Source organism: Centroberyx affinis, unplaced genomic scaffold, assembly GCF_046629955.1.
Source record: "Centroberyx affinis isolate AG114_WGS23_722 - 3 ecotype Tasmania unplaced genomic scaffold, CSIRO-AGI_Caff_v1 ptg004049l_1, whole genome shotgun sequence".
Classification (NCBI taxonomy): Eukaryota; Metazoa; Chordata; class Actinopteri; order Beryciformes; family Berycidae; genus Centroberyx; species Centroberyx affinis.
In genome coordinates this window covers 851,214-912,161 of record NW_027281845.1, presented here as the reverse complement: position 1 = coordinate 912,161, position 60,948 = coordinate 851,214, and the positions used below count along the sequence as shown (strand labels likewise).

The window sequence follows — 60,948 nt, the reverse complement described above, 5'->3', positions numbered from 1 at the left end:
CTGTCCCAAACGGTGCAGTAGAGTTTACCAAAGGTATGTTTCGACTGAGAACATGGTCTCCTGCAAAGCAAAAAAAAAAAAAAAAAAATCAGGTATGAGTTAATGTTGAGATCATATGAAGTGGTTTTTAACCAAAGCCTAAAACTAGAAGGGCTGGGGCTGGCTTGGGGGACACTGATCTTGGATTCGTTCCGATTTGTGAGAGAAGTAAAAAGGAGCCAATCAGCCGCCAGTATGTAAATATGCGACATAAGGATCGGGTGCATAGAGCTGTGTCTCGACTTGGTTTAGTCCCTCCCCCTGCTTAAAATTGAATGGAATTTTCCAGTGAGTCTAGTCTAACTGAGTCGACCGCTGAAGCAGACGTAGCCGTTATCAGTGAAACGAAACAAACATACAAGAAATAAATAATAATAACTGCGAAAGAAATAACCTTTAGGTGAGTAGCAGATTAAAAAAAACAACGTTTAAATGAGTTAACGTGTGTTTAACGTGACTGGGTTTTTAAATTCAATCCTTGTATTGTTCTGAATGGCTAACGCCGGCTGGCTAGCGTTTGCTTGCTAGCTAAGGTTAACGTTACTACTAATCAACCGTTATCTCTGATCATCTGACTGTTTGAAAGGAAGTGTGTTTCTCTGTAAGACTAGAGGGACACTTGTTTGTGGAGGTTTTTTTTCTCTTCGTGTCATAATTAGCAAATGAATGCCTTGCAATGGATAACGTTCATTGATCAAGTCTTGACCTTATCGGAAATGGGATTAAAAAAAAATTCATAGGGGGATGTCTAGTCTGAAGCATGGATAGCTTTTGCATCTTTTCCCTAAAAATTATAACCAGCTCACGAGGAGTTGAAGTCGATGATTTACGCTAAACCTCTCACCGGCAGGATGTTGGAACAGATTCAACAAAAATTGCATTACCGACTACCGGCTTTTAGGCAGTAAGAGCGTCAGAGCTTACAAATGGCGGTAATGCCCAAATATGGTGTCCCGGTATGTGAGCGGGAACACGCCCCCGCCTACCATGTCACCCTCTTAGTAATGAGGTGCATAGATAAGCCAAAGCGCATCATGTGTGAGGGATAAGCTTTGTGTGCAGCGAGAGTTGTTGTATGTGTGTACTCACAGCTCTGTCTGTGTATTAAGTAACTCATACAAGTATCTCTATCTAGGACTCTACTCATTGGTTGACTCAAGAACACTTGGATCTACACACTACTTCGTTTTTACATCTCCTATCTTTACTTTTTTGAAAGCCACCATGTCTCAGCAGCAGATTAGGTAAGTCTACTTGTGTCTTTTTCCTACTTAAATCTAATTCAGTATAAGTATTGTTTATAGGTGTCTTTGTTTAGCTGTTGGCCAACCTAACATAATTGTCCTGCATCCATGTAATTATCATCTTTGTTGAGGGTAGTTGTCTTGATATACTAAATCCGTGTCTTTTTTTTTCTCCACTCAGCCTCCCAGCCAAGCTGATTAATGGGGGTATTGCTGGCATTGTTGGGGTTACTTGTGTCTTTCCCATTGACTTGGCAAAGACCAGGTTGCAGAACCAGAGACCAGGTCAGCAGGTCTACAAAAGCATGTAAGTCTTCTTAGTTACTGTTGTCGTGACATGTGGTCCCAAATCACTTATATAATACAATGCTGTTCTTGCTAATCCCATGATTGACATATGTTGATCTTCAGTGCATGCCATCATGATGTATATATAGACTTAGTTAAATGCCTGACCTGGTAGACCATGAGGACCATTTCATCTTTCTCATTCTCTCCCATGACTGGCCTAATCCTCTGGAATGCCCAATGACTATGGAAATTTACTGCTCTGTTCACCCTCTCAGCAACCATATTGGTCATAGCACCCACTGTTCCTGGAATTGGAATAATCACTGGCTTTGAGTTAATTTTTTGTGTAATTACACTTCTGTGAAAATTTTTGTTTCTCCTTTTAGGCAATTCATACTGATATTAAAATTTTCTGTTTCTAAAGGATGGACTGCCTTGTGAAGACAGTTCGATCAGAGGGATACTTTGGAATGTATAGAGGTAAGATTCATTCACATTTGAGTCTTAGGAACACATAGGCCAATACCAGAACCTGAAGAAGTTTGCTTTCAAACACTAAAACTTTGCAGAGGATAAGAGTATTTTTATATGGTTAAGCTGCGCATGGATATGATTACATATGGGTACACTTAATTGTTTGCTGAGGGTTCATGTCCTGTATATAGAGTATTGTCAATGCTTGAATTGCTTTAATTATTTAGAAATATGATTTAGTTTTAATCATTATAGGCTATGAAATGCTGATCAAAGAGAAGTAGCCAAAGCTATTGTTCTCATGCAAACTGCTTTTGCAACTTTTTGCTGTGTAATGTATTGGCAGATAATGTAGCACATGAGCAATCAGTAGGAACATAAATTGTCTGCTTCATTAATTTGTTCATGTAATGTAGAAAAGGAAAAGTTTAATTTTATGGGAGTAGTTTCATTTAAGGAAAATGGAGGTCTTTAGTGTGGGTCTCTGCTTGTGTGAGGAATGCTGTTTGTTTGCATCTGTGTTTTTCATATTACAGACTTGGGTCCCCCTGGGATATTGAAGGCTAGCCGATAAGGCGCAGCCACGCTGGAGGCAAATCATTTAATGGTTCTTACAACACTGCTCTATTTAAAACTAGGCACACGTTTTTGTTTTGCCATCTATTTGTTCCGTATTTTGGCTCCTTGTCTATATATATTTGTAACTATCTATTAGGCTGTCCCTCCACTGTCCTGTCAGTCTGTGGTGGAATCCCAGTTTCTGGACTATGGATTGTATCCTCGCAGACTTTGGTTGATCTTACAAATGCATCTGTGGCGGCCTGATAACATTTGTTTTTGAGATGGTACATAAGCTTGTTATGGACAGAATGCATCAGATTGCCACAGATGCATTTAAAGTTTACCCAAAGTCCACGTGGACAGAGCCCATAGCCAAGGATTCAGCCAGTCCTTTCACTAACATCTCTTAAATTTCTGTCCAAATTTCATCTTCTTTAACCAAACATTAACCTACTTACTGACTTGTAGCTTTCTTCTAGACACATAGAATGTCATTCTTCCCCAAGTTTTCTCCACATTAAAGTGGGCCCTATAATAAAATGACTTACTTTCTAGTCTGCATCCCCCTTGGATTGTTCATTTCCTGATTTCTTTCTCTTGTCATTATGTCTAGCTTGTTTCCCATTTTCCTTTTCAAACTCATGTCATTTAATTAACTTTCCCTTGAAATAATCCCCCTCCATCATGTCTCAATCTACTCTGAGTTGAGCTTTTTGTCTTGTCTATTCCATTTGTATGATGGTGTGCTTTAGATTAGTATACAATGGAATAATTCCATTCTAATGTTGAAATGATAGTGGCGGGGAATGTTTTGGGAATGTTGTAACATGTACTGAAGAATTCAAATTTGATTGTGAATGCATTGTTAATTTTCAGTTTTTGTCCTCAGGTGCTGCTGTAAATCTGACCCTGGTTACCCCTGAGAAGGCAATCAAGCTCGCCGCTAATGACTTCTTCCGTCATCACCTTGCCAAGGATGGGTAAGTAAGATCGTCTGGCCTTACACTCATTGAAATACCATATCCCATCAATTGTTTTCTAATATTTCTCTTAACTGTTAACAGGAAGGGGTTGACGGTATTCAAAGAGATGCTGGCAGGTTGTGGTGCAGGCATGTGCCAAGTTGTTGTCACTACCCCAATGGAAATGCTCAAGATTCAACTGCAGGATGCAGGCAGACTAGGTGAGCAAATATAACACATTCTTGGTACAGTTTAGCCTCTCTTCTTTTATGATATGTCACTAATGTATATTTTGTATCATTTGTTGAAAGCGGCCCAGCAGAGAAAGCCAGGCATGATGTCTACCACTAAGCTTGCGGCCACCACCGCCATGCTCAGCCGTTCCTACAACTCTGGCCCGGTGGTCCAGGCACCTCGGGCGGTGTCAGCCACTCAGATTGCCAGGGAGCTGCTCCACACCCAGGGCATCCAGGGGCTCTACAAAGGCCTGGGAGCCACACTAATGAGGTAAGTTCTCATTCCTCACTGAAGTGGAAGCAGTCTTAAGTTGGGAACTGCATAGACCAATTACACTGCACCAATTTTTTTATACCTAACAAGTTTGAATTGGTTTGATTTCTTTCTTTCAGGGATGTTCCCTTCTCGATCGTCTACTTCCCCTTGTTTGCCAACCTGAATCGCCTGGGTAAACCCAGTCCTGAGGAGGCCGCACCCTTCTACTGGGCTTTCCTCTCTGGCTGTGCGGCTGGATCCACTGCTGCAGTGGCTGTTAATCCCTGTGATGGTGAGTTTTGAGACGTCAACCACGTCACCTTCTGATGTGTCCTGTTGAGTGTCATCAGCAGTAATGTAATTGGTATGGATGTAATCTCAAGTTTTTTTTTCTTCTTCTTTCCAGTGGTGAAGACTAGATTGCAGTCACTGAACAAAGGGTCCACTGAGGAGTCTTATAACGGTGTTGTGGATTGTGTGAGGTGAGAAGGCTGAGCCATTCGTTGATCTACCTGTCATTCTCCTGTAGTAGCTTTTTATTGTAGTCGTGTATGTATGTGTGTGTAACAAACCCCCTCCATCTGTATCCCCACAGTAAGATCATGCGGAAGGAGGGACCGTCTGCCTTCCTGAAAGGTGCAGGCTGCCGGGCCCTGGTCATTGCCCCTCTGTTCGGTATAGTACAGGTCATGTACTTTGTTGGTGTTGGAGAATATATCCTGGACAACTCGCCTGTCAGCTTCCTGTCAGCATGAGACCAGACCGACCTCGTCAAGCTGGCTGGCTATGCACAGGACCTTTTTCAGCGTAGATGAAGTATATCAGCTAACAACTGGCAGCTACATACCACTGGTGTACAACTTTAAAAAAAAAAAAAAAAAAACTACAGATGACTGCTCTGAGTCAGAACAGCTTCAGTGAAAAAAACTAAACCTCTGTGGTTTCTGAACTTGTGTGGTCTAACGGCTGCGTTGCACTTCCACATTTTTGGCTTATTCAATAGGCTGTGACCAATGTTTGCACTTGAAGATATCAGCCTTGCTGGGCTGGGGACTTAGAGTTGCAGTGTTATCTTTTCTTTGTCCCTCGATAGTCCTGCTCGTCTTCCCTCTGTGAGGGAGAGGAGCTGTGAATGACTTCATTAAAGTGACAGACCTTCAATTTGTTTTTCCCAATTCATCACTTTTCAAATTGTTTTTGAACATGTGAGATACACTTTTGAATTGTTGGATGCAGTAGCTTGCAGTATATATATATTTTTTTCTCATGTAATTATTTTTTTCATTGCTGTATTATGACATGAAGCCTTCAATTAGTAACAAGGGCTTTGATTGGAGGAAAGAAACACGACAGGGCCCAATTTGTACATGCAGAAGAATGTTTATCTTTTTTTATATACATTTTCAACAAATGTGAGTGTAATGTTTAATTTGACTGATCATAAACCTTCCGATTGACATGGACCATATGGTTTGTTAAACCATTGAGACAGTGTCCTGACATATACTTGATATTTAGCCCTACAGTAGTTTGTTCATCCGTTGACTTTGTATTATATCTGCAAATACTTGAGATGCATTAATGCACATTATGTTTGTCCACCTAAACTCAAATTTAGATGGAATGGGGTACTTGATGCATAGCTTAAAAGTATTTAAAAATTCAACCATCTTTGGTTTATGCCTTAACAGAGCGGATTTCTCATTCTGAGAAAAAAACTCTTGGCCAAAATAGCGTTATGCTACTGTGTGCATGTTGAAATAATTGTTACCACACTTTCTATGTTTGTGCTGTCTTTTGTACATAAATGTAAGAAATAAAGTTTTACTATGCTCTCAACCTGTGTTAATGGGTCTGTTAAACTGGATGATGTAACCAGACGGATATGGGAGACACCAGTGTCACCAGCGTAAAGGAGATGGACAAAATAACAGAAATGCTGCATAAAACACAACAAGAACTTTGAAGAAACCACGGACAGTGGACAAATGACAAATACATGTAACGGGCCTCAAATGTAGAAGTAACCACTGTATACTTTATAAGTTAGTATAAATTATCAATTATCACAACATACAATAAACCTAGGAAGGAAAGTATTCTGATGTGTACTACTAAAAGAAACACTTTCTAAAGCGAAGTCAACGATTAGAGCTGCTTGACATTACCATTGTATTGTTTTAAAATCTAACTTTTATGTAAGCAATCTAAGGAAAATACCGTAGGGCAATTACATCAGTGTAGTCTATACATAGCAGTTACATAAGTGCATACTTGTGCTACAGTTACTTGCCAAACATTGCTCAACTCAGGTGTAACACTTGGCTGCTGCTCCGTATAATTTAACAAGAAAGAATGCTGACATGTCAAGAAACCTGACCTGCCACTGAGTGGATTTATGAGATGCAGCACTGCTGCTAGTTCTGGTACGTTGTCAAAAGCAAACTTATATGATTCTGACTGTTTAGAGGCAGGAAACAGAAGATAAACACAGATGTCAATAAAAGCACCCAATATGTATTTTTTATTGTGGTTAACAGTACGTTATGAGTCCACATTTACTACATTATTCTATAATTCACATCTTATTGGCACACCAACAAAATTTACATCCACAATAATTCACACAAAATGCAAACTAGCTCACTGTTACGGTTCACACATCATATGCTCCAGAAGAGCTTGAGCAGGACATTGTATAAGTTCATTAACATTTAGATCAATTTGGAGATTTACAGAATGGCAGTTCGTCATCAGACTTTTCCTAACCCTTTGGGTTGATATCATGTCTACACTTCCTCTATTGTGCTTTAAAGTAGAAATACTTTGGAATGATCACAGGCCGCAAGCACAGTAGTACTGTACATATTGAAATCACGATGAATAGATAATGGGTACAATAGCTGGAGGCTTGTCTGTGTTTGACTATATAGGCACATAATGAAATTTATAATGCAAAGGTAGGCTAGTCCTCAAAACATTTAAGCGCATGATTGGCATTAGGCCTATAAATTACGTAAAAAGGGATATAAAGGACACTGAATAAATAATGTTAATCAACAGCAGATACATAAAATAAGTGTCCATATTTACAGCAATACTCCTCAGTCATAACATTCCTGTGTCAAAGAGGCCTTTTACTGTAGCCTCTGGAACAGCAGCAGTGTAACAAGAGGATGCTAGAAACGAGGAATGTCATAGAGTAGTGCCAAACGCAGAGCATGTGTTATGGAAAGGAAAGAAGAGAAAGTAATGTGTTTCAGTGCTGGTGGCGTTGAGGAGAAGGTGTAAAGATGGCGGTCCAGCGTATCGTGTTGAGTTCGGCCCTTGATACTGGGACAGTCGGGATGTAATTGTGCTCTCTTTGTGATATTCGGTGAACCTCCCCACCTAATTACCCCGGACTTGCATAAGTGACATTAAAAAGTCCTCGGCCTCTCCCCGTCTTATGCAGATAGGTTGATTCTGAGGGGTTCAGTGAGCCTGTACAGGGCTGGCTGGTAGGGTGGGAGGCGGGGTCAACTCACCGTCTATATGACCTCCCTGCTGTTCCTGATCGCACAACAGAGCACCATGCTGAAGATCATCCCTATGATCTGAGGAGACAATCACACACATTTTGGGACATGCTGAAACAAATATCAGTAGGCTGTGAAGATTCATGAAAGGTTGTACATAATGTGCATGAACCAGTTTAATCAACAAATTGTCATTGTGGATAAATAGTGACAAATTATCACAAAATTATCAAAAATCTGAACTATTATATCAGGTTTATGAGGAATATTTGGTTTTGTAAATCCTCACCATTACTCCTGCAATCCCAATCCCAACATATCCAATGATACACAGCTTTTCGTTGAAAAAGTCTGTTATCGCAGTCAGGCAGTCCTATAAACAAATACAAACAACACTTCGTTATTCATGCCGTCTATTGTTGACATCGAACCTCCCCTGCTGTAAATTATTTTATATCAAACAAGGGAGAAGGATAAATACTACTGATACATATACAGTATGTGGTTCCAACACTATACTGCTGCAATTTTATAGTTTTACAATGGTGTTACACTGCCACTCTGTGGCTATGCGGTGTCAAAGCAGCATGAGAGTTTACCTTGGTCTCCTCAACCTCGGGGCACAGAGCAGGGTTTGGTGTGGAGCCTCCACAGCAGTTCAGCTATAAATGCAAAGGAAAGGCCCTATCAGGATAAAACCTTGATCCTGGTCACACTGATAGTGACAACAACTGACAAATGAAGGAGACAAGTGAACATGAAGAATATTGTACTCACAACAGTGTGGTACATGGATGCTATTGCAGTGCTGTTGGAATTGGAGTTGTCAGCAATGGAGCTGCTATAAAACTTTTGGACTTCCTCGACGATCTAATATTGATAAAAGATAACACAAAATAAGTTAGTGATAATGCTTTTTGTGTGAATTGAATCATTGTATTTCAAAAGCAAAGAACATAATAAAATTGCTGTACCTGTTCCTTGTTTATGAATCCAAACACACCAGCTGCAATCTCTGCACCGAAGATTATCATAAGGCAAGCGAAGAACTGCAGGACAGAGAGCGAGCTTATCATCGCATACGAGCTAGGCCTATCTCTCACATGGCAAGGTTAGGTACAGTGAACCAGCAAGCATTCAGGGGGATTATGCCGCATGTATTTTTGAAATGTCAGTACAGGAACAACAAAGCACAGCACCGTAGCGCATGGATGATGCGCTATAGACAGGCAGTGAACACTTAAACTCACTGATGCGAGAAGACACTGAGACTCGCGCACAGCCCCAAAGCAACCAAAGAACCCCACCAGCATCATGAGCCCTCCTGCACCAATAAGGATGTACACCGCTGAGGAAAGGAAAGGGGAGATAAGAGGAGACAGATTAGTACTTTAAATAACGTCTTTCCCTGGAAATAAAGTGGTCAGTCAGTGGTTCTCAAGCGTGGGGTCTGGGGACCACCAGGGGTCCTTGAGGGGGTACCAGGCGGTCTCAAGCAAATTGATGAATTGTTAAACTTCACCATTATTTAATTTACAAGAAGTTAACACAATTAGAGAATGTAGAAGAATAACTATTTTAATCATAGCTTCACTGTTATCCCTCTACAGATAGTCATGGAATTCTGGACAAAATCATATAACTATAAAAAAATATTCTCAGATTTGGGTCCAAGATACAAAATCTCATAGAATGGGGGTCTGTGGCCCTAATGTGGACTAAATTAGGGTCCTTGATATGAAAAAGGTTGAGAATCACTGCTCTATGTGATATGACTGCAACTCATAGCCATAACTGAAGGTGGCAGCATTATCCAAGTGCTGTTATAAAGACCACCATTAAAGTAGAGGTTATAATGGGATTGTTGTTCTGTCAACTCAAATGTGTAGGTGGAAACTCCTTCTGTGCAGCCTTTTGTGAGTTAAGATGAAAGAGATCTGAAACCAAAGAAAATCCCCGGCACAATTTATAGGAAATAAGGTGTTTTCCGTTCTTTGGCTTGTTGTTCCTCTGTTCACTTTCAATAATACATTTTTGTCATTCTGTTGTCAGTTTTTACAGCCTGAGTTTTCTGTATTTCTGTCAAAGCACTGGTATATAAACTACAACCACGGTGTAGTGGTCATCATGTCTGAGGTACACACAGAAGCCCTGTGTTCAATCCCCAGCAGAATAACCACTCTCAGAGTGGCCCAGTGCTTGAAGAGACTGCCTGAAAACTGACAGGTCTGAAGATGAGTCCCTGCAATAGCCATCTGTCCATCCCTGTTGATGTAGAGAACAAGACACTGGACTCTGCAAAGAGCTGACCCCACACTCCAGCCCCCCTGGAAACCTTACCCATCTGTAGGTGTCTCAGAGGAATATGCAAACAAATGACTCTGTGTAGTGGACCAGGATCAAGTGCTGTGTCTTTTAAAATCTAAATTAAAGGCTATAGTCTATTGAAGAGCAAGGCCTCTACTCCACTATGGTGGCAGGTTCAATTCCCAATCCACACCACTCATAAAGCTAATGCAAAAGGCAATTTGACTGACAATGCTTTTTTCCTAGCAAAAACAAACTCTTTCCAGGTTAATTAACTCTACTGACGCATATAAACACATCATCTTTCTCATAGTGCAACCCTAATATTCAGCACCTTGTGTGTTTCTCAACCCCTAAGCAGCAGAGCCAGAGATGACAGCAGACTTGACAAAGACCGGGATTTGCCCGGGGTTTGATTGCTGCAACGAGAATTAAACTACAGCTCCATGGGATGGCGTCACCTCCCTTGTGTTACTCCCTCGCTCCCAGCCCTCACTACTGAACCCCTCACACTGTAACTATACACCAGACCAGTCCCTAAGGTCCATGCTAAGGGCCTAATCAGTGACATAGGCAGCAACCACTGCAGCAATTTAATTAATCCACATGGGGGAATGCAAGCTGTTGTTTTCCTGCTGCTGAACAAAAGGGGAGGTAAAGACGAAGCCGTCCACTGTGACTAGACTGCTGGAGGGATCTGGAAATAAGAAAGACACTGCTTCAAAGCCAATTGTCTGGGTTAGCAATGGGAAATATCATGGGCCAAGAAAAGTTCCATATACAAAATGTGTCCAGAGAACTCGTCTTGACACATGATGTTTTCCATCGCTTAGGCACTGACTTTTGATATGCAGCTTTTTACAGCACTCCCTCTTCTTGAAACCACCAATATCTACCAACAGACATTTACCATTTATACTTCTTCCCTGGGCCAAAGTTGGTGGAAGGTATCAGTTGGAAATGCAAATCAATGAGTGCAAACTGATCTTTCTCTCTTTCTGTCTCTATCTGTCTCACTCCCTGTCTATCTCCCTGTCTCTCTCTCTGTCTTTCTCTGTCTCTCTCACACACACATACACACACATGCACACACAATGCCTGTTTACACACAGCAGCACAGAGTCACAGAGGTGACACAATGGAAAGTGAATCACCCATAGAGAATGCTGCCACCTTGCCTTGTTATGGTATCACTCTGTTTAGTCTTGTAAAATCTCCTTGCTAGAGCTACTTGTAGGCAGCCACACTCCACCATTCTGCACAGGCAGCCCAAGATAATATTTATTTTGTTGCTAAGGCTCCTCTGTAAGGCGACACAGCGCTGTGATCAATCTTCAGCAGGATCTTTACAGATATATAAAGAGATATATAGATAAATTGACAAACTTCTGCAGTGTCAACTGCCGCAGCCTCTCGCTGCCGAAGGGCTGTTCATGGGCAGATCAGGTACCAAGCAAATGATCATCAAGGAAAATGTGTCTGGCAAGAGCAGCTGATATGATATTTGAATGTCAAATTTAACCAAACTGAGCAGAACATTATCACACTTGCAGCAGTTGGCATGCCCTGGCATCAAACAAATTACAGTGAGAATAAAAACCCCAAACGCCCTGTTTTATCTTCTCTTACATTTACACAAGGCTAGAACTAAGAAGCTGGCTAGTTGCTGTGTGAAACATTACTTTGTGGAAGGATGTCACGCATGATATCATGACTGTTACTTTGAACTGAGTGTTAAGGGTAGAAGTCATAGTCCATCACCTGCCCCACCCCGACAAGCTACTACACCCTGAGGGGCAGCAGCCACTTCCATGAAAGAATTGCAGAGAGCTGATGAAGTGAAGTCACCATTTTAGGTCATGCTCTAAATGGGAGTAACAAGAATAGGCTTCATTCTAGTCATTTGAGCCTACAGAGAGTGAGAGAGAGAGAGAGAGAGAGAGAGAGAGAGAGAGAGAGAGAGAGAGAGAGAGAGAGAGAGAGAAGGCCTATTGTACAGAATACTAGAACACTACTGAACACTGAAGGGTGTTTGTCTTGTCTACTGTATGTTCTAATTGTCTACTGTATGTTTTATTGGTAGCATTGTGGAGGAACTGCTCATTCAATATCAATCAAAAGCCACAGCTGTTCGCTAAGTGCTGTGGTGAACCTATAAGCCCTTTTAGTCAGACAGAAATGTTCATTAATAATCAACTAAAGGCTCAAGTCAGTTTGTCTCAGTTCCATTCTCAAGGGGAACACCATTCAACTGACAAATTAATGTTTTTCCTATAGTAGGACAATCAAATCAATATTTGAGAATATGAACTGCTCCCTCCCAAAGCCATGAGCCTGAGAACTAAATGTTAGGATGTCATATAATATCTGGAGCTGCTATAAAGAATAGGAGACTGATTTTGTGGACCCACAGAATATTTGTTTGAGTTTTTGTACAAAATTTGTTTTATTCTACACCATAAAATGTGTTGTGATCTCCAGATTAAAAAAACACTTTATACCTTGTTACATGGCAAGGTAGAGTCACGGGTTTCTAGTTTGCTATTTGCATATTGATTTGACTGTCTCAGACCAGTGGAATAACATATACAAACTCTTAAAATGACTGGTGCTCCCCTTTAAATAGAAATAAAGTTTGGGGCTGACAAAATCTACATGTGACTTCCTTCCTCATATCATAAGCTGTGTGCCAAATAGGTGCAGCCGATCATGTCCATTGCTGCAGAGTGGATTTAAGTTAAACCGGCACTTTTATAGATAATTAAGATGAATGCACTGAATGAGGCCTGTCCATCTGCCCGTCACAGAAAAAAGTATTCAAATGCATTTCACTTATTATCTTGAGCCATATCTATGCAGATGTGAGTCTGCAGGTAGGCCGGACTCTGACTCACCTATGAAGAAGGTCTCAGGGGCGTCATCACCTGTCAGGAGCTGGACTGTATCTGGGTCAAACCTCAGCCACAGTCCCACTGCCAGCACAAACGAGCCTGACAGCTGGGGAATTAAAAACATACACTCAATATTAATGGTATAGCTACACAATTCTGCAGGTGCTGCATGATTAGAATAATATGGCACACATTTAGACCCAGCATTGTTGAAATGTAATCCCAAAGTGGTAATTTGATGATAAGCAATCATTACTGTGGTGTTTCTGCACTGCAAATCCCAGAGATCACCTGTCAATCAAACAGTGTGTCCAGTACTGTGACATCATTTTCCTTGGATTTTCTGTTGATTAAGTATTACTTTAAGACATTTTTGTAACTTCTTCTTCATCTTCTGCTCAAAATAACATTGTGCTGTGTGGGATGGCATTCTGGGAGATGACTAAATTTGGCCAGCCATGGTGAGGTTTATTCTGGTGGGAAATGGTGCGTAATATGGGGCGGATGTGAGAAACAGATTGGCAGGTGTGATGCGCCTGACGAGTCTCAGCTCATCACAACACTGAGCAGGACGTCGCACATCGCTGCTCCCTGGGCAAGCTTTACCAGAAATAAACCTATCGATTGAAACACAGGAATATAAAGTGGCGTCACCCTGAGTCAGTTAATCCTTCTGTCCTTCCAGCGACACTTAAAAGACACATTTTGTTTAAACCTCTAATCTTTGGTTAATTTAAATGAACAGATTAAGGGTTATTTACACATAAATTCATGAAGGGTAGATTTGCTGATGAATAATAATCACAATTTTCTGATATCTCGCAAAACAACAGGTGAATTTCTCTACATTGTACACAAAAAAATCAGATGTAAACAAATGATTTACAGGTTGAAAATGCATTTACAACTCATGTGTCTCTGTCTTTTAGAGCCATTTCCTGTCTCATGAACTCAGTCAATGAATTAAAAAAAACTAGCCTCTTTCTGATTTATTAAACTTCTAAACCTTTAAAGGTGAGCTCTGACAAAAATATTGAATTCCAATATTCTGAGACGAATACTGATGCTAATATGAAACTGTAACCAAAACAGTCTGTTTATTCCATGATCCTATCCTGTCTTACGCTTTCTATTCATACAGCCTGTAGCATAAACAAGGGACTGATGTGAGAATTAAAATATTTGGAAAAGGAAAAACACTTTGTTGCTGCAGCTAATGCTTCAATATGGATCGTCGGCGTATCAGATCTGAACCCCAACATCACATCAGTGGTCCATCTCCCATGGTGCATTTCAGCCACAGGCTGTGCCAGCCTCACAGAGCCTGGGTGATGTAACTCACACAGGCATTGGCTGCCCGTTGGCACCGCACCCCAAAATGACAGTGTACTGTACGCCCCTTTTGGCTCGGACCACAACGGCACTGCTCTCAGTCCCCAAACTCCACAACAAAGAGGCTGCTGTCTGTTTGGGTGACACCACTTTGGGACAAGTGATTGTCTTACAGAGCATAGATTACTCGATGCAGCCGCTTGAAGCCCATATACTATATCAATTAGTGCTTAAACATAAGTATCCATTGAAGTCAATTACATGAGTCTATAACAGGATCTTTCATATACATGATTTTATCTATTTGACCATTCACAATTGACCAAGGTATGAGAATAACAAAATAGATTTTATCTAATGTAGAATCAACATACAGTATGAATTTGACTTCAGAAAATAAATTATATATATTTTTGGCATGTATGGAGATCTGTAGCCTAATCCCTTGCATGTTAAAGTGTGAATTAATTTTTCACTGCTTCTACATTTGTTATGTAAATCGTGCCAAATGTATTTACACTAATATAGATAGATAATAATAAGACCTAACACAGTGTCAGATGAAAAGTCATTGCACTGTAAATCATCAGTGATTCCACAGTAGCCTCTGCTGCCTGCTCTCCCAGACAGAGCCACAGGTAACACACACCTGAGCAAACCTAATGCAGCATAACAGTCTCTCTCCGTGATAGCAAAAACCCCCATGATGTACCCAAAACAGATTAACCCAGTCAACACCCAGCACACTCCCAGGCCTGGAACAGGAAAGTCACATCACACTGCCAAACTGGTGAAGCAAGGGGTCGGAAAGCAGTGGCTGGGTTTCATAGCTGTGTTGGAAATGTAGCAACACACTGCAGTTCTGGCCTGTGTGTGTGTTGCAGTATGACTGTATAAGACGCTGTAGAAGTGACAAAAGTGACTGCAACTAAATTTCACCAGGTTATACATAATTAATGAAGCATAATTAAAAGGATAAGTGGCTTTAAGGCAATCTTTTTAATTTACTATTAATAATAAAGTATTTTATAGACTATTTTATAGACTACTTTATGGGCTTTAATTAAGTGAATATAATGGCCATAAAATAGGGGAATGGATTGAGAATTATGCCCTTAAGGCCTTGAGGAAACGTAAGGTCTACTATACAGCAGTCCCATGTCGTACACTGAGAGAGAGAGAGAGAAAGAGAGAGAGAGAGAGAGAGAGACAGAGAGAGAGAGAGACTAGTGTGGCAGGTGGATGGAAACAAACTGCATGCTTACAGTAACAGTTCATCCATTTCTCAAGTGAATACTGAAACTATTATATTCGCAAGCTTCATTCAAAACGGTATCTCGCTGATCATTAGACCGACAGGTAGCTAATAACGTTGATTGCTACATGTAACCCATGCGTACCACAATAAGGTGGACCACTAACAGGTTTGTCATGACAACAGAGCGAGATTATAACAACAGGATAAATAAAAATCAAATCTGTCTTCCGGCAAAAATCGATAGGCTATTCAACCCATGAGTGTAATTTCTTTAGCTGCGAACAAAGGTTAGGCTACGATTCAGCAACAATAAAACGTTTGAGCTCACTGAATGCAACATTGTTTCCATGCAGATCATTATCAACCCGTTTCTGGAGCGGACTTACCCAGAATATGAAGTTGAAAACGAATAGGAGATATTTCACGCATTTCATCCCACCCTGCACTTTACTCATGGCGCCAGATGATTTGTCGCTATCTGCAATCAAAACAATATCCCACAGTTATTCTTTGCAAATGCACGCCTCTCCCAGTTGGACATCAACCATGCAATGACCTGCACCGCTACACTATCTAAACATGAAAACATGCGCATAAGCTGCACAGGCTGCGCGCCTTCTTGGACCGCCCATCTCTGTGTGAGGGTGCTCTTAGGACAGGGGTTCCCAAGGTGGGGTCCAGGGACGGGCAGGGGTCCTTGAGGGGGGCTCCAGGAGGTCCCCCAGCAAAATCAAGACTAGTTTCAACACTGACTAGAGTTAAGCATGATGAGTGTATAAGGGCTGGGGTTGCCTGTTTGATAGATAAGACTTGGTGCAGAATTATATAACAGTCCAAATTGTAGGTGGGAGATTGGTGGGTACTGTATTAACAAAACGGTCATCCCTTTGTATTCCCTCACTGTGCTAATTTCAAGTAAGTAAAATATTAGTGAAATTCAACTACTCCTCAGTTGCTGGGCCACCTGAACCCCCTCAAGGACCCATGGGGGGCCCTGGACCCAACTTTGGGACCCACTGCACTAGCGGATTGAACAGCTACATAGTTTTGTTCACATCAAAATCTCAAAGTCACCATTTACAGTGATGATGGGAAGCCTATAAGCTCCATGTTTTTTTTTTTTTTTTTTTTTTAGCTTTAGTTCCCTTCAGCAACTGAACTTTAGTTCAATTGTTGTTACCTTCAAACTAAATTATGATGAGTATTAATGTATGATTGTGAATTATTTATCAACTGAATCATCATTCATGTCCCGCAATATTACAATACATTTTACTCTGATGGGTTTTAACTGAAACGCCGGTTTTTGTTTTCCCTTCAGGTCATCCTAAACCATGCCAAAAATATAATCACATGTTTATTATGGAAATATGGGATTTTTGTGTACTGTATGTACCTAAAACACAGTGTTTTGTGCCTCACTGTGCCAATGACCCCACAGCTGTAAGAAGTTGCAGGCAGTTGTAGCCTATTCCTTTGTGTTACATCTATCTATCTTTTTGTGTCCGTGCAGAAAATATTATATAAATTATACTTGGTATAGGTTACTTTATGAAGAACAGAACTGTTAGTGAATTAAATCAGAAACCCATTGCAAAGAAATACAATAACAGTATAAACAATGTGTCTTCATTTTATTAATACATTTATAGGTTTTTCCTATACAGAGATAGTTCTAAAACAACAAAATTAACCAGACACAGCAATGAAATGTAACAAATCTAAACTAGTTACTTGTTTAACTACAACTTATGCATGCATGCACTTATAGTATCACGGTGTCACATTTGCACACTGAATACAAGGCCATTCTTGTGAATGAAGAGAGCTCATGGGGCGTCGCCAGAGCTCTTCTGCATCTTCTCCCGGTCCGGAGGGGTCAACTTGAGTTCACTCCTTCTGACATTCAGCTTTTCATGTTGTGCTCCCTTTGTTTGCTGCACTGATGTGAGAGGGAAACAGCGACCCCCTGTTTCTCTCGCAGGATATCAGGATCAGTCTGGGAACATGAGACACTTCACTCTGTCTGCCTCGTCTCTTTCTCTCTCTACATTAGATAACTACACTAACAAGAGTAAACAAAACAGAAAATTATTTGTTTATGAAACTAGCAGTATTGCTGTTTGTATGACAGAATACAACCAAAAACCAACAAAAACATCAACATTTAGATATATAGATATATAGATAGATAGACAGACAGACAGACAGACAGACAGACAGACAGTAGTATTATGTCTTGAAGAAAATATTATCACACTGATGAAAGTTAAATAAATAGGGTGTTTCCCAAATAGATCATTTTGAAAATATAATTTATATTTTGGACTGTTTGTTGTACATCTTATGCTAACTGGAAGTCATAGTTCATCTACTTTTCTACTTTTTTTATTTACAACTTCACCACTGCACACACACAAGGTCATAACTGGTGCTGTCTAGTATTCTATTTGTGTTGAAGAAACAAATTTAACAGTTTAATCATTGTGCATAGAGCTCATCTATGCACATCACAGCTCATCATATAGAGCAGTGGTTCCCAACCTTTTTCTTAAGGGACCCCTATTTTACCATTGCATACACTGACGACCCCCACCACCCCCCACCCACATACAATTACAAAAAAGGGGAAAAAGTAGCCTACTTCTTTGGAAATATCTTTATGTATATTTCATTATATTCCTTGCTTAAAAAGCAATAACAGCACAGAACAATTAACTGCGATGAACCTAAATAATGAACTTAATACCTGCAGGAAGTTTGTGTACAATTAGCAATTTGTATAAAATTCTGAACAGATTATTTCCTGTGGATATTGCAGTGTAATACAATGTATTTAGCCGGCTTGCTCTGCTAGCTTAGCTCTGTGAATACTGCTGGTGTTACACGCCCTTATCCTCGTGAGATTTTTTAAAAAGTTTATATTTTTATTTATTTTTTTCTAAATAAATAAACTTCTTAAATAACCCTTAAATTTAGTTGTCTTCTTCACAGAAATGAATTAAATGCTGAGAAATGTATATTTTATATATATAAAAATTCTTACACCCTTAAAATCAAGAGGGCTTCGCGACCCCCTGTGGAGCTTTGGCGCCCCTTAGTGGGGGTTGGGACCCCCAGGTTGGGAACCACTGATATAGAGCATCGATATATTCTCTACACTCTCATTAATAATAGTCTGTCAGTTTTGTTTTTCCATGTTGTGAATTCAGAGCTGCAATTATCACAATGGAATTAGACCCTAATGGAAACCACATCCACAGGAAATAATGGAGTCAAAATCCCATTATCCCTCCATAACCCCCCCCCCCCCTCCTCTTTTGCATTTGATATGTAAATCGGGTGCAATATCCATATGGTGCAACTGTGAGTCATCCTTACAATTCAAAGACATCAGAGGTGAAGAGAAGAGGCGGTGATATCAATGTAATTAATGAATAGGATTCTAGGCTAATCAGCGTCATCCTGGCTCTTACGCAACCTTCCAACTTCACAAAGTGTCGAAGAACGTCTTGGGATAGAAAGAAGGCAAAAAAGTGGGTCGGTGTGGTAAAATCTGTCAGAATTATTAGATGTATAGTATTATGAAATACAGATTAAAGGTCTTTCAATGATTTTTCACTTACAAGTTGACTGTTCCCTTCTGTGTCTTGCATGTGTGCATTAACAGATGACTTGTCAGATATGATTCATCATTATATTACCATCTAGTGGACAGTATGAGAAGTGCAAATGCAGTCTGCTGGTACTTCAGCATCAAGGATGCAGGGACGATTCATATTTTATTTATTTATTTTGGTGTATTCTCTCTTTTCTAGATGTATTGCCATTGTTATAACTTCTCTGTTATTCTAAATTTAATGTATTTATTTGTTTATTTTTATGTTTTTTATGTCTATTTATTTTGTCTATATATCAACACATATTTATGCTTTCACATTAGTTTCGTTATTCTTGCTTACTCATTACACTGATTATATTATTCACCCTAAGGACTAGCAAGGTATACTGCACCTGTCAACAAAAAATATGGAAAAAAGGGAAAAAAACAAACAAACAAAAAAAAAGTTTGCAGGGGAGACATAACAATATGAGCTCGAGCTCAACTGAAGTTTGCTCGGTTGCCAATCAGGAAAATCCAAAAATCCATCCCGTTATCCACAGTGGTTTCTATACCGACAGATGTATCTTTTCTGTACAACACTACCTCGTGGTATTTATCCAATATCCACAAAATGCTTTTCCCTACCTCGGAGCACACTGCCTGAACCTTGAACTCACCGCCACGCAAGCGCAGTACACGTAACTCCTTGCACAGTCAACTGGATTCCCTAGGGACCAGTGCCATCTACTGGGCATGTGAAATATTACGTTATTGCCACTTGGACACAATATTTTCTCACTTTTGTAATTTTGACAATACACATTTGTTTCTTTAAATCCATTGTTATGAAGCCCTAATGCTGCACAAACAGTTAATTTTGTGAAGACTTAGCTCATCAGTCCACTTGTCAAAAGCATGATTGACAAAACATATACCAAACTATTATTTCATGTCATGTGGCATCTCTAGACTGTCCGGTGCTTCCTTTACAAAACATAACATAAAAAAAATATATCCATCTTTTAAAAAAAAAAGATGAAAAAATGTTTCTCAGAAATAGAGAATTCATTATGTATACATGTTATCGTTCATCTAATTCAACAATTAACTTCTCCTACATATCATAATGACTCAAATGAAATGACAATACTGGAATCTCATATTCATGTATAGCATTGTGACCTCTGATCTAACATCCTGAATTTCTTGATTCCCGGTGAGCCCAGAGTGTGGCAGCCAAAAGTGTGAGGTGCGGATCAATATGTGCAGAAAAAAGAGAAACCACAATAAACCCTGAGAGAAAGAAACAGAACGGTTTAATTATCTTGAATCAACACATCATCCACAGTTTTGGATCAGCAGAGTTCTTTTTTTAAGTCTTTCTTTAATAGCATTGTGTTGACTGACTTACAAAGCTATCGCAATTTTCTCAAAATGTTATGTGATTTACTAGTCAACCTACTGCCACTTTGGTACTATTTTCTTAATAATATTGTGTGTGATATGCTTTGATCACATAAAGGGATAATTTTACTTGTCTAATGGCATGTGCTGTTTGATGAATGGCACATCTTGCGTACCTGTGCTTTCACCTGCAGTTTCTCTTTGATAACTTGCTGGACGTCTGAATCTGGGGTGGTAATATATTGGCCTGGTTCGAACCAGACTCTTTGACTCTTGGACCCAAAGCTGACCCAACTTGATGCTTGATGGATTGGATGTATGCCAAATTGAAAAGTGGCTCCTAACAGTTCAGAAAAGGCCTTGAGTCATATTTTATGAGGTTTGTAATATTGCCATTAAGCAAGGCCTCGTTAAATTGTGACATTTTTGAACAGATTTTGATTTGACTGAACATTATTTACAGGGGCTACATTGGGGTCCATACAATGTCACTACTAATCTTCCTTTCAGCTGAGGGATCAAAGAACTAGAGTCCAGGACATTTGAAGCATAGGAGAAAAAGTTTGTATTGTAATGACCGTGTTATGGCCCGCTATCTGTTCCACCAGCAGTAAAAACCTCAGTTGCAGCACTGAGCTGCTGGCTCGTGTCCGTCCGTCAGTCCGTCAACTTTAAATTGTATTAATAGCCGGGTGCAGAAGTATAACCTCAAATCAGTAGTAAGCATATGCTCACAGAACTGTCTTGTTAAAAGAAAATTCTATTAAATAAACGTTTTTCAATGTGTGGGTATTTTTCTGTCATTAATTTAGTACAGAATAGAACGGGTGTCACCACTACACTGCAGCACAGGAGGCTACTCACGCATGCATTTAAAAGTCATGATTGGATGACAGTAATTTATCAGCATTAGCCACTGTCATAATCACATTTCTGTCAAAGAAATTCCAGCATGAACCTAAGGGTAATTCAATAAATGGCCTTGGATCTTTTTTTATCCGGTGGAACATTTAGAAACTACTAAAAGAAATGATGAATGGACTCTTCTGTCATTGTGAAGGCATTTGGTCTGCATGAGTAATTTGTGGGTCATGAGGTTAAGGCAAGTCCTCAGCGGCATTATAAGGCTGATGTAAATCCAGTCATAACATTTCAACTGGCCAAATCAAATCAAAAAACTATAAAAAGTTGGTCATAAAAAAAAAAAACATTTCAACTGGCCAAAATGTAATCAGGATTTTTTCCTTTCAGAATCCCCCTGTTGAGTGTTGCTCTGTGTTAACTGGTTGATGGAGTGTTTTGTCTCTCTGTCAGGCTGACAGTCAGCTGAGGTGAATTTCTGCTCCTCCTCACATCACTGCTGCTGGTTTAGATTCAGATGAGGACAAGCTTCATTAGTGATTGGCAATGATGCGGCCTAAATGTTTTTCTTTCATGCCAGCCTAATTCTACATTGAGTAATATATCAACAATAGGACATTTGTTTTGCATATATCTTACTAAAAAGAATATACTTTTGAAAAGTATATTTCCCTATCAACTCTCATGTTTGTCTTTGTCTAATTTTTCATTGGTTTTCAGAGGGAAGATGTTTCTCTAATTGAAATATTGGTTGAAATATTGGTTTACATACTTGCAACTTACTTATTCCAATAGTTTAGATACTCATGATTAAGAAAGTGACCACTTTTTAATTACAGGCAGAAATGGAATTAATGCCATCATTTTGCTAATAGAGTGTAATGTAACCATTGATAAGTTTTGAACTATACATGATGATGGCGTTTGGTTAATTGTTTTTCAAAATAAAAGCCCCTATCATTTTAATAGTTTTATTGACCCTTGAATTAAATAAGGGATGTATACTGTTCATTGGAAGTCTTTGTTGTATGTGGCCTTAGTCCTTTGTTGAGGATGTAAGTGTAAATGTAAGTGTATGTTACCATAGTGAGCTGTTATTGGTTATTTGATTTGATTCGTCATTGTTATATTTTCATTTGCCAGCATGCTCACAGTTCATAAGTATGCAACAAGCTAGTTTTCAGTTGTATTTCTTTTAAGTTTTATCATAGGAAAGTGTTTGATGATGCAGCCCCAGAACACTAGAGGGCAGTACAGCTTTGACTACTGACAGGGTAATGAAGATGCCTGGACCTGAAGTAAATACTAACCAGTAGTAAGCTGAACAAGCTGGCTCTGAAAATTCACATTCACAGTTGACAAGTAAACAACTTTAATGTTGATAATGTCCCTCTACACCCCTGGTTTGTTGGACCCTTGGTTGGTTTTCCTGCTGTTTTGCTGCACTGTTGTTTCTGTTAATGTTTCCACATAACCTCCAAACTGTCTGAGGTCACAGGATGTAACTGTCAGCACGATAAAACATTGGGCTATGAGCCTCAACATATATATTGATACTGACTGTACTGATTGTATCCCATGACTATAATCTATTGGTATTGTACTCCTCTTGGACAACATTAAAATGTTACTGGCAAAGCTAAGAAAACACTAAGCAAAACTATGATATAATCAGTTGGCAATGAATTGTTATTTCATAGGAAACTTGTTTTTTTTTGTTGGTTTATGGCTTGTACATTGTTTCCTTTGTTTTCACGTCTACTGTAGAATGACCAGCAGCACAAAAATCAAAGCAAAGCCAAAAGACAAAATACTGGCAGTAAAATGAAGCCATATGGCATTACTTTGTAGACTGAAAAAGTAAGAATGCTTCTTTTTTCCATCTTGGCCAATTTCTTTTCATGTCATGGTGTTTCATGTCATTCTTTACTGTGAGAAACAACAGGCTTACTATTCACATAAAAAACACGCAGCGCATCATGTTCTTTTAAGTGTTTAATAAATAACAATATCAACAACGACAACAGATTAACAAAAGGTTTGTCTATATCAGACCTGGGTCAAATTGTATTTCCAACTTGTTTTTGTGGTTTGCATTAGCTTACTTACAGTAAGTGCCAGATGGGTGGTGCAATGGGACAATACAGTTGGTGGCAGGACAGTTTAGACAATTAGAGTGATTGTCTTGTTGTGTTAAACCCTTCCTGTCTGCTACTCTAAACAGGTTAAAACAACTGCTAAGAAATATTGCAAATACTATTTGACCCAGGTCTGGTTTATATACATGCAGTCCTGATACCTTGACATATACCAATAATTTACTTTGTGCAGAGGGTGAGGAAAAGGCTTTGGTGATAAGTTATGTAGAGATTGTCACAACTAACTGTCTGTATATCAGTGTGTGTCTGTGTGTGTGTGTGCCTGTCTGTCTCTTTGTCTGTCTGTCTGTGTGGCGTGCAGGTAAAAGTCTTCAGGGTGCACACAGTCACTGCCGCCACGATTTGCGGCTGAGCACACACACACAGGCCACGTTGATGCGTATGTGCCTCCATGCCACCAGGTCCTTAAATGAAGTCAGCGCCCGTACAAAAGTGTGTGAGTTGGTGCAGTAGGAGTTCCAGTGTCTCGCATCAATTCCCAAGCAGCCTGAGCTGCCTGAGTGGGCGCTGTGACACGTCGTCTCAAAGAAGTACTGCTTCTTGTTGACATTGTTGATATTTACGTCTGGAAGCACTGTCACCTCATTGCCTGAGATGTCCGTGGCCTTGGTCTTGTTGCCCACCCAGACGCTAATGCTCTCACACACCGAGTACACCCCGCGGTGCTGAGGCTGTCCTGCCCGCCTACGGGTCCTGCTGCCGGCCCCCCGCGGCCCCGCCGGCTCCGTGTCGGGGGGCTGAGCGCTGAAAAGCACCCTGGGTGAGCGGTAGCGGCGCTTGTTGAAGAGTTTGGGGTCCACTACGGGGACGGAGTTGGGGGTCCTGCCCGGATTCTGCTGCTGCCCTGTCTTGGTGACGCAGGAGTCCCCTCCGATGGTGGCCACAGCCTGGGCACTGATGAAGAGGAACAGCACCAGCATAGACGACCTCATGGGCACACGACCTGAAGGTGTCAACAATAGTCCCAAGACAAGCAGGTCAGGTTGCGGGACAGTAAAGATTTGATTTGACATGATTTGATCTTTTTTATCCATGAAGCAATGCCACTCCATCCATAGGTTTATAATCAGTGACAGTGTTGTGACATCATGTCAGTTTGATACCATTCTCTGTTCATCATGCTATGACACAACACACCAGAACAACACAACAGCTGTCCTTACTTACACAAAATGACAACTCACATACTGTATTTAACACAGTACAGCAGGAATAATAAGCATGCTGACACTTGTGATGGCACTGCCAGCATGTTGTGTTATGTATGGATTATTATATGTTGTATTTGCCTCAGGTGTCATTGTGAATGCAGAACTCATGCATCAAAACTGTTAGCACAATAATTCAAAAGAGAAATCATAGCCTGTAAAAACGTGCATAATGTGAGTTATGATTACACCTATAAATAGTTGTGCGGTCTTTCCTACTAAACATACAGTATGTCTCTTCTCATACCTTTCTTCACTGCTCTCTATTCACAGATACATGAAAGGTGCTCTGTGCACTGTAGCATTTTTGTCGGATATTGAGAGAAAAGTGATGGATTGCTTTAATTGCTTTCCAGCACAAAACAGGAAAAGGGCGACTGTTCTTCCAGCGCCAACAGAGCTGATGCTTTCACAGTTTCTAGCAACAGCAAATAGTGGAACAAATGAAAGGCCTATGGAAAAATCACTGCCAACATGTTTGTCCTCTTCAGCAAAGCAAAACAGACAACCTTTAACTGAAGAAGCAAAGAGTAGCCTATCTAAGTAGCATCCTCTTTGTGACAGAAAGCAACAGGGTTTGGGAAATATGGTCTTAATTTTGAGAAACATTAGCACTGAGAGAGAGGCTACCAATTATCTCAACCATGGTCTTGACAGTAATTAAGGTATCACAACTACTTTGACAATGATATATTGATGCACTGATGCATCACATCCTAGCCACCATGCCTGGTGCCATCATGGAGGTCCATTTGAGAAATCACTGTGTGCAAACAACTGGGCTAGAAAAAGAGAGATACCTGCAAAAGATTGTTGTGGTGTGGCAGTAGGTCAATTCACTATGTTCTGAATAAAAGTGAATCATCTGATAAAGTAGATTTGTTTCCAAATTGTTACTGTGACACAATAAATTGTCTTTAGCCCTAGCCCCATCTGGTCCTAGACTCCAAAGCACTACAAGCTGAATTGAGAAGAGTTAGCTTTACAAACAGCTGTTTGTTGGCATGTTTCTTAGTTAAGTAGCCAGCAGACTAATTTAGCAAAGCAATGTTGATGTTAAGCCTTAGCTACCAGCCATAGAAGCTAATGCGTGTTTACAACAAGACAGTGATGTTAACTAACCAGATATAAAGGTCAGCTAGCAAACAAGCTGTCATTATCTAAACACAAAATCAGATTTATCAGTGGTGAAATGATCAGTTCTCAGTCAAAGACAACACGGAAATTAACCATTTTTGTATTAAGTTATTGTGAGACGGCCATGAGTTGTACATTTAGAAACACAATCAGCTGTTCACAGCCACGATCTGAGGACCTCCAATATGGCCGCCAGAGGAAGCGTCACATCGCCTGAAAGCCCTGTATACCTTTACAGTGTTTCCACGTGAACTGTAGCCCTTTGGCGGCTCCTAGAGCACGTGATCAGAACACACTGTGTTCTGGACTCCTGCCATCAGGCCCGGCCGCGGCCCCCATCCGGTACAGCTCGCTCTCCACTGCTTTACCTCTTCTGCCCTGTTGAGAGACAAGCAGAGAAAGTGTCTCAACCAGCTCATAAACCCACTGTAAACACATTCTTTGCGAGACTGATACGGGAAGAGAAAGTTAATATGTTTAGTCCAGCACACGCAATACACACATACTGAACATACCGAAATAAAGAAGTAGTCCTGCATAATGTAGGTTACCATTAAAGAGTGGAAACATTGTTTGAATGTTCTATCGTGCTGTAATATCAACGTTGTAAACTTTGTCTGCATTCTTGGATATATGGGCTTCGACAGGGTTATGGAGGCTTAAATACTCCTCTACTTCTTCAGTTACCTTGTCACCTTGAAGGACAGATATACAGTATAGTGATTTATAAAGTTTGAAGATTTTTTAAGACCATGTAGGGACCAGATTGTACCCAGTGTTATTAGGAATTTGGTGTTTTCAATATCAAACACACATACACACGTACGCACCCACACACATGCACACAGTAATGTGTTTTTTTTAAGTTTGTGCCAATTGTGGGTTTCCTGCTGGTGTCACACAGTCAGCATAAATGGAGAAAGGGTTCATTTCCCTTCCAGAATTAGCCATTTGCTGCCATTCATTTTTGCACTGTAAGAAAAACAACTTCCACAGACTTGAAAAATGCCCGAGCTGGACAGTCCATCACTGTAAACGCGAAGCCTTAATTTGGTTTTGTCAGAGTTTCTGTTTTATCGTTATTTTAAGGTGCCCAAGTTGAGTGTTTTCATATCAACACTGTATTACGCTGGTCTCTGCTTATTGTCACTCACCTGACACCCACAGGAAAAAATTTAAGCCTCTTCCAGGAAATAATCCCTCAAAACATGTCACCTTACAAATTTTATAGTCACATCCGTGTCTTCTTATTCGGGGTGTCTTTGTTGGAAAGGACAGCAGTGAATTTATAGCTTGGTTTAAAACTGTAAAGTATGTATTTTAAAGATGACAAAAATCCAGTAAATAATCTAATTACATACGGCATGCATCCTTTAAAGCAGTTGCCCTGACAGCGGTAGTTTATGTTCTTGCTTTATGGCACTTCAACAGAGGTGGCCTCTGCCTCTGGCTGTCATGAGATTTAAACCTGTGACTTTCCAACCACAGGATGGGCTGTCTAATGTACAGGCCACCCTGCAATGTGTGACTTATGATTTGTGCTTTGTCTATGTTCTCTTATGCACAGGAATAGAGAATGTATGTAACACTGACACCTCTCTGCTCCTCTCAGTCACTGTCATGTTATTTGTTACTGTCATGCAGTCTGACTAGGCGATTCATCATCATCTCAACAGAACTCTCTCTCTCTGTCTCTCTCTTTCTCTCTCTCTCACTGTCTCTCTCTCTCTCTGTCCCCCCTCTGAGTTAGAACACTTCAGGATCATGAGCTGATAGTGAAGGAAAATCTCAGGAGTGCATAGCTCAAAAATCCCAGGTTTATACTGTCCACATGTTTTGTGGGGGGCCGTTCTGAGTCACTGGAGGGACTGACACTTCCTGCTATTTTATGAAGCCTCTGGGCTATCAATCATGAAAGGCACAAGAGAGGCACAAGACAGGCAGCAGCTCGGCCTGCAGGTAGAGAGGTTAAATAAATACCTAATTGCTGTAGGATTGGTCCCTGGTGCCAAGCGGAGGGTGTATTCCAGCTGTGAGGGTGGCTGCTATAAAAGCTACAGTGTCCACCAATACTGCTTTAAGCAAGGTACTGAACCCCAAAACTGCTCCGCTGAAGACGACCCTACACTGACCACTGCAGCTATAGGAGATATACTAAGAGAAGACAAATTCTTGCTATGTTGTGTAAATTGACCAATATACTAATCTTATGCTTTCACTGGCTACTGTATTGGGTACACCTCCCTGTTTACTCAAACAGCTCTCTCCACCAGAAAGTGAGTCGTGTGGCTATGCCTTCGTATATATATAAAGCATGCAGGGTTGATAGGTTCAGTTACTGATCACCTAAATGTAAAATTGGGCAAGACGTGTGATCTAAGTGATTTTAAATGTGGTATGCTTGTTGGTGCCAGATTGGTTTGAGCATCTCAGAAACGACCTGGTATATTTGCATACTACAATATCTACAGTATGTATCTACTGTAGATACAGAGAATGGTGTAATAAGTGCAGATTCTGTACAGTCCCATGGTGCATTCATGCAAATAGCAAAAATGCAAAAATCAATTAATTTATTCACTTAATTTATCAGTTGTGAATTTATTTGAATCTTTATTTCATCTCCGCTGTCTGGCTCTCTAGTTGATCAGCTGCCTCAATCTCGTCTATGGAGAACATTGTATAGGCTACTTGACTTGCTACTTAATGTTAGCATCTGAACTGTTTACAAACATAGCTTATAGCATATTGCATGCATACATAGAAGCATGGCTTATACAATGTGATTTATTATAAAATGGCAGAGAATGTGTATAATGCCATAAATCAACTGTATGGCAGCATAGAACATAGAAGTAAGTTCTCCTGTTGCGTGATGTCAGCAAAACTAATTTCCATATGAAGAGAATTATCGGAGTTTTAGTGAAAAATTGCAGCTAAGATGTGAAGATTCATGGTTTAAGTTAAAAATCCACAATAATTCACCTTTACTTACTTTTACTAATTAGATACTGCTCAGTGAAGAACAGACTTTGATTTGTGCAAAATATTTTTTTGCCATACCATGAAAAGGTTTCATAGCATTCATCGAAGACTGACATTGACCTGAAATACCTGATTTTGGCCCTTGAGCCACAGTGTTGTGGCAGCTATGTGGTAAGAAACATCTAGTCAGTGGTAGTCCTGTGGGTGAAAATGTCTTATTGATGAAGAAAGGTCAGAGGAGAATGGCAACACTCAAGCTAACAGGCGGGCTACAAGTACGCACATAACACCTCAGTACAACACTGGTGTGCAGAAGGACATCTCAGAACATACAATTCATCGAACCAAAGCGGATGGGCTACAGCATCAGAGGACCGGGCTGGTTTCCACTCCTGTCAGCTACAGCAGAACAGAAAGATGAAGCTACAGTATGCATATGATCACAAACGCTGGACGACTGAAGAGTGGGAAAATGTTGCCTGGTCAGACGATTCACAGTTTCTGTTGCAGAATGCTGATGGCAGGGTCAGAATGTGGCGTAAACAACATAAATCTATGGATCACCTCCTGCCTGGTGGTACACACTGCTGCTGGTGGTGTAATGGGGTGGGAAATGTTGCCTTGGCACACATTAGGCCTTAGTATCAATTCAGCATCATTTGAATGTCACAGCATACCTAAGCATTGTTACTGACCAGGTGCATCCCTTCCTGGCCGCAATCTACCCTTTTTCAAATGGATACTTCCAGCAGGATAATGCGCCATGTCACGAAGCAAGCATCATCTCAATATGGTTCCAGGAACCTGACAGTAACCTGCACAGTCCCCACATCTTAACCCAATAAATCACTTTTGAGGTGGAACGGGATGTCCGCAGCACGAATGTTCCACTGATAAAACTGAACTGTGTGATGCTGCATGATGAATTTCCAGTACCTTGTTGAATCCATGTATCAAATAATTCAGGCTGTTCTGGAGGAAAGGGGGTCCTATCCCCTTTTATTAGGTACTAGTACTATACCTAATAAAGTGGCCTTGACTGAGTTCCCTGGACAAGCAAAAATCAGAAGCCACAGCCAATTATGCATTGTCACAGTTACAGTATGTGGTAAGTAACTATGTAAACTTTTCTTGTTGCTTGATACTTTGAGACTCCCATGGATCGAGGTACGCAGTGAAAGCAGACAAAACATTTCTTCCCTTGTCAGTGTGAATTAACTGAATCAGCAAGCCAGTCAGTTATGTGGTCTGTTAGTCCTGAATAGAGAGGCCACCCACAACCACTGACCTACAACTCATTAGCTCTAATGGAGTCAGTTTAATGAACCCCGTCTGGGTTGACTGACAAGCAGCCCGGGGACGCACACAATCCACAGTCTGCAGACCAGGAACAATCTGCCTCCCCCTAAAAAAAAACAAAAACCCTGCCTTCATTCATATGGTAAAAGTCACACAGTCCTCCTGGTAACCTGACCCACTCGGGCTGGCTCTCATTCAAAGAGGAAGGGAGCCGGTGACTTTATCTGAGGGCCACCACTGGGCTTTGAATGACATGTTGCTCATTGCGTTTCTGTGGGCATTCGTGCGAAACTGCTCACCGGGCTGAAGCATAGCTTTGTGCTGGATTTAACCCTCAAACTCAAAGGATCCTGGGATGACAGACACAAAGAACTTGAGGGATTTACTGTATGAAATATATGAAAGCTATTGTATTCACTGTAATGGCGATGATGCTAACATGTTTTTGAGAATTTTAATACTGGTATTTCAACCTCTGCAGTTGCAACTTCTTTTGTTTTCTTGAACCACTTACGTAGAAACATCCCAACAAGTGTGATGCGTAAAATGGCTGTTGTGTCCTAAATTGTTCATAACCTGTCCATAGATACACAAGGAGAGGCAGGAATACGCAGGAAAAATTGTGTCTGCGCATCTCTTAACTTAAGATAAATAGGGCATAGGTTTGTTGCTATAGCAACCATACAGGTATACTCCATCCTGAGGCTTTGATAGTTTGGTGAGCCACATAGAAAAGGTAGAGGAGAGGGAGTGCTAAGCTGAAAAAAAAGAGCCACAGAGAAGCATGGAGAGATTGGCAATGCCACTAGCAAGTTATCTTCACCCTGCAACTACCCATATAGCTTGTGTGCATCTATATTCTGCTTCCTTTATACTATTAAATAACATAAGGGTTTAAAACAGACCATGAGGACTGTTCCCAATTAACAAATTGTCTTCTTGACTGTGGCCCAGCACAAAAAAGGTGACTGCTAGTTCATTTCTTATATCTCTTTCATCGATACTCCCATTGGAGAAAGTGTGTTCTCTCAGAATACAGATTCTTGTATCAGGACTGCTTCAGTGTATTTGAGTTGGAGTCTGTTTGACACAGATCACACACACAAACACTCAGCACAGCAGCAACAGCAGCAGGTGATGGCTGGCTGGCAATGGTTTAAGGCACACACAGTAATGAATTTGTGTGAAAGATATTGCTGAGAGGTCCGCCTATCACTGAAACACTGTTATCAGTGTTCAGTCCAATCTGTAACTGTGCCATTTAGACCAGAAAATACTTGGAAATGTTCATCAATCCAGAACAGAATTAAAGAAAAACACATCACTTTTAGTGACTGCAGCTTTGGTTGAGGATGAGGTCAGTAAAAGTTGTCGGTTAAAATACACATTTTTAATTATAATATTTTTGTTTCAATAAACACTGAAATCTTCAACGTGTTTAATTTCCTCCTAAAAAAAATTTGTTTTTGCCTAATTTCAAGGAACATCAGCTTTATATAAAAGCAACAATTTGGTGCCCTTGTTACAGTAATAACAATAACAATAACGATAACAATAATGATATGCAAGAACTAGTTACTTTAAAATGTTTATTCCAAAGTTCTGCCAAACCTCTATTACTTGCTTGCTGAGCTTGTCACCTGGTGACCTACACTCAGAAATAGCTCACTGGCATTGTTTAGATCTGTTCGTTTCACATGATAAACTAATCTGAAACTAATAGTTATAATAATGATTTGCACTTATGGTTAAAAAAAAAGAAATTAGAATTTCAGAGTAGCTTGGAGACATGGAGTAAGAGAATTCAATTTCACTTGGGACTACACAAAAGCTACTGACAGCCCCTACTACTGATGTTATTTTCTTCAGTCAAAACCAATAATTTGCAGTTAGGTTGTTAGGATGCAAACAGACACTTTTTAAAGCCCAGTTTTCAGGCTGCCATGGATACAATCAAGAACAAGAAACTGACATAACACAAGAAACATTTACGACAATCTAATAGCAAGACTTCACTGAAATTACCTCACTCGTGTTAACAGATAGGGTTATGGTTTGTTTCAAACAAGCAATAATGTGATTATCAACTTCGCCATGTTCAAGGACACAGATGCAACACATTTAAGGCTTGCACCTTTGTATACCTGCCTCAGCTTGTCCAGGAGTTGTAGGGGAATTGAAATGTCCTCATTTTGTCTTTTGGCAACTAGTCAAAGGGAACACTTTTAAAAGGATAATAGCATGCAATTGAAGCACATAATTCCCCATTTCCCTGACAGCTGTCCTGTTGCATCTAGTTGAGGCAATTTTCTGTGTTACTGTTATCAGACAACTATGTGGGAAATCATTTCAAACACAGTATGACCTCTGGTTAAGAAACGGGGCCTCTGTTGGCAGTCAGTTGTGATTTAAGGCAGATGTGTGAGAGTCTGCCTGGCGTTGAGACCTACAGTCCACATCACATCCAAACTGAGACCAAACCAAAGTCAAGCCAAAGTGCCGGTCAGGGAGGACCAATTAATCAGCAGCAGACCTCCGTTCTCCAGGACACAGACTGGATTCTGACGTTTGAAGTGGGATTTCGCCTGGAGCATTTGCTAGTGCTAGAGATAGAGACCTCTGAATTGTCACTGAGAACATCCACTATGATTGCAACATCCGGATGACAATGGCAGCTTATTGTTTATGTGCTTTGGACAGGATATACCGACACAGAACCAAGTAATGCAGTTGTGTGATCTAGTATCCACATCCTGAACAGTTCCCAAGATGGGACTTCGACCTACAGAGAGTGAGAGTGTCTGCAGGCCAAATGTCAAGATTTGGTGACTTTTCTTGTAAACCAAAAAGGCCGCACTGATGTAGAAGATACATGTAAAACTTATCTAACTTTTAGTGATCTTAAAGATAGCTGTAAAAAAAATAAAATAAAAGCTACAGACTGAAAGTGTCATTAGATGTGTCCCCATCTAACATCATGAAAAAACATCACTGCTGCAGCATGACAGAGAAACTACAGAGTTAAACCACAAGAGTATGGTAAACAGCAGATTTAACAAGGACAGTTTCATTACTCACTGATGGCTGTGTTTGGTCTCAGTGCGTTGAGGAAACGCAGCTGACCCCTGTCTCTGTACACAGTGTCACTGTACACACCAGACTCACTGGAGAAACATGCTCCACTCAAGTACTCCAAATTAGTTAAATAAACTCCTACAACAATGACTCAAGGGTCAGTGCATGGGTTTGTTTTGTTCTCTGTTTTCATCATCCAGTGGCACACACTCAACAATGCAGCGGAAGTTTAGTTTATGCTGTTTTAACATGTTGCTCAAACCTTGGCAGACCTGGTAGCCTGAGATGAACTGTATCTTGTCATCATGTCTAGTTGTCAGCTAACTTTGGCCCAGTAAGAGTTGAACTTATTATAGTCGTAGCGACCCAGAGCAATCTCAATTTCTCCTGCTGATGATGAACGTGACACAAACTGACCTTTATTTCAAGTTTATGACCAATTCAATTATTGGAAGACGTATCAATGGAAGCTGCCAGATCAGATACAGCTTTCAGCGCTTGGAAAGAATAGATACTTTGATTTCCTCTTTAACTTTGGGAAATGACTTGGCCAGACCTTTTCATCCCTCTGTGTCCACATTCGGCAGATGCACTGGCTGATGACGGAAATCATTTTTAAAATATCCTGACAATCAGCACAGATGCATGATTTAGCTATGAGAAATTCTGCTGAACAACATTTGAGCCATTTAATGCTCAGTCCAAGACAAAAATATGTTGCTGTAGAAATGAAAGGCCCCATTTATTTACACCTGTGTTTGTCTGTGTTTATGTGTCTCAGCAATAGACACAGGGCCAGTTCAAAGAGTCTTCGATTGCATGTTGGTTTATGACTGCTATGTCAGTCTGAAAACATAATTCATGGTATGGTATCTAGACCCTTGGTTGTAGAACATGTCAGTGGCCCCTGTGCCATTTCAGAGACAGTTATGAGGTGGGACGGTTATGAGGACATGCAGTACCAGCACTCTGCACAGGGACCCTGATTCCCACTGAGTAATTTTACTGTCATTTGACTGTCATCTGGGGTATATGACAAAAATAAAGTATTACCTTGTACATATGGACTTCTCTGGTGCATATGTTTGATATTTACAGCTGTTTATGCAATGTTTAAATATGTTATAATTTATTTACTGCTTGATCTAAAACTGGGCTGTAGCCTACAGTACATAGCTAAAAAAAATCCTGGACTATATGAGAGCGAAAGCATAGACGCAGCATTGATTTTGTCCATTCACCCAAAGTTCCTCAGAACTGTTTAAGAGAGAGCCACCAAACAAAAAACCAGCATGCTCAGTGGGGCCTTGGGGCAAAGAGTAGCCACGGTATACTCGCTGTGGAAACGAACATCGGAAGGTTCGTACAAACAAAAGGACGCATTTGCAGAAAGTGTCACATTGAACTCGAACTTGAATTGAATTCTTTGCAGCCTCCAGTATGCGTCTATCTGCAATTGGTCTAAACGTGATTGGTTTTGTTACCTTGTGGAAAAGCGGCTCCATTTCCTTCTCCGGTTCACTGCTTTTGTTTGCATATTTGTGCTAACATATTGTAGTGAACTCTTTCAAAATAAATCTTTTCGAGGCTCAGCTTCGTGGGCTTGTTATGGAGAATATCTGCACCTTTATGACCAATGAAATGGTTTCTAAATCCTCATATTCCCTCAACCACCTTTGTTGCTCTTTCACCACAGCCATGTTGTTGTTGTTCTCTGCGTTTTTGTCACTGCTTTCTCTATTTATGGTTACCTCTTTAATATTCATGCACCTCCACTGGCGTGAAGTGTATATAAACATTAAATACAAAGTCGCAATGCAAGAATGTGTATATGGCACTGTCTTTTACCGTTTCAGGCAAGTTTAACTTCATTGTTAGTATACTGCCCCCTGCAGGGGCTGTTGCTCCTCTAGCTGGATAATTAATGGTCTACCTGTAATGATGAGTTACCAACCAGATGTAATGTGTCATACAAATTTGGTTATTGTAAGCACATTAATGTCTGTGTCAGTTTTGGGTTGAAAATTGTATTTGAATGTAAAAATATCCATATCTAAAAAAATAACCATCCAAAGCTAGTTCTCTCTCTCATCACGGCACTAATTTGAATTGGCTGTGGCGGGAAGAGTTGAAGTTACAGTTGGCTGGCTAGATTACAAGGTTGAGTTATAGTTGGCTTGTTGGATGAGGAGAGTGAGTCACTGTTCACATACTGACTGTGTGTGGCCCTACAGTCTCTCTGACTGAACTACGGTGCTTCAGGGGCACTTCACTGGAGAGCGGCGATAGAGCTCAATCACAAGCACAGGCCTGTCGCATTTTTGGACTGCTCATCCCCACAAATATTCAGATTTACACTATCCTCTTGGCACTATATTTATACAACTGTCTTCAGTTCCGCTAAATATTGAAATTAGATCCAAACTTTAAATAGCCTACATAAATCTAGTCGTGTGTAACATCAGAGGTATTTGCCCCTCTGCAAGTAAAATAAACTTGAGTTGATAGCCAACGTTCTTTCTGACCCTGCACAGCATTGGGTTTTCAGTAGGGTGTACACAGTTTTAGATGAAGCTGCTGTTATGAAGAGCTTCTGTTTTGAAAAATAAATAAATAAATAAATAAAAAATAACATAACTTGTATGGTAATTTCAGTTAGGCTAAGATTTTCACTTCATTCCCCATTTGGTTTGTGGTTGCATTACTTTTCTGGGTTGTAAAAAAGCTCCTCCCCTTTAGCTGGAGCCCCTCCCTCCCCTTATAACCACTCAGTCTTAGCAGCCAGTCTTATGGTATGCCTCCCAAAATCCCAGCATACCTCCCAAATTGCCTTTGACAGAGCAAGGTCAAAAACAAGAATAAACATTATTGCTGGAGGTGAGGAGTGGAGGCAGGCTCTGTCTTTGTTTTGATTTAGATTTGTCAATAGCCTGTGTGTGTGTGTGTGTGTGTGTGTGTGTGTGTGTGTGTGTGTTGTAAGATACATAGGGTAGAGGGTTGTGGTAACAGCAGCCATACAGAACAGTATATTGCATCCTTGGGCTATCATACTTGTTTTAGCCATACAGAATGAATGCATACAGAAAGGAGGGGCTAATAAAAAAAAAGAATATACTTGTAGATTCCCATCCAAAAACATGTAGCTTTAGGCCACTGGTGAACCACATCCTGAACATCTACTTCAACTATTTTGTGTTTTTGGTAACATGTCCTGATGTTAGCCATGTTGACTTCTACATATTTGGCTATCTCAGCTGTCAAGACAGCTCAGCTGAGAGAGAGAGAGAGAGAGAGAGAGAGAGAGAGAGTGGTAGCATCTCGGGTGAGTCATACCCCGCTTGTACCCAGATGGCCCATGTGCATCCATAGCCTGTCTGAGAGTCCAGTCTGCCAGACACTGTTCCTCCACCTGTGGAACAGATTGTTTGGCATGGAGGGCTAACAGCTGGGATAGAGAAAAGCTCTACTGATGTATCAATGCATACCAGACAGACAAATTACACTAAGTAGTCACAAATGTCTCAATATTTAAGCATAATGCACATTTTCACTGTGCCAACTCAGGAAAGCAACTCAAGGAATGGCAAGACTACAATTGACTCAGCAGATAATTTAGTCTGATGTAGAGTAATAGTAGTTCAGGGACTGAAATGCATGTTTATTTTTGCTGGGCTGCTCTCCTGTTATCCCTGGATCAAGCAGAGGAAGGTCTGGGGGCTTTAGCTTGCTCTGTGAAGCTGCTTCACAGAGTATGAGGGGATTATCTATCTCATGAGACCTGTTTTCCAAGCTTTTCACAATGGAAGATTCAGAAAGACATGCCAGGTGGGGACTAACCAAGTTAAAATACCTTCCAAAGGCCTAACACCTTGGTTAATACCTTAATGTGAGAGTTTCAGAAATGTGGTCAAGTCAAGGTAGAGGTGATCAGTGAGTGATAGGAAAATCAAGACACTTATAAGCATTCGTGTGTGTACAGGTGGGTTTAGGAAGAGCCATGTGGAAAGAGTTGTTAAAGTCAAACATGTAGTCAAACATATAGGTAATGCACACAAAAAAGTTCATCTTCAGGCTCAAACATTTAGAACTTCAATAAGTCATTACACATGAATTTGCATGTTATCAAACCTTGCTTGGACTGCTTTTTGAATTGCAATGAAGGGCTTTAGTTTAGGGTACAGGGGGAACTGCAGAGAATAGTTTGGATAAATGGTTGTCAGTTAGTGGATGCCTCAGAGGATTAGATGACAAACTCTGACCCTCCTCTCAGGTAGTGAAGGCCTTGAAATGTGGGTCTAGCAATTGTAGACCATGAGTGTGTTCTCCTGAGGGTGAATTAGAGAAAATATAATATCTATATCAAATGTGGGCAAAATATATGAAATGCATACATGGAGTTCTATTTTAAGTTTTATTCCAAAATGCCAAATATTCATTACGGGGGGAAATTGTCTTTACAATATAGAGTAATACATCTGTAAGAGTGTTATTATCTGCTATCATTTGCAATGCAATAATTTATTTGTTTTGTGATATAAATTATTGTGTAAGAGTAGCCTCTCTGTCCCACGTGTTTTCACATGGTGGATATCTCATTTTGGAATAAAGCTCCTTGTTTGCAAAACAAACACGCCATGCAAATAAGAAAAGTCTGAAGGAATGCTTTGAGAATATTACCTAGCCCAAGGAGACTAGCGCAGGTCTGATAGGTGCTTGTAACCTGATGAGCCTGAGGCTAAGCTTCAACAGTCTCTGAGGGGATGGAGGAGATGATCAGTTCCCACTGCAGCCTGATCTTCCACCTCCTCTACAACCCCAAACCCTCACTAGCAGTTAAATATATGAGCCTTTTTTATTGCATTCCTGAAAAGTATGATGAAATATTGAAACTGGAAAATATACAGTAAAGTATGTGCAAATACTGCATGTTAAAGTTGATCATGAGAAAGACTTTTAACAGAAAATTGCACATCTGAAACTAATCATAATTCTAGAATACTTAAATTTGTTTGCCTGTAAAATGTTTTAATATCATGCAAAACCTGTTATTCTGCTGCTTTGCTGTTTACAGTAAGTTACTGTAGATCCATAGCATTGCTCAAGCAGAGTAGGTGAAGGTAAAATAGTCTTCTACCTCTGCAACAGCTCTCCTCTCCACGCGGACAAGACTCCCAAGGAATACTGAAATATATTCCAGTTTACGTCCAGTTCCACAAGATGCCAGGAAGGGGAAGTCAAGAAGAAACAATTCCTTGTCAATTATCCCAAACAGTCCTTTCTGAGTGTTGCACTTGTTTGAAAATTGATTGTTCTGAAAGTAAGTGAGAAGAGTCCCAGAGGCTATTGCTCCATCCAGCTGGGGAACGCTGCAGGTCCTAGTGCCTGCTGATGTGAGCCACTAGCAATCAACCATAATTCACTGGGTTATGTTGAGGTGTTCTAATTCACATCTGTGTAATATATTCATAGATTTAGAATTAAAATAGGATGATGAATTACAGAAAAAAAACTTGCATGACACAAATCAATACTACTACAACTAATACTACTACTAGTACAGCTGCTACTGTTATATAATAGTATTAGAAGCAGTAGTAGTCTGCAGCTGATCAGTATCTGCAATTGATTTTGACTTTTTATTTATGTATGCATTTCATTTTGGACTGTTGGACTACAAACATGTTATTTAGAGTCCTTTATCCAAGTAATTTGCGTCTTTGCTTGTCATCTTGAAATTGTTTGTTTGTTTTGGTTTTGGTTTGTTTCTTTCATTAATTTGTTTTGGGGTGAAATGTTTTTATGAATCCCCTGGCGTTTACTATCTCAACATCACAAATTTGATTTGTGATTTGTTTCTCTTCTGTCTCATTTTCTTTTTTATGTTTTAATCACTGTATGTTATTGCTTGGGACAACAACAATTACAGGCATTCCACTGATTACTCTTCTGGCCGCAGATGCTGTACAGACGGCCTATATCAGATTATACTGCTGCAGCAGAGCGATACTCATGAACTGTTTGCTGATTGATTTTATAGTGTCATATAAATAAAAAAAATAGCAGAATGTTTTCCCTCCCTTTACAATTTCCCACGAGCATAGTTATCTCAAAAAGTTTTTTTTTTATCTGACAGTTGAGGAACTTTTTGGGTTTGTTCTGGTCTACTGTCATAATTATTGCTACAGCTATTTCAACAGCAGATGTTTATGAGATCACCTTCTCTGAGTGATTAATTTCACGGATCAAAACCTTTCCAAGGATTTTGAATTACTAAGGTATTAATTGAGGTAACATTAGAGCTGGTTTTGCCAGTGCTGGTGAACTTTCAAACTCCATGTAATGCTGGAGTGGAGAGATTTTTGTTCTTTCATCATTAATTAGTAATATAAAACATCTAGCTAACAACAATTCTGTACATTCCTTCATTCATTAAAAATCACATTCCTCTTTAGCGTTAGTGCAGATGTTTGTATTTTCATCTGCACTAACGCAAAAGAGGAATGTGATTTTGTATTTTCTCCAAATGGTAAATCGGTGCTCATGGCCTGAAATTGCATCTTTTTTTTTGGCATGATTGTCGACACCCGTACTTTGTGAAGATAGAGTTACTGGGTGCTTTGGTGTGATAGGCGCTATGAGGGTGTGCGAGTGAATAGTGCTAATGTTTCAAGAAGAGATTTGAGCAGAGGTGAGACTGCATAAACTAATCCAGGTGGTGAGAAAGTAAAGTGTGAATGTCTGGCTGTGTGTGTGTGTGTGTGTGTGTTTGCATGGGCTTGTGTGTTCTCTCCCCATCACTATAAGTTTAACACAAGGTCACTGGATAGACTGTGTTCTGAGCCGTTTTTGCCCTCTCCTCATAAATTAAATAGTGGCTGAGATTTTTTTTTGTTGATAAAGGTTTCAGTGTGTTCACATTTATGTCACTACCAGCCTCGCACATCTGGATCCAAATAGGAACATATGGAAGCAAAACCTGCTTACCATATTACACAGGGATCACACTCTACTTTGATTACTGCTCTGAACTTTTCATGGCAGGGCTGATTGGTATTTTTAAGAGCGTTCATGGAAAGTTTTGCACCGTTTTTTTTTTTTTTTTTAACCAACTAATGTTTGCATCTTGCACTGAACTCATTTCACAGTACACAAAGCCGCCCTCTGTTTTTCTGCTGATTGTTAGGCAAATAGGAGCCTCTTCACAGCTGCTCTATAAATAATGGATTAGACTCAACTTGTCAACTGTGTCTTCCGTTATGACCACTATTGCTAGACCCCTCTTTAGGGCATCTGAAGGGGCCCTTTCAAAACCCTATGGTTGCTCAAGGACCAGACCCCCATGAGAGACAAGGCGCATCAGTGGCTTCCTCCTGCTTTTGGGGATTTGGAACCTGGCCTCCTACTGATCTCCTGTAAAACCCATTTGGAGGAGCCAATTCGGCCACTCAGGCCAGACGCGCACGCTGTTTATCACAAATGTTAGACATCTTTAGACATGGCTGGGAATGAGAGTAACGGAGGAGGAAACATAAGTCACGCGTGGATGATCCTGGGGTGGAGGGGGCAGATTGCGTTTGATCAGTGTCCCCCGAGTTCAGATGTGAACTCGTTCCCCACAATCACTTTTTCCTAAGCTTTATTTAACTACACAGGTTGCTTGAGAAAAAAAATATTATTTACAAGGATGGCCTAGCAGACCACAGGTTATTGTTGTTGGTTTTGGTATTGTATTATATTGTATTATATTGTATTATATTGTGTAAGCACAGAGTTTGAAAGAATGGTTTTGAATTAGTGAATGAAACGGTATACTAAGTACAGCCAGACCTTGACAATGGGAAACTATCTGTTTGCATTTTATTGGGTTTTATGAGTCTTCCAGATTCCAACAGCTGTGATGCATACTCAAGGTCGGATGTGGATATAGATATTGTATGTATCTTACTTTATCTTGCAATGTAACTTGATCAGATCTGTTCTTGTATGATGGGATGCTGGCCTGACATGCGAAGATGGTCTATCTCATTGGGAGATAAGCTGCTCAGCCTCGGCCAAGTGAAAAATATCCCGAGCACAGCAGATGACAGGAAGAGAGTTATGTCTCATGTTTACAGTAGCTCCAGAGGGGAGATGATGGGGGACGTTTAGCAAAAAGGAAGTGATCTTTCTCTCGTTTCATCCCATAATCTGATAGTAACATGTAAATTGGTGGGAGTATATGTAAGACACACACAGAGAATATGTAACACATATGTAGCTTGAATCCCACTGTAGTCCTTTATTATATTCACATTTTAGACACTTTGGCTGACACCTCTTATCTAGAGTGACTTACACGAGCAACAGTAGAATAAGTTTAAATCCCTAGGTTGCTGACACGATTTGGAAGCAATAGCAAGGAATGCAAGAGGCAAAGCCAAAGCGCCTTGGAAATAGATGCAAGAAATATTCCAGTGTCCCTAGAATGATCTTTTATTATAGAGAAATCTGTGGTAAAGACATAAGAGCCAGAAATGACAAAAAAGGAAACTGTAAATGTGATATTAAACTAACACTCACGTTCCAAAACAAAACCAGGATGTTTGCTTGACACAATATGAACTACCAAAGACATGAACGGTATTTCGTGGTGCGCACATCAGATCCTCTCGGACTATAAAGCAACACTGTAACTCTCAATCTCTCTTACAAAATAAAATGTGTGCGCTGTGGTGATCCACATCTGGGCTTCATCAGCCACAACGGATCAGTACCAGCGTTTGAAAAGACAGCTGACTTCGTGGAACTGAGCAGGAAATAAGGGCTTAGTCCTGATTCTATGAAACATTCAGATTTGATTAACCCAAGACACAGCACAGCAAGATCTAGAGAGGGTCATCTTTCTCAGCCAGCATCAGCTTTCCTAATCAACAATGGGTAAGATAATGCTAACACACACACACACACACACACACACACACACACACACACCTATACACACACATATACACACACACACACACACACGCACACACAGTGTTTAGGATACTAGCTTGCAGACACCCTGATTAAGGTCATATTCAGGATAAGCTAAATAATATGAATCTTAATATCCTGATCACAGCACACCTATGCATGTGAATTTACAGAATATTCTGAATATTACACAGTAAAATTGTCAGCGTTGATTTAACTCTAAAAGTGTTAAAATGGAATCGCATAAACACAGTGTTTATATCGGTTTATATGATTAAATTCACACTGACAATTTCACTGCCTGTGGAAATAGAACCACAAAACCCAGAAATAAATACGATAAGGTGCTTACGTGCCTCAGTATTTCAGTTTATACTGGCAAATCCCAGCCATCATATTCAGGTTTCCAATAATGGTTACATGAGCTTGGCCTGGCATCCTGGGTCCTTATAACGCTTATACAGAATACTTGGACATCATGAATAATATCTGAATAGCAATGTGCACGTAAACACAGTCCAAGTTTCACTCTTGACCTCAGTATGTTCAATCTGGTATGAGTTTATCCATCAACCTGAAATAGATGGAGTCAGATCTCGCAGCCAGTGGCGGCCTGTTCCCACTGAAACAAAAGTAGTGAAAAAAAAACAAAAAAAACTTTCATAGGTATGTAAGCTCCTTTGTCAGATGATCTCAAGCAAATTGAGCACCTGACCTAAGCAGTGATCTGAAGGCTCTGCGCTCAGACCACCAGCCACAGCCGGGCGAAGCATGTGGCCCTGTGACCCGCCCTCCACCCAGACCAGATTAGCCTGGGGCCGCCAGGCAGATAGCCTTTCAGGAACGGCTCCCCGACTCCGGAGGACAATGGCCGTGTTGTCCGTGATAGAAAGGACCATTTCTACATTGGCTTAAATTTCTTATAGAATGGAGGGAATTCAAAAAATCTCACCACCATTCTATGTAATTTCACGTCATGCTGGTTGAATCTTTGTTGTCCTGACAGCTTAGCGGTTCTCAGCGACCCTCAGTGTAATTCATATAGGCGCCCGATGTGTACAGCAGTGACAGCAAAGACCCACAGCTCATTTAGACCACAAGCTCCATTAATGTTAACCACTTATAGCATTCCATTTTCCTCTCTTTTCCTCTCATTCTCCTCTTTCCATCTTTTTCTTAAGCTTTCTATGCAGTGCACTTGTATTCACAAATACCCAAAAGCCTGATGATCCCATTGATAAATAAAGAGCAAATCTTAACCCTCTCTCACTCTCCTCTGTGATTGAATATAAGATAAGATAAGATTGCGCTTTATTGATCCCCTTGCGGAAATTCAGGTAGGAATATGAACCATTCCTTGCATGCATGCATTATGATTTTATTCAGAAGACCTACTTCCTTTCCAGCCTCTTGTTACAGTACATGACACGGTTCCTCCAGCACATCTGTGTTTACAGCTGTGTGATGATCGAGGGATCCATTCTCTCTAGTCAGTGTTTGTTTACAAAGGCTTCAGTCTCTGTTTGGTTTGTGGGAGGCTGTGTCTTTCTGTGAAGACTGAGTGCAGACACATGAGCTCTCATAAACCGCAGTTGTCATAAGGATGTGCTGATAGTCTGCTATCAGGGCTCCTAGACTGCGGAACGCTAAGTCAGTATCGCCTTATAAAAACACTTCTTAAAATGCACTTTGATAGGCTTGCTTTGACATAATTGTTCTTGATCCTGCTCGCTTTTAATGTTGTCTTATGTTCTCTTTTATATGATTTCATCTAGTTATTTGTCTTCCTTGTGCTTCTTATTTTATGTTATCACAGATTTTGGTTTGCTTGTTTTTATATCTTCCTGTAAAGCACTTTGGAAACTCTGCTTTTAGATAAGTGCTGCACAGATAAAGCGTATTATCATCATTATTATTATTATTATTATTATTATAGTTCAAACTATCTAACCAGCACAGTATTTCACCTTGCCCTACTGGCCCTCCTCCCTGTTCTTCTTCAACTAGCACTGAAAATAAATAAATAAATAAATAAATAAATAAATAAAATGAATCGCCTATACTTACTGGATATACTGGATGGCAGCAAACTTCCTTCAGCTGAACAGGGAGAAAACTGAGATTTTGGTTGTTGGTCCTAAAGCCCAGTGACAGCTAGTCTGCGAGTACCTGGAGTCCAGATCACTAAAAACAAGTGACCAGATTAAAAAACCTAGGAATTACCATGGATGGCGAACTCGGCTTTAAGGATCATATCAACAGCATCACCAAGGTTGCCTTTTTCCAACTCAGAAACATTTCCAGAATCAGAGGCTTTCTTTCCCGATCTGACTCAGAGAAACTCATGCATGCATTTGTCATGAGCAGGCTGGATTATTGCAAGTCTCTGTTTATCGGTCTTTCAAACAAAACAATCCATAGATTGCAACTTATCCAGAACTCAGCCGCACAAGTTCTTACCAGGACAAAAAGATCAGACCATATAACTCCAGTCCTCCAGAACCTTCACTGGCTACCTGTTGTTTTCAGAATACAATTCAAAATCCTTCTGTTGGTTTACAAAGCACTTGCTGGTCTGGCTCCACAGTACATCTCAGACATGCTGTCAGTTTATAACCCCAGCAGATCTCTCTGGGTCACAAGGTGGAAATCTCCTTCATGTGCCTAGAGCACTTTCAAAGTCTGGTGAGATTCAGTATTTATGCACCTAAAGAATGGAACAGTTTGCCTGCTGATCTTAGACTTGCCCCAACACTGTGTTCTTTCAAAACCAAACTAAAGACCTTCCTTTTCACACGAGGATTTTCTTAAATGAACACACTGTATTTGTACATTATGTTTGTTTGTATGTGTGTATGTATATGTGTTTTTATGTGTATGTATGGATGGATGTTTCTGTTTATTTGCACATTTCTGCTGTTTTATTCTGTTTTTATGTAAAGCACTTTGAACTGCTTTTGTATGAGATGGTGCTATACAAATAAATTTGAATTGAATTGAATTGAATATTTAATTGTAAACTGTGATGTCACTCTGATGACATTACAAGATGTTGTGTGCTGCCTCTTCAAAAGTAGCATGCAATTTCCTCATGGGATCCTTGCTTTTCTGCAGCTTTCTCTCAGTGCTGCTGTTGTTACTTTAAACTTTCCGTCAGCTCTATCTTACTGAACATACAGTCACTGTGTGCATGTGTGTGTCATTAAATCCATGGTACTGTAACTTCAAGACAGCTCATTGATTTCTAAGCCTGTGTGATCTCAATGCCAGAGGATGTACGTCAGTCAAGCCATGGCTGATATGCTGAGATTTCATTCTGCCACAATAAGGGTTTGTGATATAGTGTGCCACTCTCTGCAAGGCAGTATATCTCTGGGTTGGCTGGCTTCCCATTACTGTTGCCCTAAGGCACCAATTCAGTGCTGCTGCCCAGTAGTTTTGTGCTGAAGGGTAATACTTACCCAGTGGAAAACACAGTTTGACAGAGAAGTCTGCTGTTACATACACCAAGAACTTTTCATGGAGTTTTTTTTTTCTGTCATTTAATTGGAATGTTTCCCTATATCAAAAGTGCTTGTCGGAAATTGCCTCCATTGAGTAATTCAGTGTCATGTCCTCAGTGACATGAGTAAGGACATCTTTGTTTGTAAAATCTCAAGCGCTCATTCTCAAGAGAACAACTCTGGTGGCCACTCACTATCATTCCAAGGAGGTTGTAAAATTTCTCTCCATGGTCCTTGAAAAAATGTCACGCAAGTCTCATTTCGTGTTTCGGTACACAAGTGGTTTCAAACCACTAATGTAATTACTTAATCTGTCATTGCTAACCAATGAACTTTAGATCTACATACTCAAATTTTACATTTCTCATAACTATCACATCTGCTGTTTACCCAGATGGGGGATATTTGAAATGCATTTCAAATCCATTTTTAGATGGAACAAAGCTTTACAAGCACTGAACAAATCATTGCAAGTGGTGAACAAATACTTTGGATGTACGAGCAAGAGAGGACCTCTGGAACAAGGTCTCATCTGGCTTACAAGGCTGTAAATGATTTGCAACTGGTGCATAATTTAAGCAATTTGCTCTTACTTGATCATAGAATGTAGCAACACCAATTGTAGCATAAAATACTGCAATATAAACTTCAGGTCTTTCCATCCATCTTTCATATTTGCCTTTTTTATATGGATGCCCTTGCTTGTGTAAGAGCACTCACACTGCGATGTGCACTATGTCTTATCCTATCACATCAACAGTATCAACATTTTTTGTATACATGGTGAAAACTTTACCAAGTACAATATAAGCCTGACAGTGAACAAGAGTGGGAAAAGAAAACCAAAAGAATACACTCTCTCTGTTCAAAGGCTGTACTCCCAACTGCCTGTCCAGCACCCATCAATTGATAGATTGGCCCTTGAAATCAAATATGGCTAGGGCGGGACACTTTGTCCAAGGGCTTGAGAGGGTTGGCCCCTGGGGCGGGTTGGTACCTATTATACCAGCGCCGCAAGGCATGGACGAGCACCCCCCTCACACACACACACACACACACACACACACACACACACACACACACACATACATGCAGAGGATCAGATGACCCTCCAACCTTTGAAATTGTGGACGTGATCAAACCTTCCGCCACTGCTAAGGACACATTTCCCCTGAGTGAAACACAGGCCTGCTACTGAAATTGATGAGCTAGGTCATTTTAGAGGGAACTTTCCACTCCCATCCTGTCAAGACCAGAGATAGACTTCGGATAAACACACACTTTGAGTTCTTTTAAGGTAGGTCTATTTAAAATATGTTTAGGGTCAACAACATGTCTTTAAAAATATATTTGTTTTTTACAACAGTCCCCTCGACACAGAGAAAGAAGTGTTGTGTCATTCAGACACAGACAATACAAGCAGCTAAACCCTGTCTGCTCTTTCCAGGGAAAGAGTTGCATATAGCTTACAGTACACAGATTGGACTTTTAGTTAAACAAACATTTCTCAGGAGCAGAGGTCTGGTGGCAGAAATAATGTCATTGGCTGTCTGGCTAAGTAAAGTTAGACTGAAGCACAGAAAAAAAGACGAGTTGAAAGAAGAAGAAGCTAATATTATGAAGCTTAGCGCTCTGCTACTAACTGAAAAAATGCAGTCTAGCCATATAAATTATCTAGATGAGCTAGTTAACCTGGCTGGGTACATTCCAAATTACTAGCCATTTAGGTAAGCTATGTTGGCTAGTTAGCTAGCCTGTTGACCTTCCAAGATAATGAATGCCATGAATGAAAAAAGTTACTGGTTATTTAAAGGTTGAATAGAATTCCTTCTTTGCTATTTACATTTGCGAGTTAGCAAACTTGCACTCTGAAAAAAGGGTTCTTTGGCTCCACCCATTTACATTTAGCATTTAATACAACCAACAAGATTATTTGTGCCTGCCGAGCAGCTCTACCTCTGAGAAATGTTTGTGTAACTAAAACTCCAATCTGCCTATATAGTGTTTGTCTTTTGAGAGATTCCACTCATGACGATGAAAACTGCAGTGTGAGAAGCAGAGCCTTTTTGTTGAACAGCATGCGGAGAGGAGGTTGACTTATGTTATCTCAGGAGTCCTATCCATCTTTCTCCGTCCCTCTCTTCCTCTCGTTCTAGACCCCCACTACCTTTCCCCTTTTTGTTCATTGTTCTGCCCTGGCCATTGGGAGATGGGAGGGGAGGAATTCCTCTGTAATTAGTCCTGTTTTCCCCCAGAACCGGCCTGCTGGAGGTTACAAAGCTCTGTGGTCCAAGCACTGGGACACACATCTCCAAACCAAAACATCAGGTGTTTCCCTCTCTCTAGAGATGTCCTCTCCTCGTTTACATTCCTACATTCTATCAACTCCATGTTTTGAGTGGCAACTTGGATATGTTGAGGTCCAGCAGGGCTGAATTACACATTGTCTCTATGAATTACCTATGGAGGCAGTGGATTGTGTGTTGATGTAAAATCTACATGTCCTCAGCTCAATTTGAAACATATACTTCATACCAGCACTTAAATGAATAACACCACTGCATGACAGTACAGTTGGTAGTTATGATACTTTGTGGATCTTATGAGCAGGAAACGTCACCACCACTGATGAGTTTCATTTTAAAATGCAATATTCACTGTTTGAAGTGAAGAAGTGAAGCCCTTAGAGAATGACTGAGAGCACAAAATTAAAACAAATCATGGTGCTTTTTGGGATAGGTATTAGGTAACTAAGTCATTGTTTGGCAAAAGTATCACACTTTTCCATATTGCATCCTGAATATTGCAGAGATATTAAACTAAAATGGAAAGTGTTTATATACATATATAGCATTGGATTATAACTCTTCATGTATAATGAATTGCATTTCTTTCAAAAACCCCTGAACCTAATCACAGACCACTAGACCTGATTAGGTTAACTTATAGCATGAAAACTAACCCCAAGTTGTCTAACAAATATTTCACAATCTGGACACCAGATGTCTCCAATCTAGATTGACGTTAATCCTTACAGCGTTTTAACACCATCTGAATTATGATGTGTTGCCACAAAGTTGTTGCAGATGATTGATGGATAATTCGTTGCTGTGGTACATTGTACAGTGTATTGAATTCTGATTTTATGGCAGTGGTCCCAATTGTAAAAGTGTATGTGTATGTGTGTGTGTGTGTATGTGTGTGTGTGTGTGTGGGAGGCAGGGCCACATGACCTATACAGTATATTCAGCTGCAACATAAATAACTTTCGAACCAAGTGCTCCTGCTGAATACTGATGTATTGAATATATATTGAATGTATTACCTGACAATATGTTCACTGCTCAGCCTATGACCTTCATGGATGATTTAACTGTAAAGAATAAACATAACCCCTTTCATATGACCCTTAACTTCATCCTTATCTTAAATTGTTACATGTGTCCTTGGCACACGCAGGGCTGGCTCCTCCGACCCCTGGCTCTGAGGTTATAGTGTGCATGTGATTTGCAGTTTAAACATCCCTAATCCACGCTCAGTTTGTTGGGTTAGTCTCCTGTGTGAGAGGGTTAGAAAAAATAGCATTACTAAGCTTTAGCTGTCATTTCCAATAAATCTGGTTGGTCTCAGTTTCAGTCCAGCAGTGCTGCTGTTGAATGTCCAGAGAATTGAAACAAGACGGCTTAAAACACTTCGCAGTCTATCAGGGTGTGTGAGTGGTCTTAAATTAAAGTCTATTTGCTGCCCTCCTGTGGCTGCATGGTGAAATTGTTAATGGGACACTAATTATATCCAGTTATAGCAGCCTGAATAACATAAACAAAGCATATGTCTTTATCAGAAATTGATTTCTGGAACGTAAAAATGGCTTCATTGAAATACCTTACCTTCATATGATGATCAGTATTGTATTTAATGTTGCTGATTCATATGCTGCAAACTTTGTTTAATATTTACGGTAATGCTATGATGTAAAGAAATGTAATTTGAAGGTCATTTACATACACTGGTATATGTTTAATGTCACAAAACATTTGTAGTACATCAATTAGATGGTCATGGATATAGTTGTGTTTTTTATTTTCTCCTTTGTCTCTTTCCACTGTACCTTACCCATAGATGTATAGCATAACACATCCTGTTTTGATGCCTATACCCTCAAAGGAGAAGCAACGGGGCAGGTATGCCTGTCTGACGGCTCATTAGAAGAAAGAGCAAATTAATCCTCCCAGGATCTTCTCACTATGAGATGCCAACAACAACAGATGCACATACCGGCTGCTGGAAAACTCCAAATAATCAGTTAATTAAGCTTCCTTTGTGAGAGAGGGTTTGCCCCGGATCATCATGATATTGTGAGGACCCATGAATGTAGACAAAAGTGTCAGCTGCAGCATGGTGTACAGCATGAAGCCCCAAGGCATGGCTGACAGTTGGAGACTGGAATGCATTATGTTCTGACAGGATCTAGACAAGGTATAGGATTGTAAGGGATGATACACAGTGACTGATTGTTCAATAATAGACAAAAGCCTCACAGACAGCTACATTAGAACGAATGCTTTATGCATGCTCCTCCATAAGGTATGCCTGCATGATAATGATGACTATATATAGACAGCAATATACCTTTCATGTTGTGCAGAGCCTCAGAAGAGCCGTATGTAGTGTAGGATGTAGTATGTAGGATGCAGTGAACGGAAACATTGAAGGAGCACGTAGTATTCTGTCAGCTTGCTGTGTAATTGTATCGGTGTGACCCTCTTTTTCTCCTAATCAAAATAGCTAATATGAAGGGCTTCATTGATATATAATGATATACATTCACTTTTGGAGGGGAAAAAAAGTGTTTCTTAGATTTACCACTCACAGGCTCAAAAAGAGAAATCTTTAAATACATTTGTTTCTGCAATGAATTTTATTTTCATGTCAGCGGTATTTTTGCAAATGTAGGTGTCACTTATTCAAAAGCTGGATATCACATTTTGACAGGATGCTCTTGATATAATAATTTCATTCTAGTGAATAAAACATCTGAATTCTCTATAGGAACATTGTTTTGAAGAGTACCAGTTAATATCATCTGACACTAATGTTGCCCAGTATTTTCCCCTAAAGCTTTTGTGATGTATCTAGCATGAAGTGCATTCAAACAAGGATGGGTTGATGACCTCTAAATTTCTCTTATATTGATATCAATATTGGTCAAATGGAATTAATGCTATAATTGCGTGCATTAATAGGAGTGGTTTTCTCCCATTCATCACAAAAGGTTGGCTTTTTTCTTGGGAACCCTTACATGAACACAAGTAAAAATGTATTGATATGTCGACCTGGCAATCTGCCGACTTACTGGATCAGGTGTAGAGAATAATAATAATAATAATGATAATAATAATAACTTTATTTATATAGCATCTTTAAAAACAGAGTTTACAAAGTGCTTTGACAGTCAAAGCACAGAACAGAATAGACAGCAGTGGCCGTCCTAAGTGACCATTAAATCATAAGCAAAGTATAGGACGACACAGCAAGTGATTGATTCCTGAGGCTGAATCTTTATTCATCATCATAAACAACAACACTGTTTGACACTTTGTGTTTTATTACAGAACAAAACACAAACAGAAACCATCAAGATTGAGGCGCCTGCTTTTCACTCCCTATTCTGGACACACACACACACACACACACACACATAACAATAACAACACATTTATTTAGTGAGGGTTTTTTTTCCACTCAGCCCCTAATGGAACCGTATTGTTGCCCCATACCAGCACAAGTCTAATCCTCTGTGTGCCTTGTCATAGATCACCTGAAGCCAGGAGCCCAGGAGCAGAGTCGAATGGTCTCCCTGTGATGGGTCAGAATATTTATATCTATGTCCCATCTGTGCACAGATTGTTCTCCTTTTCATAAATCATTGAGCTAAGGCAATTGCACAGGCAGGAAGGAATGAGAGCTCCCCTTGCTGTGGTAGGTGCAGCCACTGTGTCCAATATCTCTTTATTTGTTTGTTTAGTGGATTGCGCTGAGAGGAAAAATGTGAGTGGTATGAAACATGACACATTTAATGGCTAAGCGGATGGTTTTGAATAAATGTGTCAGTATCTGCAGTCTTCATTGTGTGCATGTGTAAGCGTATCTGTGTGTATTTTGCAAGCTCTGTTTCCCCCAGTAAATGAGCCCTGCACGCCTCATACTTCACATTTGCACAAATATATGTTCTCTAAAGATAACAAGTGTAAAAGGAAACAACATTTTGAATGTGTGTGTGTGTGTGTGTGTGTGTGTGCATATGTTGTGTCTCCACTTGTAACTCCACTTTTGATGATTTTCACGTTTTGATAAGAGATGCCTTGATCAGAAGTGTATTTCTGTAATGTCTGTAACGGCTAATGTCATGACATCAGGACAGGTTTTGGTCTGAGAGGATGTTGGATGTTTCTGTCAACATGCTGTGTTCGACAAATTAACCCCTATCTTTCACTGCATTTTAAGTGTTTTGATTTTGTTAAATTTTCCGAGCTGCTGGGCTGTATTCAGCTAGCCTGATATTGCGTTATGATCGAATGTTCCCTACAACTATGAACCCTTAGGCTATGAAGAATGTTCCAAGCCACTACTAAATTTATTGACCCATTTCTCTCAATGGTTTGTAATTGGCCTGTTTTCTGTCACGTCTGAGCTGTTACATTGCAGCCAAAATCCATATAAGCACCAAATTAGAAATGGAGCCAATTTACAAATCTCTCCACAGGATTTATAGGTAGTTCTGCACTGGACTTTTACAGTTGACAGCAGCAAAGTGCCAGTAATCGAACTGATTACATCAGTCAGTTACAAAGTGATGTATACCACAGCACCACTTGGCTTGTCACACGCCCCAGATACTGCACAGATAAAGCCAAAAACAATACATTTGGCTAATGTGTATGTAATTATAGGAATCACAGTGGGATAGAGACAGAATTCTTAGAGAGATCCATCTGTGATTTTGCTCTGAGGATTGCCGATGTCTCTTCAAAGGCGCAGCTCCTAATGAGGACTCGTGCTTTGAAGTCTGTCCTAATAAAGCGTTCTGCTTTGTTTGCTTTAGTTTGGAATTTTAACAAGATATATTTTTCAACCATTGACAGTAGAGGAAATTGAGAGGAATGTTACCTCATAGTTGGATAACCATATCTGACTGTTGTGGTTTGGTTGTTATGGTTATAGTTGTGTAGTTTATGGAGCATGGCAGCCTTCTGCAGACTGCCTGCCCTGCTACCCTTGACACAGCGCAATAAGATGAGACACGTTGAAGAGCCTAATCCTATCGTACTGTGGGACATACAAAACAAGTGAAAACTAGCTCAGCTTGCCACCTGTTTTGTCTATGAAGCTGACTAGTAAAAGTATCTGACAAGTAATTGTACATTTACAATTTCCAAGAATTCCTAACATCTATCTTACATTGATGACATCACAGAAATGGTAAAAATCAAGAAGACCTAAGGCTGCTTAGGACTGTAAATGATTTTAGTCTCAGGGGTTGAATCCCAATTGCATGCCCCCCTCTCCAAAAAAAACAATAAAGCATTAACAAACTCTCTCTCTCTCTCTCTCTCTCTCTCTCTCACACACACACACACACACTCTCTCTCTCTCTCTCCCTCTCTCTCTCTCTCTCTCTCTCTCTCTCTCTCTCACTCTCTCTCTCACACACACACACACACAAACACACACACACACACACACACAAGAAAGAGAATAGGAGGGCTCCAATCAAGTTTTGATTAACAACCTAGATTAAACCGCTCAGAAGCATTAACTCACACAAAACAAGGCTTCCTAACCTCCCACTGTATGCCACAGTATAAACACACTAACAATAACAAAGCTAACATTGCAACTTAAACAAATGCTAGCTAACGTTAGCTAATATGATCGTAAACAAAGGGAAAGCAACTCTTATACTAAACAAAGCCTAACTGTAATGTTGTCAATGCTGCATAAACAGTTGTGTCATTTTAAGGTTGACTAAAACTCAGAGTAACATAACTTCTAACTTTGAAATCAAACAAAAGCGAACTGAAAACGATAGCTAGCTAGCAGACCAATCAACAAATCATGATACAAATGGGCCAACAACAACAAACAAATTCCTCGCTTACAAAAATCTTAGAAAAAATGCATTAGAGCACTATTCTTATGCTCAAATAAATACTCAGGTTTAGGTTGATTGAATTTTCACTATAATATTACTATCTCCTTCACCAAATGAGTTTTTCACTGGGTCTTTTCCCACAGATGTGCCCAGGCACTCTCATCATCTCCACTGACCTGGATTATTACCTCAGTCAGGCCCTCAGTGCGCTATCGGTAAATATTTCAATGCAAACTGATGCTGGGGAGGGCTAAATGGTCCTGTAGCACAGAGTCATGCCAGGGTGTTGTCACTATCATCACTGATATGTGGTCATTGTTTCATTTCTGTTTACCCATGTGGGTGCACTTGCAATCATGAATGATTATGGGCTTTTGGGAATAGTCAGTGTAGATAAGACTATCCCTCTGCTGAATCGCATTTGGCAGCAGTGTAATGGATTGTAATGGTGACGTGTCTCTCAGCTGCTTACACAAATCTTTTTTGATCGGGTCATAAAATTAATTCCCTATAAAAAACTGTCCTCCATTTACACTTGATGTTGCATTCTCATTTCTCTGTAGCATCAGTTCAGGCAGGAGAATAAAGGCAGCCTTGTAACTTAGAACTTGACAACAGATTACTCCTTTAGTCTTTCCTTAAGGAACATCCACATCGTCTGATATCAGACCCTGTGAGTTCGGCAGTTCAGTCCTGCCTCAAAAACCTCTAATCTGCACAGCGCAGTACAAGCCTGCTAGAGTCTCCAGCGGGTCTCAGGGTGCAGCCGCTGTTAGCGGATGGCGTAATTGGTGTTTTAATGATGTTACTGTCAGTGGTTTGATGTTGAGACTGCGAATCAGAAGTGGCAGGGACATAATAAGAATCTATTCTACCTTGGGCTGCAGACTAGTTTGATTGGAAAACAATATCATTATAACAGACAGTGGGGCCTGAGCCAGATGATTAAGTGTGCTGTGTGGATGTTAGTTGTGTTAATTTGGGTGTGTGGTGTCTGTGTGTTTGCATGCATAATGTGTGTGTGTGTGTGTGTGTGTGTGTGTGTGTGTGTGTGTGTGTGTGTGCATGTGCCAAGTATGTAGGTGAAATGTATTTGCATATGTGCACGTGAGCATACATGTGTGCCTATATTCTCACTGCATGCGCATAACATATTTATATTTCCCTTCCAGTGGTGGGAGGGAAAGCCAAGGAAAGGAAATCCCTAAGCCTATGTATTTTCTCCGCCTTTTATTTTGCATATCCCCCTACTCCTGTCTTTGTGTGTGTTTGTGTGTGTGTGTGTGTGTGTGTGTGTGTGTGTGTGTGTGTGTGTGTGTGTGTGTGTGTGTATGTCTGTTTGTATGTACACATGTGGAGGTTTAGCTGCAGGGAGTGCAGTGTGTAGCTGGCAGCAGGCTGTGAAAATTAATCTATAAGTGCTCATTTCCCAGCCTGGAATACTTGGCAGGAGAGAAAATTCCCATTGTATCGCCAAGGCAGTGGAATCTTCACCCGCCCTTTTTACCATGGTAACCAACAGCGTTCCCAAAGTCCATCAAAGCAGTGTACTGTCCCGCAGTTGTCTTTCTAAGCACATTGATATTGACTTGGCCTTGCCACCATTATTATACATTTTATTTTATGATTAGTAGTAGTATTGTTGTTGTTCTTGTTATTATTTCTTTACATTATATTATATTTATCATATATTATTATATATTTACCATTATTTGGTAAATAGTTTATATGGCCTACCATAGCAATCCCTTAGGAGATTGCACTCATCACTTGTATCCTAATGTCTTCATTACTTTTATTCCAAATTTAACTGGATACATTTTACTGTGAAGGTAGACTGCATTAGGATTAAGGTTCACAGCAAAAAAAAAGTCAGAGTTAATTTAACACTGAGAGTGTCAAAATCAACACCATGCCACCACCATGTTTGTATAAGTCCACACCCATCAGAGTTAATCTTACGCTTTTGGATGTTTTGACTGTACAGCCGCCTCAGAGCCATATCAGCTCTATGAGAGGACAAACAACTCTCCAATCAACACCTGTCAACTCCATATAATTGTCACTGAAAAATCAACACTTGTTAACAATGGAAATGTTGCTGTGTTGCGTGGATTCGGTCTGATCTTGAAAACCAGGTCTTGACATCTTATAAAAACACTGGCTTAGTGTTGATGATTTAAATAAGGTATGTAGAATTTCTCTTTGTATTTATCCCTCCAGGATACACACACACCTTCTCCTATCCTCCTTCTCATATGCATTTTATTGGAAAGGTCAAAATAGGCCACAGTGCAGCCTAGAGTAGTTTACAGTAGAGTACCTTCCTAAATGACACTCATTGGCTGACAGTAAGTGTAATACCAGAAACACACATTTACTGACAATGCTGCAATGCAACCCTTCCTACATTCATAATATACCTTCTCTTGTAAACCACTGAATCATCATGTATTGTGTAATTATTATTATTATTATTTTTTTCGCATTCGTGTTCTGGTTTACTTTGTGAACTCCTAAATTGGTTGGGAGAGAGAAACATCTTGAGGCTTGAAGTAAATCAGTAGCAACATCAAATTGTCAGATAAACAAGGCAACTGAATCAGCAGAGAGAAGACTGACGTTTCATAAACATATGCCCGGTGTTGTTTATTGTGATAACCATTTTAATTGAGTTCTTGCTTCTCTCCATCCTGGTGATTCCTGCTGCAGCCTGCTAGACTCCCAAATGAACTGTTCCCCCATCTCACATTGTGGTTTGGCAGTGAGACACACTCTAGTGAGGAGTTACATTAGTCAGCCCATCTGCTCCTCGCAAACTGTGATTTCCACTTCAAAGATGTCGCTCACATTTGGGCTACTGCAGCGAGGTGCGAGCCTGATAACTTGTAGAAATAATGCAGCTGGGCACCGTTTGCCTGAGGAGTTCTGCAGGTGTAGTGGTCAAAATAAGCTCTAAAGAATAAAATTGTTCTTACTTTTCCCTCTCTCTAGCTGCAGTGACATCGTTTACCATGTTGGTCAAATGTGCATAGTTATTGAATATTGCCTGTTGAACGTATATGTGTAGAATGGTATGTATTCTACTGTTTTATGTCTTGTGCTCTCAATTTGCACTGCATGTGAGGTCCTGCTGTTGCACCGTGACTGGAAAGTTGTCAAAGTTATCTCAGCACCAATGTCATCAAGACCAAGTCCTCTATATTAATTGTATGAAGTTATTCTGATTCTCATTATTATTCTGATTGACTGCCATTCTGATTTGGTATCTTAATGAAAAATGATATACCCGATGTTAGACAGATAGCATGGAGCAAAGGGAATCTCCATGGTCTTATATCTCTCTCTCCACTTCTTCAGCCCTATCTTCTGCTTCCCATCCACCTCTGGCAAAATATATGGCCGGCCCCACCGGCCGCAATCAATCGAAGAGACTTTATTAGCACCCAAGCCCATGCCTGTGGTCTTTCTGCTACAGCAAACTAAGTCTTCTCAGGTTGGACATAAAGCGATGGCCCAATGCTCAGGGGGGTCTTTCTGTGTAGCCCTACCAATCCATTACTGTGACAGCATGTCATACGGGGGCCAGAGAGCTCGTTCTCCCCGGGGATCTCTAATCCAGAAGGCTGGATCTTTTACCCGCCACACGCCTCCTCCTTGCCCATGACCTTCACATTTCACTGCTGGGATGCCATTTGGAATAGCGACTTAACATGTAATGCATCACACGCCATTTCTGGGGCTGTAAGTCGTAATGCGTGCATCACGTCCCGTCACGTCCCTCAGGATCCTGCCGCTCTACCTCACTGCTATACCCAGGACGCCAGTTTGGACTGGCCCCGGGTTGTGAGCAACCTAATAAAACAATTTTAATTTTGATGCTATCTCTGACTCTAAAGGTCAGATGATGCTAATCGGAGGTATTCATCATTCATTTTTATTACTTAATTAAGGGATATCTGCTCAGTATATAGACATTTTTCATGCTCTGTGCACATTTGGAAGAGCTCTGTTTGTCTTAGCACTGGCCCGTGGTGTGTCTGTGTTGTCTAGGTTTTGCCTGTGTGTGTGTGTATGTATGTTTGTGTTTGTGTTTGATGTGCAGTGCAACCATAACATTACAGCGTACGTACATGTTGATGAGACGCTGAATTTTATTCCCCAGCCATCTCCCATATGTGTCATGCTTGTTTTGTGCATCGCCGTGGCAGCAGCTGTTCACATTTCCATGGTGGTGAGGCCGACTTATACAGAAGAGTACAGAATGTCAGCTTTGATATACAAATCCTTAGCATAAACACACAATTCAAATATTATGATCCATACACATGAGACCACATAACTGATATATGCCCTTTTATTATCCCAATAGATTAATTAGGCCCTTATTTAAAGGCATACTGAGTAGGATTTTGCCAGTTGTGGCTTGTAAATACAACTTTCAAAGTCGACCCTTCCTCCCTAGCTCAACAAGACAGCCAGAATGGCAAAAAACGCAAGTACAGTGAGGCGAAATGCCAACAAGGCCAGACAAGGCTCGTTCCAAAACGAGAGTGAATCTGGGGTTGGCTTTCACCTGTTGGCGAGTATTAAAGGAGAGGATGGAGATGAAGAGTGACGCGGAGTTGGCCTGTTGCCGGTAGCTTAGCTATCAGCGTTTCTACAACCACGAAGCTACGAGAACTCCAGTTACTCTGTAGAGTTCGGGAACACTACTATAGCCAACGTGGCTTTTAGATATAAAACGATTCAGCGGTGGCTTTGGTTGCAGGAACACACCCACTGCCAAAAGGTTGACACCCAGAAATGTCACGATATTCAGAAATAAGAAAATCCAGGCTGATGGCAGGCTGTCTGCAGACACACACGCTGTCACACACTACCAATGGGCCAATAAGTAATGATTGATTAGGATCATTTTTGGATGGGTTTATGCTATTTCAATGGGGAAAATCCTGATTAGTATGCCTTTAACTACCATAAGTTAACTGAATCGAATCTGATAACATTGGTTTTATATACACTAGGCTTGTGCATTTTCTAAGATATTGACTGAAAGAGGAAACAACCGCTACAATGGTAATTAAACCTGCCCAGTCTCTCTATTTAGCTGCTGCTTCAAAACGTTACCATGGTAAGAAAAGTGTTGTTGTGTTATTTATGACCTTGGCCTTAACCTTGTCTCATCATAGCCGCGGAGATGGACAGTGTGAATGCGTAATGATTCTGCACTGGCAGGGATCGCAGCCAATGGATGACAGATCGATAGACACTGGTCTCTCACTCTCTGCCTTTATTGATCAACCAGAGTGTGCCTGGGAGCTAGACTGAACAGACAGAAAAAGCCTTGCTCCTCGTTACTCAAAGAGGCGTCCGAGCATTGTCATATTTTTGATGGAAACCGGCCCTCTTTTCTCCGACACCGTCTGCAGTGGTGAAGAATGAAAATGCAGATAAGATTTTCGGAGGGGGATTATTATATCAAATGCCCTTGTCCCCCGAGCTTGGAAGCAGACGCACAATATCATTTGTTACGTCACTTAAAATTCCAGCTTCTGCCAGAGTTAATAAGTCATTTTTTAACTTCCCAGACTGATAAAAAAAGTCTATCTTTAGCTGCTTTCAGCTGGAGGTTTGGCTACAGAATAGGCCTGTTTTATCTGCTCTAGGCAGGCAAATTTAATGGGTTAGGATGGAGAAAATGCATTGAAAGGCCTTGTGGAATAAAACGCCATTAAGTATTTATGAACACATGCGAGATTGGGCATAGGCATGTGTAGGAAAGGTCAATATGCAGGCCAATTCCTCGACTAGTATAAACAGAGACAATAAATCACCTGTTGGGTTTTAATGGGACCAGAACTGTTCAAATAATGGTCTTGATTTGGAGGCTCACATCTTGGCTCTACGTTGATGGTATTCACCGGGGGATTCCATCATAAAAAAGGGGGTTGTTGGCATCTATCCATCTCCCCTCTCTCTCTTTCTCTCTCTCTCTCTCTCTCTCTCTCTTTCTCTCTCTCTCTCTCTCTCTCTCTCTCTCTCTCAAACACATAAAAGCACACATGCACTCAGTCCCACAACAATATAATCAGGAAAGCACATACACTGATACACGGCACATTGTCTCTGCCCCCATTAGTTTACCTCAAAAGAGCAAATCAAAACAGAATCTGGGATCAGATCATGGGTTGGTACACTCAATCCATCTACATTTACAAGCATAAAGAGTGCTTACACAGTGGCCTTGGGGAAAGAACAGATTTAAATGTAATTTATTTTCAGCTAAATATATTTAAGTGGAGAGTGAATGAGATAAAAGAGACAGAAACATGGGGGGCGAGGGGAGCTTTATAGCCAAGGAGTATTCAATAGATAGCGTTGTTGTAAAATGAAAGTGTCTCTTCCACCTAGGGTCTTTGCTTTATATGCGTCCCTTTGTTGATCCGACACTTAGGCGATTGAAAAGTACCCTTGCATTCAATTCAACACACAAAAAGCCTGGTTCCTTTCATGCTGATATGAAAGGTGTTCGTTCCTTAATACGAATGGGAAAACAGTCTCTGGTGTACTTGCCCCTGCACGACTTGGACTGGAAATTATGCAACTTCTTCAACTTAACTCTTTTCACTTTTACAAAACACTTGCTGTTGTGCTGCCATGGAAACGAAACCCAGACAAAACTTCCCATGCTTATTGAGAAGCAACTTCTGGTAGGTTGTGGATATCAATGTGATTTTCTCCTTGCAGAGGATCCTTCTCGAATGTTTAATAGCAGTTGAGTGGACATGGCCGTATTCTGCTGACATGGATTACGCCTACAGCCAGACAAACATTCTGGGCAAATGACTTAAGTTGAAGTCTCCATTGCAAAAACACTTAAGTGGGTGACTGAATTTAATCTAATTATGTCGGTTAGACCCACGACTTAACTATTTGTCCATTCCACCGTACAGTGCTCCACTGCCTCAGTCTTTTCAAAGCGAATAGAGAAGACTAATCAATGCCTGTATTGACAAACCTGTCTTTAACCCATTGCTCGCTTCACTAAGATTTACTGTCACCTCTGTAATGTTACTATCATGTTTTATCCGGTTTAGCCTCCCATAACTACCTTATTATTGGGATAAAACTATTAATAATAAATGGAACAGTTTATCTCCTCAAAAGAAAATGTCTTGTGAGATTTTGAGAGAAAGGCAAGTGACAGTTTTGATGATAATGACATTCAGCACAT

General features: G+C 40.3%; 3 protein-coding genes across 5 annotated transcripts; 1 reads left to right on the top strand and 2 right to left on the bottom strand.

Moving 5' to 3' along the window:
• The first annotated feature begins 317 nt into the window (after positions 1–317).
• On the top strand, positions 318–5,918 carry slc25a55a (solute carrier family 25 member 55a). 3 transcript variants are annotated; one of them, XM_071542302.1, is made up of 10 exons: positions 318–439; positions 1,175–1,283; positions 1,465–1,590; positions 1,999–2,054; positions 3,499–3,589; positions 3,674–3,792; positions 3,883–4,078; positions 4,201–4,355; positions 4,470–4,545; positions 4,659–5,918. In XM_071542302.1, the coding sequence occupies exons 2-10, from the start codon at positions 1,264–1,266 to the stop codon at positions 4,816–4,818; spliced, it is 999 nt and encodes a 332-aa protein (XP_071398403.1). In that variant the 5' UTR covers positions 318–439; positions 1,175–1,263; the 3' UTR covers positions 4,819–5,918. The 3 variants fall into 3 exon arrangements, with proteins under 3 accessions (XP_071398403.1, XP_071398404.1, XP_071398405.1); XM_071542304.1 differs by lacking the exons at positions 318–439; positions 1,175–1,283 and adding an exon at positions 2,585–2,655 and having other exon boundaries at positions 1,551–1,590; positions 4,659–5,917; XM_071542303.1 differs by lacking the exons at positions 318–439; positions 1,175–1,283 and having other exon boundaries at positions 1,498–1,590; positions 1,999–2,640; positions 4,659–5,917.
• Positions 5,919–6,560: 642 nt separating this feature from the next.
• On the bottom strand, positions 6,561–15,903 carry tspan2a (tetraspanin 2a). The gene is made up of 8 exons (XM_071542315.1): positions 15,756–15,903; positions 12,783–12,885; positions 8,832–8,929; positions 8,556–8,630; positions 8,359–8,451; positions 8,181–8,243; positions 7,871–7,954; positions 6,561–7,659 (listed from the first exon to the last, which is right to left on the bottom strand). The coding sequence occupies exons 1-8, from the start codon at positions 15,822–15,824 to the stop codon at positions 7,594–7,596; spliced, it is 651 nt and encodes a 216-aa protein (XP_071398416.1). The 5' UTR covers positions 15,825–15,903; the 3' UTR covers positions 6,561–7,593.
• A 7,820-nt stretch (positions 15,904–23,723) lies between these two features.
• On the bottom strand, positions 23,724–24,329 carry ngfb (nerve growth factor b (beta polypeptide)). The gene has a single exon (XM_071542326.1). The coding sequence runs from the start codon at positions 24,327–24,329 to the stop codon at positions 23,724–23,726; it is 606 nt and encodes a 201-aa protein (XP_071398427.1).
• Between the last annotated feature and the right edge of the window lie 36,619 nt (positions 24,330–60,948).

What these genes read in the sequence shown, in the direction of transcription:
- slc25a55a (XM_071542302.1), top strand. Translation starts at nt 1,264, where the DNA reads ATGTCTCAGCAGCAGATTAG. An exon ending in CAGCAGGTCTACAAAAGCAT is followed by an intron (nt 1,591 to 1,998) that starts GTAAGTCTTCTT and finishes CTGTTTCTAAAG; the next exon opens with GATGGACTGCCTTGTGAAGA. An exon ending in CTGGGAGCCACACTAATGAG is followed by an intron (nt 4,079 to 4,200) that starts GTAAGTTCTCAT and finishes TCTTTCTTTCAG; the next exon opens with GGATGTTCCCTTCTCGATCG.
- tspan2a (XM_071542315.1), bottom strand. Translation starts at nt 15,824, where the DNA reads ATGAGTAAAGTGCAGGGTGGGATGAAATGCGTGAAATATCTCCTATTC. An exon ending in TTTTCAACTTCATATTCTGG is followed by an intron (nt 12,886 to 15,755) that starts GTAAGTCCGCTC and finishes TTAATTCCCCAG; the next exon opens with CTGTCAGGCTCGTTTGTGCT. An exon ending in CCCTGAGACCTTCTTCATAG is followed by an intron (nt 8,930 to 12,782) that starts GTGAGTCAGAGT and finishes TCCTTTCCTCAG; the next exon opens with CGGTGTACATCCTTATTGGT.
- ngfb (XM_071542326.1), bottom strand. Translation starts at nt 24,329, where the DNA reads ATGAGGTCGTCTATGCTGGTGCTGTTCCTCTTCATCAGTGCCCAGGCT.